Below are 52,199 nucleotides of genomic sequence, written 5' to 3' on the forward strand. Positions count from 1 at the left end.
TTCCTGAGCGCAGCCCCTGCAGCTAATCTTTCCGTAGAGAAGGAGCGGTTCTAGCACATCCCCAGGCCAGGGTCAGACCATAGAAACCTGATCGAAAATGTGGCTGCCCCAGTCTCAAGTTATATAAAGCAAATGCAGTGACTGACTAACCCACTGGGTGCAGTATTTATGGCACAAGGAGCAGTGAGTTATTTCAGCAAACCCCAAACCAACGGGCTCGAGTGTTTAATCCAAAGGCCTGTTGGAGGATCCAAGGTGTGAGCATAGAGATCACACCAGCTACACCCCAATGGTCTGAATATTAGAAGGAGGAATGGGAAAAGGAAAGAGATGCTGCCTGCCCCCAGCTGGCTTTCTCTCCTGGGTGGCACCCTCTGGATAATTAGTGATTGTAGCTGTAGATCCCAGGTAGGAAGACTTGTAGTGTGCTCTCAACATGGTTGGGCTTGCTGCTTCTGCTGGCTGCCTGTGTGGGAGGGCTATGGATGGGAAGGTGGTTTCTAAGTCCTGAGCATGCAATGGTCTCTCTGTGCTAGGGATACTTGCACCTGTGCAGAGCCCTCTGGAACTCAGCTACTCTTCCCAACTGCCTGTTGAAGTTCCTGGGGTCTGAGTAAATGCAGGGGCTGGTTTGTGCAGGGCTCATTGCAGAATCAGGGACTAACTCTGGCCCTGGCAGCCACTGAAGCTGAAGATCGTGTGTCTGGATGGAGGCCCACCCACGTCCCTCTGTGGGACAGACACATGGGTATGAACATCTCGGCTTGCTTTAAAGGAGTGAGGTGAGCACCTGCCTCAGCCACAGGCCACTGTCACTCTGCTCAGCTGCTCCAGGCATTTGCACTCCCTGCTTTGATTTTACTCCCTGTGTGAAGGGTGATGGGGAAGTTATGGGACGAAGTTATGCCTGGCGTGATCTGCTGTCACGCTGGCTGGGAAGGACCCTGGTACTGAAGTAACTAGGCCAGGAATGATAATGGGGAGAGGGCAGAGCCGAGCATAGTGGCTATAACTGACACCCCCCCAAACTTTGCCCTGAGCTTGTCTCCCCACTTAGTGCTTCCCTGTGGCGGTGTCACCCCCAGCATCTGCCCAAATGCTCCCCTGATGCCCCCTGAGCCTGGGGGTTCCACGTATCGAACTGACACTTATATTGGAACTGCTAACTGCACTCAGTCTTTAACCCCTTATTGCCCAGTGTGGGGCAACCTAACTCTCTTTGAGGTTCTGGGCCTAACTCACTTAGGCCTTGCAATGCTGAGAGGAGCAATAGCTAAATACCTTTAAAAATCTGTGCCATGTTCTCTTCCCTGGACAAGTCAACCAACAGGAAAGCTATAAATGAACTGAGGAAGCAACTTGTACCAGCTGGGCCAGAATAACTTCGCCAGCCTCTTCTGGAGTGGGCAACAAAGGAAAATAATACAACAGCTATCAGCACTCTCCTCTCTTAGATGGTTTTACTGACAAAAAACCTTCTACACTGAAAATGTTACCAGGGAAAAGGAGAGTAAAGGCGCTCTTCAGAGAGAACAGCTGGAGCACTCTGAGAATATGAAGCATTCTTATTATTTGTATTACCGTAGCATTTCGAAGCCAAAATCAGAACTGGAATCCCATCGTGCTAGGTACTGTCTTAACACAGAGTAAAAGGCCTGCCCCAAACAGCTCATAATCTGAAACTAGGTTTCCAGCCCTCCAGGATTGTCCTGAACTCTCCAGGAATTAAAGATTAATCTTTAATTAAAGATTGTCATGTGATGGGACCTCCAGGAACACATCCAAGCAAGATTGGCAACTCTGAAGCCCTGTAACTTTTCAGAGGCTCACAGCCCTCACTGGGCAAAGTAGAGAATGCAGCTGTGTGATTGGTCTCCAGAGCTGTCTGTCAAGTGTGTCCAGCCCCATGATGACATCATCACAGGAATATAATGGCTGAGGGGGGGTAAATCCAAGTATCGGCAAAGGATTAGTAGTGTGGAAGTTTGGTAAGATGTGTGCTTAATCTTTATGCTATGTCTTAAGTTCTGGGGGTGTTTAGATGGGGGCTTTTTCTTACCCAGAGTATGACCCAATGTCTTGCCTGATGGTCAGTAGTGGCTAGGATTGAATGGTCACAAGCTCTCAGCTACTTTCAGTTCTTGGTAGCTGTTCTTGTGTAAAGCATTTCTAGCTGAGTCTTCTGAGCAAACAGTTTCCTTCCCTGGACTATCTGCCTTCCAGACTGGGAGGCTTTAATTAATGGTATGTTCTAAGAAGTGGAGGCTTCCCTAGAGAAGAATAGAATATTTAACAAGGAGAATTAAATTAGGGCTTGGACTATGGGAAAACTCTCCACTCACCTCTCTACCTGAGCTAAGCTATGCTGTTCCCATTCAGGGATGGGGATTGGGACTTCTGGCTGTGGTCTGAGTTCTGGCTTGTCCTAAAGATTTGCAGGTGATAACACTTGACTGAGGTGGCTGATTCAGCTGAGATTGGAGTACTGGGTCATCAATATGTATCTGAAACAGATAATGCAGGAAACACTAAAGGAAAACAGGCCTGGTGCCTTCCCATAAGGGAAATGTTTCCTGGCCCTAGCTTTCTAGTTAGTGGTCTCACTCTCCTCTCTAGGGGTGATGGTGTCAATTTCCCTGAACTGGAATCTCTTTCTTTACCAGACCAGTCTCTAACTGACAATAGAAAATATTTGTATTTTTACTAGCTAAATTGGCTGCTGTAGTGGGCATCTCCTATGTAGACTCTTAGACACTAAGGTCAGAAGGGACCATTATGATCATCTCCTATGTAATTCAGTATCCAGGGAGACTCCTACACTACTCACTCTAGAGGTCCCTGAAGGCTCACCAATGATATCTTCTCAATTCAGTGTTCTGTGTGTGTAGTCACTGGCTACTATCGTCAGCAGGGTAACTTCTGTCAGTGATTGTACTCTGGGACAAATGGAATTATCCCTGGTATAACCTGGGAAAAGACGAAACTAGGAGGGTGCCTCTGAGCTTTGCAGGTGTCCTGGTGCTCCCCTTGGGAGGCATTGTTGGGTCCAGAAGTCTGAGGAGAAGCTTTGGGAGTGTGTAACACCAACAGACCCTGGTGATGGGCAGGATCAAACCTGGGACTTCTGGAGCTAAATGCATGAGCCTCTGCTGCATGAGCTAAAAGCCATAAGGCTCTTAGCTAAGACTGTAAAGCCGATGCGTTAATCTCTGCCTCTCTAACTGGTTCTGGTGCTACGAGATGGGACAGAAGAACACACCCACAAGGTGTGTGGATTACAAGTGCATCCCTGGACTTGAGGAACTGGCTGTCTCTGAGCCTGCCTTAGATCAAAGGTTTAAGGCCCTGGCCTGTTCTCTGTACAGAGAGACTTACTACAGGGGGACAACCTGGTCTGGCTCTTGGAGAAAACGGACCAGGAGCAGCTCTCTTGGTGTTCCTACACACATTGATTTCACTGGTTCCTGCTGTAGCCACTCAATATTCCTTTTTGGGTCTTGCAGGGACATCTCACTCCACCATGTCTGCTAAGGAAAATGAACCACAGGTGGAGATCCAGGCAGAGGAGCAACAGGTGGGTCCCTCCTGGGGAGGCAGGTGTGCTTGGCAGCTGGCAGGTCTGTTCTAGCTTGAATGTCTCCACTGCTGGAGACAGGGACTCGTAACCACAATACTAGCTAATGCTCCAAGTTCTAGTTCTCAGAGTGCCGTAGTCACTGCCCACAAGTGCCCCTTGAATCCAGGAGGAGCACCAGCACTGGTGACCCTGTGAATGCTCTCTGCACTAAAACACCGGCAAATCCCGCTGATAGCAATGCCCAGTGGGGGCACTGTACCGGGTGCTGGACCGAGACATGGTTCCTGATTGGGAGAGACTGCACTTGGAAAGACAAAAGGTCTCTCCATTCCTGCTCTCATTGATGGAACGAGATCGTGACACAGTTCTGTTTTGTTGGTGGGCGTGCCAGGATGGAAACGGCGTTCCTGAGACCTTGCTGAATATAGGCAGCTGTTCCAGTGGGACCAGGCTTCTGGGTGTGTAACTAATGTCACAGGCAGGCCACTGAACCCCTGCTGACAGGGACAGGAGACTGCCTAACTCTGAGGACTGTCTCCTGCAGAATCAGTAGTTGTAGAGGGAAAGAGACAGGAGGGGCACCTTGACAAGCCAGGAGCTCTTCCTCAGCTGACTCCTCTTTCCCTCCCTCAGACTGCAGGGGACAGGGTGGCTGGCCTGCCCTTGGTCAGCTCTGCCTGTGAGATGGCCTCTGCCAGCTACGCTGCCACCAAAGAGACCCACCCAGCCATCAAAGCGGTCTGTGAGGTGGCAGAGACAGGGGTGAGGGCCATCACGTCTGCTGCCATCACCGGGGCACGGCCCATCCTGGACCAGCTGGAGCCACAGCGTGAGTAAGGGAGGGGAGGCTGGAACACTCGTGGGTGTGTGGTGGGGGAGGTGGGTCTGGGGGCAGGCTCAGCCTACAGTGGCTCTAGGCCCACTACTGAGCTTGGCCTCCAACTGGCAGCAAACAGAATCCAGACTCCCTTCTCATGCTCCCCTGAACTCGGCTAGCTCCTGGACGTGATCTGGCCAAGGCATTGGCCTTGCGCGGAGCGGCTCTGACGGCTGCAGCAGCTGCTAGTGGGGACTCTTGCTCAGGTACCGGTGCTGAGCTGGGCCAGCCTAGAGGCAGGCAGTGCCCAGGCACAATCCCTGGTGTGCGTGGCTGGCCCAGTACCACACAGCCACATGCACTGTGTATGGCACCTAATGCCATGGAGCAATACCTGCTAGAGGGCAAAGGAAGCAGCTCCAATGCTGAAGGGATCTGAGCCCATTGCAGGCACTGGAGACTCCTGAAACCCTCTAGGAGAAGCTGGGGGTGGATGAACAGATGGCTGGCAGCCGGATCTCCTGAGTGCTAAGCCTGACGCTGACCCAGACTGGCTCCATAGCCTTGGGCAACTTGCCCAACCCCTCTTCCTTGGCTTTCTCATCAGTAACCTGGGGATATTTGCTTTGGAACACCAGTCCTCCAGTGTACACAGATTAGCAGCCCCACGAGATCTGTGCACGTGAAGGAATTAAGGGAACGAGTTCTGTGGTTGTGTTTCAGTTGCAGCAGCCAATGAATATGCCTGTCGGGGTCTGGACAGACTGGAGGAGCAGCTGCCCATCCTGCAGCAGCCGATTGAGAAGGTAACCACAGGAGTGTCATGGCTGGTCCTGGAACAGGATGAGGCTGTGGGCCCTTCACTTCCGCTAGGTGTTCAGTGACCTCTCTTCTGACCCCTTTTCCTCTAGGTGGCTTTGGATGCCCAAGACCTTGTGCGTGCCACAGTGGTGGGTGCCCAGGATGCAGTCTGCAGCACGGTCACTGAGGCCAAGGATGCAGTGACCAGCATGGTGGGCGTGGCCCAAGGGGCTGTCCAGGAGAGCGTGGAGGTGACCAAATCCGCTGTGACCAGCAGCATGAGCACAGTGATGGCCTCCACTATGGGGCAGATGGCTGCGAGTGGCATAGACACAGCATTGGGGAAATCTGAGCAGCTGGTGGACTACTGTCTCCCCATGACAGAGGAGGAGCTTGGTAAGATCCCCTCTCCTGAATACAAACCAATGTGACCCTGGTGTCTTGGGGCGTGGCTTGGACTCGGTGTTCACAGCTGATCTGCCAAAAGAGCCACCTCTCCTTCAGGCTTCCTTGCAACTTAGCTTGGCTACTAGCCCTCCCCTTGTTCCTTCTTGTTGGGCCCTCTGCTAGCCATGTCGTCTGGCTCTGACGCTGCTCCCTGTGCAGCTTCCCGCTGCCTTACTGGTCGGTGCTGCAGAGCATTCAAACCTGCCCTGGGAAAGATTCCATCGGTCACAAGCTTTGGGAGGGCTGAACACATCCCTGCCTTGTATCCTGGCCCTGCCAACTGGTGGTGCAAGTAGATTTTAATTATTACCAGTACAGCGACTCATGGGAGGGACCCTAAAGTCGGGGGGGGGGCACATGATTCCCCCCCAAATGACCCCACCCTGCCTTGTGCAGGGGGGCCCTACAGACCCCAGACAGGAGATGCAACTACGTGGAAGGGCTGGTGGGGGGGCCAGCTGGGGGCGGTACAGCCACACCGGAGGAGCTGCCAGCATTCTGCTCCTTTCGCTGCTGCGGTTCCTGAGAGCCCTGCAGTTTTCAGTGGATACTGAACGTCATTCCAGTACGTCATACTGTTAGCCGATGGCCAGGGATGTTTGGTGAGGTGCCAGCTATGCCCGTTTATACCATCCGTGACTTTAACCGCTAGGACGCACTGTCCCTTTGCGGTGGGCAGCCCGGGCTAGGCTGACGGATGCCCCAAGGTCCTAACCACCCGTGACTTTAACTGCTAGAGCTCAGAGCTCCTTCGCAGCGGGCAGTCAGGATTGACTGACAGGTGCCCCAAGAGTTTGCCCCGTGGAGGCGGCACAACTCAACGCTAGGCTCTTAGTACTCTCACCTAATGGCCAGGCTTTATAGCCAAAACGGCTGAGGTTCTTTAATTGTGTTGGCTGCTTCACAGTAAACCAGAGAGACAAGTCAGGCTTATGCACAAATGGTTACCAAAATTTATTAAACTAGATTCTAATCATGTGGTTACAAAATTGCTAGTGCCTACTTATTTAAATGTAGAGATGTTACACACACAAACAAGTTACAAAACTGAAGCTACAATCCCAAAGAAAGAAAACAAAGTCTAGAGCTCTATTTCAAAATATGTGTACACTAAAGATAGGAGATCAGGTGTGCGTGCTTCTTACCCTCCTTGCATCTCTCGATTCCAGCGGTGCCAAGCCAGGATCGGTCACTCAATTCCGCGGAAAGACGAATAAGGGACAAGGCTTAGGGACCCTCTTAGCTGCAGAAGCCTTGGGAGGCTGTCACTTATCTGACCAGCAGATAGATAGTGAAAAGCACTCAAAAATCATGGTGCTGTAGGTCCCCTACTTATACCTCTGTACTCCTTTATTCTCTTTCTCCTTTCTTGTGCCAAATTGGGGCTGGTCTATCTGGGTGACGCCAGCTCTCGCAAGAGTAGTTTACACTTGCAAGGGAGAGAAACAATAAGTGTCAACTACTGGACATTCCTTTTATTAGGGTAAATATTTTCCCACCTAGGATGTTGTTGTGTGTGCATCATGCTGTTTTTAGTAGGGGCTAAGAGCCATGTCTGTCACAGCGCCTCTGCCTGCTGTGAGCCCAATTGTTGTATATGTTCCCAGTGGCACATTGTAGCAGCACACCTGTGCTTCTCTCAGCTTCAAAGGCTGTGCTGGAATTCATGTTAAGTGTCCTGTGGTTTTTGGCTCCCGTGTGTTTCCAGCAATGCTGGTCTGAGATGGGGGGCTGGCTGTCTGGCTACACATACCAGCAACAAATGTCTTAATGGTGCGGCGTACCTGACCTTACTGGCTTGCTTGCACCACTGCTGCCAACTGACCCCTTCCCCCTTCCAGCTGAGCTTGCCACAACTCCCGTTGAGGGGCCTGGAGAGGCTCCTGCAGAGCAGCGGAGTTACTACGTGCGTCTGGGTTCCCTGTCGAGCACGCTGCGCCAGCGAGCCTACCAGCACGCCCTAGGCAAGATGAGACAAGCCAGGCAGCGCACCCTGGAGGCCCTCTCCCAGCTCCAGCAAATCATTGACCTGGTAGGAACACGACCCCTCTCCGCTGCCCTGTAGCTGCTGTGGGTCACGGTCTCTGCAGCCTCCCCTGCTCAGTGCCATTGGCACTGTTTGTTCCTGGGCCCAGCTGTGTCGCTGCAGTAGTGCTGCCTGCCTGCTGCCCACACCTAGCTGTGGGAGAGCTTCCCTGGCCAGCCGCCTCCTGCTCTTCCCAGCTAACTGCCCTCTCCTCCTGCAGATCAACCATGCCAAGCAGGCTGTAGATCAGAAGCTTCACAATGGCCAGGACTGTCTGTACCAGATGTGGCTCCAGTGCTGCAGGGGGAAGTTGGAAGGGCAGGAGGAACCAGACTCCACAAAGGTATTCTCCTTCTCGCCCTGCCAGCCTTGCTCCAGTGAAATCCCCCCATGTGTAGGGGAAACTTGCAGATACTCCAGTCTCTCTTTCTCCTTCCATCAGGTTGAAGCTCAGGCTCTAGCCACGTCCCAGAGCCTCACCCAGCAACTGAAAACCACCTGCCTTACTCTCCTGGGCAGCATCCAGGGCCTTCCCAGCACTATCCAGGACAAGGCCCAGCAGGTCTCGAGCAGTATAGAAGAGCTCCAGGCCTCCTTCTCCAGTGCCGGCTGTTTCCAGGATCTGTCCAGCAGTGCCCTTGCCCGGAGTCGGGAGATCGTAACCAAGGCCCAGGAGTCCCTGGGGGAGCTGCTGGAATATGTGATGCAGAACATTCCCCTGGACTGGATCGTGGGACCCTTCACTCCTGCTGGAGACTCCCCACCATGTCCTGATGAGATGGTGGAGGAAGGAAAGAAGCTGGAGGCCTGAAGGGTTCCCCCTGCTGCTGGAAGGAATCCAGCTGAATTGCCTGCATAGCTAGTGTGGGGCCTCCTCACTAAGGCTGCAGTTCGGCTTTGGCAGACGGTGGACTGATGTCGGCTCTTCCTTCTGCAGAATTAAAGAACCTGAATGTCCTTTCCCAGGCACACTTCCCCAGAACCATTTGTTACAGGGTGGCCTCACTAGTCATGCAGGACGGCATCCCTTGCAGGGCTAGTCCTGCTTCTCTCAGGACATACATACAGCTGTCTTCCTCTGTACATAGGAAGTGCTCCTCAGCTCGATATTTTTACTAGCTTTGTACTAGGTAAAACTAGGGTTTGATGTCACAATAAACTGCAACTGTATTCAAATTCCTGTCTGCTTAATGTGATTCCCTCCCCGACTCGTATACGTTTGTACAGAGTACTGTACAGGCGACCCCATCCCCCTCTTCTCTCACACACACACACACCCCCCTTGCACCCACTTTTGTTTCCGGCAGGGCTCCAGAATGGCTGAGCTCATCTCCTTGGTAAAGGCATCTCTTCAGGTGCCTCCATTTGACACTCTTCCTTTGAGACTTTTCTCAGGTAGACGGCGGCAACAGCCCATTGAGAACACTCGTCTGTAGTGTTGCCTTACTACACACTGGAAGCCAGACTCTGAGACCAACTAACAGAGGGAAGAACCCAGGGTGTTAGGGCACTATGGCCTTCAGAGGAAATGGGGTGTGTGGAGAGCTGAGAACCTACTATTGGTAATGAGCGAAGTTAAAAGGGTCACATACAGTGGTGGGAGACTGCCAGCCCTTGCCTCTAATCCAGTGCAAGAAGCTCAACAGGTTGGAAGTGCCCAGGAAAAGAGATGGTGAATTGTTAAATCCCAGTTGCCTGGAGTTGTCAAAATGCACCCCTGCACACACACGCGCACACGCACAGGGAGACTAGCTGCAAGAAATAGAGCAGCAGATAGTCTTGCTGAAGCATGGACATCAGCAGGGAGGAAGGACGCAGGCTGGCTATTAGCCAGGCACCTGCCTAACCTTTCCTACTGCCTAGTGTAAACCTAGCCAGGCCAATAACTGTACAGGCACGTGGCTCAGGGTTGTGGGAGATCCATGATGGGACCAGTGCTGGGCTTGTAATGCATTTTCCTGAGAGCTTGTGTCTGTGCTTGAAGTCACAAGTGGGTAGTGGCATCTAGGCAGCTCCATCACTGTTGCTTACCCTAACTCAGGCTTGAGCTACTAAAAAGCTTCAGGCAAGACCATGTCTCCTGGGTTCAGCACTACAACAGCACCATGAGCAGGAATGGCTGTGTTGCTCTCAAGGATGGAGACTAGTAACCATAGTGGTGATGGAAGCAGCTCCTATGGCTGGTTACTCCTCATCTCATTGGACAGGGCCTGGCTTGTACTCCAAAGGACTGGGGATTGCAAGCTCTTCAAAGTCAGAAACTGCCTGACTGACAGGCTAACCTGCCTCTGCAACTGGAGGTGTGTTACAAACCCTGCTGTGTTCTGGATTAACAAAGGCCCCTACAACACACTCAGGGGGAAGAGTGAGTAAGAGCACTCGCTAGGTGGAGCCCTGCTGGGGTGAGTGAAGGTCATAGCCTGCTCCTTCTAGGGACATGGAAGAGTAAGTGCAGACTTTAGTAGTGCTGTTCAGCAAATGGGACTTCAGTGCTCAAGCCCAAGGACGCTCTTTAGTCCACATCTAATAAAATGTGTGAGGTGAATGAATGGATTTCACCTCAGCAGACATTGGCTTCAAACTTGGATAGAAGTAGTAGCTGGATTTTCTTTACACCATGAAGAACATTGCAGCCTGCATTTCCCGAGCGCAGCCCCTGCAGCTAATCCTTCCGTAGAGAAGGAGTGGTTGTAACATATGCCCGGCTAGGGTCAGAGGTAAGATACCCTATAGTAACTGGTGCTGGACCAGTCTTAAATTATATAAAGCAAATACAGTAACCGACTAACCCACCGGATGCAGTACTTATGGCTCAAGGAGCAGTGAGTTATTTCAGCAAACCCCAGGATGATCCACCAACAGGCTCAGGTATTTAATCCAAAGGCCTGTTGGAGGTTCCAAGGTGTGAGCATAGAGATCACACCAGCTACACCCCAATGGTCTGAATATTAGAAGGAGGAATGGGAAAAGGAAAAAGATGCTTCCTGCCCCCAGCTGGCTTTCTCTCCTGGGTGGCACCCTCTGGATAATTAGTGATTGTAGCTGTAGATCCCAGGTAGGAAGACTTGTAGTGTGCTCTCAACAGGGTTGGGCTTGCTGCTTCTGCTGGCTGCCTGTGTGGGAGGGCTATGGATGGGAAGGCGGTTTCTAAGCCCTGAGCGTGCAATGGTCTCTCTGTGCTAGGGATACTTGCACCTGTGCAGAGCCCTCTGGAACTCAGCTACTCTTCCCAACTGCCTGTTGAAGTTCCTGGGGTCTGAGTAAATGCAGGGGCTGGTTTGTGCAGGGCTCATTGGAGAATCAGGGACTAAAACTGCCCCACTCTGGCCCTGGCAGCCACTGAAGCTGAAGGTCGTGTCTCTGGATGGAGGCCCACTCACATCCCTCTGTGGGACAGACACATGAGTATGAACAGCTAGGCTTGCTTTAAAGGAGTGAGGTGAGCACCTGCCTCAGCCCCAGGCCTCTGTCACTCTGCTCAGCTGCTCCAGGCATTTGCCCTCCCTGCTTTGATTTTACTCCCTGTGTGAAGGGTGATGGGGAGGTTATGGGAAGAAGTTATGCCTGGTGTGATCTGCTGTCACTCCGGCTGGGAAGGGCCTTGAAGCTGGAGTAACTAGGCCAGGAATGATAATGGGGAGAGGGCAGAGCCGAGCATAGTAGCTCTGACTGACACCCCCCCCCAAACTTTGCCCTGAGCTTGTCTCCCCACTTAGTCCTTCCCTGTGGCGGTGTCACCCCCAGCATCTGCCCAAATGCTCCCCTGATGCCCCCTGAGCCTGGGGGTTCCACGTATCGAACTGACACTTATATTGGAACTGCTAACTGCACTCAGTCTTTAACCCCTTATTGCCCAGCGTGGGGCAGCCTAACTCTCTTTGAGGTTCTGGGCCTAACTCACTTAGGGCTTGCAATGCTGAGAGGAGCAATAGCTAAATACCTTTAAAAACCTGTGCCATGTTCTCTTCCCTGGACAAGTCAACCAACAGGAAAGCTATAAATGAACTGAGAAAGTATCTTGTGCCAGCTGGGCCAGAATAACTTCCCCAGCCTCTTCTGGAGTGGGCAAGACAGCAAAATAATACAACAGCTATCAGCACTCTCCTCTCTTAGATGGTTTTACTGATAAAAAACCTTCTACACTGAAAATGTTCCCAGGGAAATGGAGCGCAAAGGCGCTCTTCAGAGAGAACAACTGGAGCACTCTGAGAATATGAAGCATTCTTATTATTTGTATGACCGTAGCATTTCGAAGCCAAAATCAGAACTGGAATCCCATCATGCTAGGTACTGTCTTAACACAGAGTAAAAGGCATGCCCCAAACAGCTCATAATCTGAAACTAGGTTTGCCAGCCCTACAGGATCATCCTGGAGTCTCGAGGAACTAAAGATTGTCATGTGATGGGACCTCCAGGAACACATCCAAGCAAGATTGGCAACTCTGAAACCCTGTAACTTTTCAGAGGCTCACAGCCCTCACTGAGCAAAGTAGAGAATGCAGCTGTGTGATTGGTCTCCTGAGCTGTCTGTCAAGTGTGTCCAGCCCCATGATGACATCATCACAGGAATATAATGGCTGGGCGGGGTTGATTCTAGTACTGGCAAAGGATTAGTAGTGTGGAAGTTTGGTAAGATGTGTGCTTAACCTCTATACTATGTCTCTGGTTTCTAGGTTCTGTGTGTGTTTAGATGGGGGCTCTTTTCTTACACAGAGTGTGACCCAATGTCTTGCCTGATGGCCAGTAGTGGCTAGGATTGAATGGTCAGAAACTCTTAGCTACTTTCAGTGCTTGGTAGCTGTTCTTGTGTAAAGCATTTCTAGCTGAGTCTTCTGAGCAAACAGTCCAAGGAAGGAAACTATCTGCCTTCCAGACTGGGAGGCCTTGATTAATTGTATGTTCTAGGAGGTGGAGGCTTCTGTAGAGAAGAATAGAATATTTACCAAAGAGAATTAAATTAGGGCTTGGACTATGGGAAAACTCTCCACTCACTTCTCTACCTGAGCTAAGCTATGCTGTTCCCACTCAGGAATGGGGATTGGGACTTCTGGCTTGTCCTAATGATCTGCAGGTGGAAACACTTGACTGAGGTGGCTGATTCAGCTGAGACTGGAGTGCTGGGTAACCAATATGTATCTGAAAAAGATAATGCAGGAAACACGAAAAGAAAACAGGCCTGGTGCCTTCCCATAAGGGAAATGCTTCCTGGCTCTAGTTTTCTAGTTAGTGGTCTCGCTCTTGCCTCTAGGGGTGATGGTGTCAATTTACCTGAACTGGAATCTGTTCTTTAGCAGACCAGTCTTTAACTGAGAAGAGAAAATATTTGTATTTTTACCAGCTAAATTGGCTTTAAAATAACCAGCCTGCCATAGTGGGCATCTCCTACGTAGACTCATAGATATTAAGGCCAGAAGGGACAACTATGATCATCTCCTATGTAATTCAGTATCCAGGGAGACTCCTACAGGACTCACTCCAGAGGTCCCTGAAGGCTCACCAGCGGTATCTTCTCAATTCAGTGTTCTGTGTGTGTACTCAATGGCTACTACCTTCAGCAGGGTAACTTCTGTCAGTGATTGTACTCTGGGACAAATTCAATTATCCCTGGTATTATCTGGGAAAAGACTAAACGAGGAGGGTGCCTCTGAGCTTTGCAGGTGTCCTGGTGCTCCCCTTGGGAGGCATTGTTGGGTCTAGAAGTCTGAGGAGAAGCTTTGGGAGTGTGCAACACCGAGAGACCCTGGTGATGGGCAGGATCAAACCTGGGACCTCTGGAGCTAAATGCATGAGCCTCTGCTGCATGAGCTAAAAGCCACAAGGCTCTTAGCTAAGACTGTAAAGCCGATGCGTTAATCTCTGTCTCTCTAACTGGTCCTCGTGCCACGAGATGGGACGGAAGAACACACCCACAAGGTGTGTGGATTACAAGTGCATCCCTGGACCTGAGGAACTGGCTGTCTCTGAGCCTGCCTTAGATCAAAGGTTTAAGGCCCTGGCCTGTTCTCTGTACAGAGAGACTTACTACAGGGGGACAACCTGGTCTGAATCTTGGAGAAAATGGACTGGGAGCAGCCCTCCTGGTGTTCCATTGATTTCACTGTGTTCTGCAGTAGCCACTCAATATTCCTTTTTGGGTCTTGCAGGGACATCTCGCTCCACCATGTCTGCTAAGGAAAATGAACCACAGGTGGAGATCCAGGCAGAAGAGCAACAGGTGGGTCCCTCCTGGGGAGGCAGGTGTGCTTGGCAGCTGGAAGGGCTGTTCTAGCTTGAATGTCTCCACTGCTGGAGACAGGGACTCGTAACCACAACACTAGCTCATGCTCCAAGTTCTAGTTCTCAGAGTGCCGTAGTCACTGCCCACAAAAGCCCCCTGAATCCGGGAGGAGCACCAGCGCTGGTGCCCCTGTGAATGCTCTCTGCACTAGAACACCGGCAAATCCCGCTGATAGCAATGCCCAGTGGGGGCACTGTACCGGGTGCTGGACCGAGACATGGTTCCTGATTGGGAGAGACTGACCTTGGAAAGACAAAAGGTCTCTCCACTCCTGCTCTCACTGATGGAACGAGATCGTGACACAGTTCTGTTTTGTTGGTGGGCGTGCCACGATGGAAACGGCGTTCCTGAGACCTTGCTGACTATAGGCAGCTGTTCCAGTGGGACCAGGCTTCTGGGTGTGTAACTAATGTCACAGGCAGGCCACTGAACCCCTGCTGACAGGGACAGGAGACTGCCTAACTCTGAGGACCGTCTCCTACAGAATCAGTAGTTGTAGAGGGAAAGAGACAGGAGGGGCACCTTGACAAGCCAGGAGCTCTTCCTCAGCTGACTCCTCTTTCCCTCCCTCAGACTGCAGGGGACAGGGTGGCTGGCATGCCCTTGGTCAGCTCTGCCTGTGAGATGGCCTCTGCCAGCTACGCTGCCACCAAAGAGACCCACCCAGCCATCAAAGCGGTCTGTGAGGTGGCAGAGACAGGGGTGAGGGCCATCACCTCTGCTGCCATCACCGGGGCACAGCCCATCCTGGACCAGCTGGAGCCACAGCGTGAGTAAGGGAGGGGAGGCTGGAACACTCGTGGGTGTGTGGTGGGGGAGGTGGGTCTGGGGGCAGGCTCAGCCTACAGTGGCTCTAGGCCCACTACTGAGCTTGGCCTCCAACTGGCAGCAAACAGAATCCAGACTCCCTTCTCATGCTCCCCTGAACTCGGCTAGCTCCTGGACGTGATCTGGCCAAGGCATTGGCCTTGCGCGGAGCGGCTCTGACGGCTGCAGCAGCTGCTAGTGGGGACTCTTGCTCAGGTACCGGTGCTGAGCTGGGCCAGCCTAGAGGCAGGCAGTGCCCAGGCACAATCCCTGGTGTGCGTGGCTGGCCCAGTACCACACAGCCACATGCACTGTGTATGGCACCTAATGCCATGGAGCAATACCTGCTAGAGGGCACAGGAAGCAGCTCCAATGCTGAAGGGATCTGAGCCCATTGCAGGCACTGGAATCCTCTAGGAGAAGCTGGGGGTGGATGAACAGATGACTGGCAGCGGGATCTCCTGAGTGCTAAACCTGCGCTGACCCAGACTGGCTCCATAGTCTTGGGCAGCTTGCCCAACCTCTCTTCCTTGGCTTTCCCATCAGTAACCTGGGACACTTGCTTAGGAACACCAGTCCTCCAGTGTACACAGATTAGCAGCCCCACGAGATCTGTGCACGTGAAGGAATTAAGGGAACGAGTTCTGTGGTTGTGTTTCAGTTGCAGCAGCCAATGAATATGCCTGTCGGGGTCTGGACAGACTGGAGGAGCAGCTGCCCATCCTGCAGCAGCCGATTGAGAAGGTAACCACAGGAGTGTCACGGCTGGTCCAGGAGCAGGATGGGGCTGTGGGCCCTTCACTTCCGCTAGGTGTTCAGTGACCTCTCTTCTGACCCCTTTGCCTCTAGGTGGCTTTGGATGCCCAAGACCTCGTGCGTGCCACAATGGTGGGTGCCCAGGATGCCGTCTGCAGCACGGTCACTGAGGCCAAGGATGCAGTGACCAGCATGGTGGGCGTGGCCCAAGGGGCTGTCCAGGAGAGCGTGGAGGTGACCAAATCCGCTGTGACCTGCAGCATGAGCACAGTGATGGCCTCCAGTATGGGGCAGATGGCTGCGAGTGGCATAGACACAGCATTGGGGAAATCTGAGCAGCTGGTGGATTACTACCTCCCCATGACCGAGGAGGAGCTCGGTAAGAACCTCTCTGCTGAATACAAACCAACGTGACCCTGGTGTCTTGGGGCTCAGCTTGGACTCAGTGTCCACAGCTGATCTGCCAAAAGAGCCACCTCTCCTCTCCTTCGGGCTCCCTTGCAACCTATCTTGGCTACTAGCCCTCCCTTAGTTCCTTCATGCTGGGCCCTCTGCCCGTCCGGTCTGATGGCTCTGACACTGCTCCCTGTGCAGTTACTCACTCCCTTACTGGTCGGTGCTGCGGGGCATCCAAATGTGCCCTGGGAAAGATTGCATAGGTCACAAGTTTGGGAGGGCTGAACGCATCCCCGCCTTGTATCCTAGCCCTGCCAACTGGTGGTAAAAGTAGATTTTAATTCTTACCAGTACGGCGACTCATGGGAGGGACCCAAATGTGGGGGGGGGAGGGAGGGACACTTGACTCCCCCCAAGCGACCCCACCCTGTCTTGTGCATGGGGGCTCTACAGACCCCAGACAGGAGATGCAACTACGTGGAAGGGCTGGTGGGGGGCCAGCTGGGGGCGGTACAGCCACACCGGAGGAGCTGCCAGCGTTCTGCTCCTTTTGCTGCTGCGGTTCCTGAGAGCCCTGCAGTTTTCAGTGGATACCGAACGTCATTCCAGTATGTCATACCAGCAACAAATGTCTTAATGGTGCGGCGTACCTGACCTTACTGCCTTACTTGCACCACTGCTGCCAACTGATCCTTTCCCCTTCCAGCTGAGCTTGCCACAACTCCCGTTGAGGGGCCTGGAGAGGCTCCTGCAGAGCAGCGGAGTTACTACGTGCGTCTGGGTTCCCTTTCGAGCACGCTGCGCCAGCGAGCCTACCAGCACGCCCTGGGCAAGATGAGCCAAGCCAGGCAGAGCACCCTGGAGGCCCTCTCCCGGCTCCAGCAAATCATTGACCTGGTAGGAACACGACCCCTCTCCCCTGCCCTGTAGCTGCTGTGGGTCACGGTCTGCCTTAAATATAAAGGGAAGGGTAAACCACTTTAAAATCCCTCCTGGCCAGAGGAAAAATGCTCTCGCCTATAAAGGGTTAAGAAGCTAAAGGTAACCTTGCTGGCACCTAACCAAAATGTCCAATGAGGAGACAAGATACTTTCAAAAGCTGGGAGGAGGGAGAGACACAAAGGGTCTGTGGCTGTATGCTGCTTTTGCCAGAAACAGAACAGGAATGGAGTCTTAGAACTTTTAGTAAGTAACCTAGCTAGGTATGTGTTAGATTATGATTTCTTTAAATGGCTGAGAAGAACTGTGCTGAATAGTATGACTATCCCTGTCTGTGTCTATTTTGTAACTTAAGGTTTTGCCTAGAGGGATTCTCTGTTTTGAATCTAATTACCCTGTAAGGTATCTACCATCCTGATTTTACAGAGGTGATTCCTTTACTTCTATTAAAAGCCTTCTTGTAAGAAAACTGAATGCTTTTTCATTGTTCTCCGATCCAAGGGTTTGGGTCTGAGGTCACCTACGCGAACTGGTCAGGATTTTTACCAAACCTTCCCCGGGAAGTGGGGTGCAAGGGTTGGGAGGATTTTTGGGAGGGAAGACGTGTCCAAACTACGTTTCCCAGTAAACCCAGTTAGAGTTTGGTGGTGGCAGTGGAAATTCCAAGGGCAAAGGGTAAAATTAATTTGTACCTTGGGGAAGGTTTAACCTCAGCTGGTGAAAGTAAGCTCAGGATGTTTTCATGCAGGTCCCCACATCTGTACCCTAGAGTTCAGAGTGGGGGAGGAACCTTGACACGGTCTCTGCAGCCTCCCATGCTCAGTGCCATTGGCACAGTTTTTCCTATGCCCAGCTGTGTCACTGCAGTAGTGCTGCCGGCTTGCTGCCCACACTTAACTGTGGGAGAACTTCCCTGGCCAGCCGCCTCCTGCTCTTCCCAGCTAACTGCCCTCTCCTCCTGCAGATCAAGCAGGCTGTAGATCAGAAGCTTCACAATGGCCAGGACCGTCTGTACCAGATGTGGCTCCAGTGCTGCAGGGGCAAGTTGGAAGGGCAGGAGGAACCAGACTCCGCAAAGGTATGCTCCTTCTCGCCCTCACAGCCTTGTTTCAGCCAACTCCCCCCATCTGTAGGGGAAACTTGCAGATACTCCAGTCTCTTTCTCCTTCCATCAGGTTGAAGCTCAGGCTCTAGCCATGTCCCAGAGCCTCACCCAGCAACTGAAAACCACCTGCCTTACTCTCTTGGGCAGCATCCAGGGCCTTCCCAGCACTATCCAGGACAAGGCCCAGCAGGTCTCGAGCAGTATAGAAGAGCTCCAGGCCTCCTTCTCCAGTGCCGGCTGTTTCCAGGATCTGTCCAGCAGTGCCCTTGCCCGTAGTCAGGAGATGGTGACCAAGGCCCAGGAGTCCCTGGATGAGCTGCTGGAATACGTGATGCAGAACATTCCCCTGGACTGGATCGTGGGACCCTTCACTCCCGCTGGAGACTCCCCACCGTCTCCTGATGAGCTGGTGGAGGAAGGAAAGAAGGTGGAGGCCTGAAGGGTTCCCCCTGCTGCTGGAAGGAATCCAGCTGAATTGCCTGCATAGCTAGTATGGGGTCTCCTTGCTGAGGCCGCAGTTCTGCTTTGTCAGATGGTGGACGGAGGTCAACTCTTCGTTCTGCAGAATTGCAGAACGTGAATGTCATTTCCCACGCATGCCCCCCCAGAACCATGTATTACCGGTTACAGGGTGGCATCACTAGTCATGCAGGACTGCATCCCTTGCAGGGCTAGTCTGCTTCTCTCAGGACATACATACAGCTGTCTTCCTCTCTATATAGGAAGTGCTCCGGAGCTTGATCTTTTTCCTAGATTTGTAATGTGTAAAACTAGGGTTTAATGTCACAATAAACTGCAACTGCATTCAAATTGCTGTCTGCTTAATGTGATTCCCTCCCTGGCTCATGCTCTGTAGAAACATATACCGTACAGGTGACCCCATGCCCCTCTTCTTCATACACACAAACCCCCTCCACCCACTTGTTCTCTGGCAGGGCTCCAGAATGGCTGAGCTCATCTCCTTGGTGAAGGCATCTCTTCAGGTCCCCCCATTTGACACTCTTCCATTGAGACTTTTCTCATGTAGAAGGAGGCAACAGCCCATTGAGCACACTCGTCTGGCTTCCAGTGGGTAGCAAGGCAACATTACAGACTCTGAGACCAACTAACAGAGGGAAGAACCCAGGTTGTTGAGATAGGGCACTATGGCCTTGACAGGAAATGGGGTGTGTGGAGAACTGAGAACCTACTACTGGTAATGAGCGAAGTTAAAAGGGTCACATACAGTGGTGGGAGACTGTGGGGCCTTGCCTCTAGTCCAGTACAAGAAGCTCAACAGGTTGGAAGTGTCTCGGAAAAGATGGTGAATTGACAACTCCAGGCAACTGGGATTTAACAAAACACACACACGGGGAGACTAGCTGCAAGAAATAGAGCAGCAGACAGTCTTGCTGAAGCATGGACATCAGCCAGCCTGCGTCCTTCCTCCCTGCCGTTAGCCAAGCACCGGCCTAACCTTTCCTACTGCCTAGTGTAAACCTAGCCAGGCCAATAACTATACAGGCACGTGGCTCAGGGTTGTGGGAGATCCATAATAGGACCAGTGCTGGGCTTGTAATGCATTTTCCTGAGAGCTTGTGTCTATGCTTGAAGTCACAAGTGGGTAATGGCATCTAGGCAGCTCCATCACTGTTGCTTTTCCTAAGTCGGCCTTGAGGTATTAAAAAGCTTCAGGCAAGGAAATGTCTCTTGGGTTCAGCATTGCAGCAGGACCATGACCAGGAATGGGTGTGTAGCTCTCAAAGATGGAGACTAGTAATCAAAGTGGTGATGTAAGCAGCTCCCAGGGCTGGTTACGCCTGATCTCATTGGGCAGGGCCTGTCTTGTACTCCAGTGGACAGGGGATACAAAGCTTTCCATAGACTCCTAGAATATGGGGGTTGGAAGGGACCTTAGGAGGTCATCTAATCCAACCCCTGCTCAAAGCAGGACCAATCCCCAACTAAACCATCCCAGCCAGGGTTTAGTCAAACTCAACCTGAAAAACTTCAAAGGAAGGAGATTCCACCACCTTCCTAGGTAATGCATTCCAGTGCTTCACCAGCTTCCTAGTGGGAAAAGTTTTTTCCTAATGTCCAAACTAAACCTCCCCCACTGCAACTTGAGACCATTGATACTTGTTCTGTCATCTGTACCACTGAGAAGAGTCTAGATCCATCCTCTTTGGAACTCCCTCTCAGGTAGTTGAAAGCAGCTATCAAATCCCCCCGCCCCCCGCTCATTCTTCTCTTCTGCAGGCTAAAGTATTCCAGTTTCCTCAACCTCTCATAAGTCATGTGTTCCAGTCCCCTAAACATTTTTGTTGCCCTCTGCTGGACCCTTTCCAATTTTTTCACATCCTTTTTGTAGTGTAGGGCCCGAAACTGTACATAGTACTCCAGATGAGGACTCACCAATGTTGAATACAGGGGAACAATCACATCCATTGATCTGCTAGCAATGCCCCTATTTACACAGCCCAAAATGTCATTGGCCATCTTTGGCAACAAGTGCACACTGTGGACTCATAGCCAGCTTCTTGTCCACTGTAACCTCGAGGTCCTTTCCTCCAGAAATGTCAGAAACTCCCTAATTGACAGGAAGCGATCACTGAGGCTAATTTGCCTGTGTAACTGGAAGTGTGTTACATTCCCTGCTGTGTTCTGGATTAACAGAGGCCCCCTCCAACACACTAGCTAGGTGGAAACCTGCTGGGGTGAGGAAAGGTCCTAGCCTGCTCCTTTTAGGGATATGGAAGAGTAAGTGCACACTTCAGGAGTGCTGGTCAGCTAATGTGACTTCTGTGTTCAAGCCCAGTGAAGCTCTTTCCTCTTTAGTCCAAGTCTAATAAAATGTGTGATGTCAATGAGTGGATTTCACATCAACAGATATTAGCTTCAAACTTGGATAGAAGTGGGAGCTGGAATTTCTTTACAGCATGAAGAACATTGCAGCCTATGTTTCATGAGCGCAGCACCTGCAGCTAATCTGTGGTTTCTAAGCCCTGAGCATGCAATGGTCTCTCTGTGCTAGGGATACTTGCACCTATGCAGAGCCCTCTGGAACTCAGCTACTCTTCCCAACTCCATGTTGAAGTTACTGGGCTCTGAGTAAATGCAGGGGCTGGTTTGTGCAGGGCTCATTGCAGAACCAGGGACTAACTCTGGCCCTTGCAGCCACTGAAGCTGAAGATCGTGTGTCTGGATGGAGGCCCACTCACATCCCTCTGTGGGACAGACACATGGGTATGAACATCTCGGCTTGCTTTAAAGGAGTGAGGTGAGCACCTGCCTCAGTCGCAGGCCACTGTCACTCTGCTCAGCTGCTCCAGGCATTTGCACTCCCTGCTTTGATTTTACTCCCTGTGTGAAGGGTGATGGGGAGGTTATGGGACGAAGTTATGCCTGGTGTGATCTGCTGTCACTCTGGCTGGGAAGGACCCTGGCACTGAAGTAACTAGGCCAGGAATGATAATGGGGAGAGGGCAGAGCCGAGCATAGTGGCTATAACTGACACCCCCCCGCAAACTTTTCCCTGAGCTTGTCTCCCCACTTAGTCCTTCCCTGTGGCGGTGTCACCCCCAGCATCTGCCCAAATGCTCCCCTGATGCCCCCGGAGCCTGGGGGTTCCACATATCGAACTGACACTTATATTGGAACTGCTCACTGCACTCAGTCTTTAACCCCTTATTGCCCAGTGTGGGGCAGCCTAACTCTCTTTGCGGTTCTGGGCCTAACTCACTTAGGGCTTGCAATGCTGAGAGGAGCAATAGCTAAATACCTTTAAAAACCTGTGCCATGTTCTCTTCCCTGGACAAGTCAACCAACAGGAAAGCTAAAAATGAACTGAGGAAGCAACTTGTACCAGCTGGGCCAGAATAACTTCGCCAGCCTCTTCTGGGGTGGGCAACAAAGGAAAATAATACAACAGCTATCAGCACTCTCCTCTCTTAGATGGTTTTACTGACAAAAAACCTTCTACACTGAAAATGTTACCAGGGAAAAGGAGAGTAAAGGCGCTCTTCAGAGAGAACAACTGGAGCACTCTGAGAATATGAAGCATTCTTATTATTTGTATTACCATAGCATTTCGAAGCCAAAATCAGAACTGGAATCCCATCGCGCTAGTTACTGTCTTAACACAGAGTAAAAGGCCTGCCCCAAACAGCTCATAATCTGAAACTAGGTTTCCAGCCCTCCAGGATTGTCCTGAACTCTCCAGGAATTAAAGATTAATCTTTAATTAAAGATTGTCATGTGATGGGACCTCCAGGAACACATCCAAGCAAGATTGGCAACTCTGAAGCCCTGTAACTTTTCAGAAGCTCACAGCCCTCACTGGGCAAAGTAGAGAATGCAGCTGTGTGATTGGTCTCCTGAGCTGTCTGTCAAGTGTGTCCAGCCCCATGATGACATCATCACAGGAATATAATGGCTGATGGGGGGTAAATCCAAGTATTGGCAAAGGATTAGTAGTGTGGAAGTTTGGTAAGATGTGTGCTTAAACTCTATGCTATGTCTTAAGTTCTGGGGGTGTTTAGATGGGGGTTCTTTCTTACACAGAGTGTGACCCAATGTCTTGCCTGATGGCCAGTAGTGGCTAGGATTGAATGGTCAGAAGCTCTTAGCTACTTTCAGTTCTTGGTAGCTGTACTTGTGTAAAGCATTTCTAGCTGAGTCTTCTGAGCAAACAGTCCAGGGAAGGAAACTATCTGCCTTCCAGACTGGGAGGCCTTGATTAATGGTATGCTCTAAGAGGTGGAGGCTTCCCTAGAGAAGAATAGAATATTTAACAAGGAGAATAAATTAGGGCTTGGACTATGGGAAAACTCTCCACTCACCTCTCTACCTGAGCTAAGCTATGCTGTTCCCACTCAGGGATGGGGATTGGGACTTCTGGCTGTGGTCTGAGTTCTGGCTTGTCCTAAAGATTTGCAGGTGGAAACACTTGACTGAGGTGGCTGATTCAGCTGAGATTGACGTTCTGGGTAATCAATATGTATCTGAAACAGATAATGCAGGAAACACTAAAGAAAAACAAGCCTGGTGCCTTCCCATAAGAGAAATGCTTCCTGGCCCTAGCTTTCTAGTTAGTGGTCTCACTCTCCTCTCTAGGGGTGAGGGTGTCAATTTCCCTGAACTGGAATCTGTTTCTTTACCAGACCAGTCTCTAACTGACAATAGAAAATATTTGTATTTTTACTAGCTAAATTGGCTGCTATAGTGGGCATCTCCTATGTAGACTCATAGATATTAAGGTCAGAAGGGAGCATTATGATCATCTCCTATGTAATTCAGTATCCAGGGAGACTCCTACACTACTCACTCTAGAGGTCCCTGAAGGCTCACCAATGATACCTTCTCAATTCAGTGTTCTGTGTGTGTAGTCACTGGCTACTATCTTCAGCAGGGTAACTTCTGTCAGTGATTGTACTCTGGGACAAATGGAATTATCCCTGGTATTACCTGGGAAAAGACGAAACTAGGAGGGTGCCTCTGAGCTTTGCAGGTGTCCTGGTGCTCCCCTTGGGAGGCATTGTTGGGTCCAGAAGTCTGAGGAGAAGCTTTGGGAGTGTGTAACACCAACAGACCCTGGTGATGGGCAGGATCAAACCTGGGACTTCTGGAGCTAAATGCATGAGCCTCTACTGCATGAGCTAAAAGCCATAAGGCTCTTAGCTAAGACTGTAAAGCCGATGCGTTAATCTCTGCCTCTCTAACTGGTTCTGGTGCTACGAGATGGGACAGAAGAACACACCCACAAGGTGTGTGGATTACAAGTGCATCCCTGGGTTTGAGGAACTGGCTGTCTCTGAGCCTGCCTTAGATCAAAGGTTTAAGGCCCTGGCCTGTTCTCTGTACAGAGAGACTTACTACAGGGGGACAACCTGGTCTGGGTCTTAGAGAAAACGGACCGGGAGCAGCTCTCTTGGTGTTCCTACACACATTGATTTCACTGGTTCCTGCTGTAGCCACTCAATATTCCTTTTTGGGTCTTGCAGGGACATCTCACTCCACCATGTCTGCTAAGGAAAATGAACCACAGGTGGAGATCCAGGCAGAAGAGCAACAGGTGGGTCCCTCCTGGGGAGGCAGGTGTGCTTGGCAGCTGGAAGGGCTGTTCTAGCTTGAATGTCTCCACTGCTGGAGACAGGGACTCGTAACCACAACACTAGCTAATGCTCCAAGTTCTAGTTCTCAGAGTGCCGTAGTCACTGTCCACAAATGCCCCCTGAATCCGGGAGGAGCACCAGCACTGGTGACCCTGTGAATGCTCTCTGCACTAAAACACCGGCAAATCCCGCTGATAGCAATGCCCAGTGGGGGCACTGTACCGGGTGCTGGACCGAGACATGGTTCCTGATTGGGAGAGACTGCACTTGGAAAGACAAAAGGTCTCTCCACTCTCCACTCACGATCTCGTTCCATCAGTGAGAGCAGGACACAGTTCTGTTTTGTTGGTGGGCGTGCCAGGATGGAAAGGGCGTTCCTGAGACCTTGCTGAATATAGGCAGCTGTTCCAGTGGGACCAGGCTTCTGGGTGTGTAACTAATGACAAGGAGGCCACTGAACCCCTGCTGACAGGGACAGGAGACTGCCTAACTCTGAGGATCGTCTCCTACAGAATCAGTAGTTGTAGAGGGCAAGAGACAGGAGGGGCACCTTGACAAGCCAGGAGCTCTTCCTCAACTGACTCCTCTTTCCCTCCCTCAGACTGCAGGGGACAGGGTGGCTGGCCTGCCCTTGGTCAGCTCTGCCTGTGAGATGGCCTCTGCCAGCTACGCTGCCACCAAAGAGACCCACCCAGCCATCAAAGCGGTCTGTGAGGTGGCAGAGACAGGGGTGAGGGCCATCACCTCTGCTGCCATCACCGGGGCACGGCCCATCCTGGACCAGCTGGAGCCACAGCGTGAGTAAGGGAGGGGAGGCTGGAACACTCGTGGGTGTGTGGTGGGGGAGGTGGGTCTGGGGGCAGACTCAGCCTACAGTGGCTCTAGGCCCACTACTGAGCTTGGCCTCCAACTGGCAGCAAACAGAATCCAGACTCCCTTCTCATGCTCCCCTGAACTCGGCTAGCTCCTGGACGTGATCTGGCCAAGGCATTGGCCTTGCGCGGAGCGGCTCTGACGGCTGCAGCAGCTGCTAGTGGGGACTCTTGCTCAGGTACCGGTGCTGAGCTGGGCCAGCCTAGAGGCAGGCAGTGCCCAGGCACAATCCCTGGTGTGCGTGGCTGGCCCAGTACCACACAGCCACATGCACTGTGTATGGCACCTAATGCCATGGAGCAATACCTGCTAGAGGGCACAGGAAGCAGCTCCAATGCTGAAGGGATCTGAGCCCATTGCAGGCACTGGAGACGCCTGAAATCCTCTAGGGGAAGCTGGGGGTGGATGAACAGATGACTGGCAGCGGGATCTCCTGAGTGCTAAACCTGCGCTGACCCAGACTGGCTCCATAGCCTTGGGCAACTTGCCCAACCCCTCTTCCTTGGCTTTCTCATCAGTAACCTGGGACACTTGCTTAGGAACACCAGTCCTCCAGTGTACACAGATTAGCAGCCCCACGAGATCTGTGCACGTGAAGGAATTAAGGGAACGAGTTCTGTGGTTGTGTTTCAGTTGCAGCAGCCAATGAATATGCCTGTCGGGGTCTGGACAGACTGGAGGAGCAGCTGCCCATCCTGCAGCAGCCGATTGAGAAGGTAACCACAGGAGTGTCATGGCTGGTCCTGGAGCAGGATGAGGCTGTGGGCCCTTCACTTCCGCTAGGTGTTCAGTGACCTCTCTTCTGACCCCTTTTCCTCTAGGTGGCTTTGGATGCCCAAGACCTTGTGCGTGCCACAGTGGTGGGTGCCCAGGATGCAGTCTGCAGCACGGTCACTGAGGCCAAGGATGCAGTGACCAGCATGGTGAGCGTGGCCCAAGGGGCTGTCCAGGAGAGCGTGGAGGTGACCAAATCCGCTGTGACCAGCAGCATGAGCACAGTGATGGCCTCCACTATGGGGCAGATGGCTGCGAGTGGCATAGACACAGCATTGGGGAAATGTGAGCAGCTGGTGGACTACTGTCTCCCCATGACGGAGGAGGAGCTTGGTAAGATCCCCTCTCCTGAATACAAACCCATGTGACCCTGGTGTCTTGGGGCGTGGCTTGGACTCAGTGTTCACAGCTGATCTGCCAAAAGAGCCACCTCTCCTTCTGGCTTCCTTGCAACTTAGCTTGGCTACTAGCCCTCCCCTTGTTCCTTCATGCTGGGCCCTCTGCTCGCCCTGTCTGATGGCTCTGACGCTGCTCCCTGTGCAGCTACCCGCTGCCTTACTGGTCGGTGCTGCAGAGCATTCAAACATGCCCTGGGAAAGATTCCATCGGTCACAAGCTTTGGGAGGGCTGAGCGCATCCCTGCCTTGTTGGCAGGGCCAGGATACTGGTGGTGCAAGTAGATTTTAATTATTACCATACAGCGACTCATGGGAGGGACCCTAAAGTGGGGGGGGCACATGACTACCCCCCAAATGACCCCACCTGCCTTGTGCGGGGGGGCCCTACAGACTCCAGACAGGAATTGGAACTACGTGGAAGGGCTGGTGGGGGGGCCAGCTGGGGGCGGTACAGCCACACCGGAGGAGCTGCCAGCATTCTGCTCCTTTCGCTGCTGCGGTTCCTGAGAGCCCTGCAGTTTTCAGTGGATACCGAACGTCATTCCAGTACGTCATACTGTTAGCCGATGGCCAGGGATGTTTGGTGAGGTGCCAGCTATGCCCGTTTATACCATCCGTGACTTTAACCGCTAGGACGCACTGTCCCTTCGCGGCGGGCAGCCCGGGCTAGGCTGATGGATGCCCCAAGGTCCTAACCACCCGTGACGTTAACTGCTAGAGCTCAGAGCTCCTTCGCAGCGGGCAGTCAGGATTGACTGACAGGTGCCCCAAGAGTTTGCCCCGTGGAGGCGGCACAACTCAACGCTAGGCTCTTAGTACTCTCACCTAATGGCCAGGCTTTATAGCCAAAACGGCTGAGGTTCTTTAATTGTGTTGGCTGCTTCACAGTAAACCAGAGAAACAAGTCAGGCTTATGCACAAATGGTTACCAAAATTTATTAAACTAGATTCTAATCATGTGGTTACAAAATTGCTAGTGCCTACGTATTTAAATGTAGAGATGTTACACACACAAACAAGTTACAAAACTGAAGCTACAATCCCAAAGAAAGAAAACAAAGTCTAGAGCTCTATTTCAAAATATGTGTACACTAAAGATAGGAGATCAGGTGTGCGTGCTTCTTACCCTCCTTGCATCTCTCGATTCCAGCGGTGCCAAGCCAGGATCGGTCACTCAATTCCGCGGAAAGACGAATAAGGGACAAGGCTTAGGGACCCTCTTAGCTGCAGAAGCCTTGGGAGGCTGTCACTTATCTGACCAGCAGATAGATAGTGAAAAGCACTCAAAAATCATGGTGCTGTAGGTCCCCTACTTATACCTCTGTACTCCTTTATTCTCTTTCTCCTTTCTTGTGCCAAATTGGGGCTGGTCTATCTGGGTGACGCCAGCTCTCACAAGAGTAGTTTACACTTGCAAGGGAGAGAAACAATAAGTGTCAACTACTGGACATTCCTTTTATTAGGGTAAATATTTTCCCACCTAGGATGTTGTTGTGTGTGCATCATGCTGTTTTTAGTAGGGGCTAAGAGCCATGTCTGTCACAGCGCCTCTGCCTGCTGTGAGCCCAATTGTTGTATATGTTCCCGGTGGCACATTGTAGCAGCACACCTGTGCTTCTCTCAGCTTCAAAGGCTGTGCTGGAATTCATGTTAAGTGTCCTGTGGTTTTTGGCTCCCGTGTGTTTCCAGCAATGCTGGTCTGAGATGGGGGGCTGGCTGTCTGGCGACACATACCAGCAACAAATGTCTTAATGGTGCGGCGTACCTGACCTTACTGGCTTGCTTGCACCACTGCTGCCAACTGACCCCTTCCCCCTTCCAGCTGAGCTTGCCACAACTCCCGTTGAGGGGCCTGGAGAGGCTCCTGCAGAGCAGCGGAGTTACTACGTGCGTCTGGGTTCCCTGTCGAGCACGCTGCGCCAGCGAGCCTACCAGCACGCCCTGGGCAAGATGAGACAAGCCAGGCAGCGCACCCTGGAGGCCCTCTCCCAGCTCCAGCAAATCATTGACCTGGTAGGAACACGACCCCTCTCCCCTGCCCTGTAGCTGCTGTGGGTCACGGTCTCTGCAGCCTCCCATGCTCAGTGCCATTGGCGCTGTTAGTTCGTGGGCCCAGCTGTGTCGCTGCATAGGGCTGCCTGCCTGCTGCCCACACCTAGCTGTGGGAGAGCTTCCCTGGCCAGCCGCCTCCTGCTCTTCCCAGCTAACTGCCCTCTCCTCCTGCAGATCAACCATGCCAAGCAGGCTGTAGATCAGAAGCTTCACAATGGCCAGGACCGTCTGTACCAGATGTGGCTCCAGTGCTGCAGGGGGAAGTTGGAAGGGCAGGAGGAACCAGACTCCGCAAAGGTATTCTCCTTCTCGCCCTGCCAGCCTTGCTCCAGTGAAATCCCCCCATGTGTAGGGGAAACTTGCAGATACTCCAGTCTCTCTTTCTCCTTCCAGCAGGTTGAAGCTCAGGCTCTAGCCACATCCCAGAGCCTCACCCAGCAACTGAAAACCACCTGCCTTACTCTCCTGGGCAGCATCCAGGGCCTTCCCAGCACCATCCAGGACAAGGCCCAGCAGGTCTCGAGCAGTATAGAAGAGCTCCAGGCCTCCTTCTCCAGTGCTGGATGTTTCCAGGATCTGTCCAGCAGTGCCCTTGCCCGGAGTCGGGAGATCGTAACCAAGGCCCAGGAGTCCCTGGGGGAGCTGCTGGAATACGTGATGCAGAACATTCCCCTGGACTGGATCGTGGGACCCTTCACTCCTGCTGGAGACTCCCCACCATGTCCTGATGAGATGGTGGAGGAAGGAAAGAAGCTGGAGGCCTGAAGGGTTCCCCCTGCTGCTGGTAGGAATCCAGCTGAATTGCCTGCATAGCTAGTGTGGGGTCTCCTCACTAAGGCTGCAGTTCTGCTTTGGCAGATGGTGGACTGATGTCAGCTCTTCCTTCTGCAGAATTAAAGAACCTGAATGTCCTTTCCCAGGCACACTTCCCCAGAACCATTTGTTACAGGGTGGCATCACTAGGCATGCAGGACGGCATCCCTTGGAGGGCTAGTCCTGCTTCTCTCAGGACATACATATAGCTGTCTTCCTCTGTACATAGGAAGTGCTCCTGAGCTCGATATTTTTACTAGCTTTGTACTAGGTAAAACTAGGGTTTGATGTCACAATAAACTGCAACTGTATTCAAATTCCTGTCTGCTTAATGTGATTCCCTCCCCGACTCGTACTCTGTACAAAAGTATACTGGACAGGTGACCCCATCCCCCTCTTCTCTCACACACACACACGTGCACACACCCCCCTTGCACCCACTTGTGTTTCCGGCAGGGCTCCAGAATGGCTGAGCTCATCTCCTTGGTGAAGGCATCTCTTCAGGTGCCTCCATTTGACACTCTTCCTTTGAGACTTTTCTCAGGTAGACGGCGGCAACAGCCCATTGAGAACACTCGTCTGTAGTGTTGCCTTACTACACACTGGAAGCCAGACTCTGAGACCAACTAACAGAGGGAAGAACCCAGGGTGTTAGGGCACTATGGCCTTCAGAGGAAATGGGGTGTGTGGAGAGCTGAGAACCTACTACTGATAATGAGCGAAGTTAAAAGGGTCACATAGAGTGGTGGGAGACTGCCGGCCCTTGCCTCTAATCCAGTGCAAGAAGCTCAACAGGTTGGAAGTGCCCAGGAAAAGAGATGGTGAATTGTTAAATCCCAGTTGCCTGGAGTTGTCAAAATGCACCCCTGCACACACACGCGCACACGCACAGGGAGACTAGCTGCAAGAAATAGAGCAGCAGATAGTCTTGCTGAAGCATGGACATCAGCAGGGAGGAAGGACGCAGGCTGGCTATTAGCCAAGCACCGGCCTAACCTTTCCTACTGCCTAGTGTAAACCTAGCCAGGCCAATAACACCACAGGCACATGGCTCAGGGTTGTGGGAGATCCATGATAGGACCAGTGCTGGGCTTGTAATGCATTTTCCTGAGAGCTTGTGTCTGTGCTTGAAGTCACAAGTGGGTAGTGTCATCTAGGCAGCTCCATCTCTGTTGCTTATCCTAACTCGGGCTTGAGCTATTAAAAACCTTCAGGCAAGGAAATGTCTCTCGGGTTCAGTACTGCAACAGGACCATGACCAGGAATGGGTGTGTTGCTCTCAAAGATGGAGACTAGTAATCAAAGTGGTGATGGAAGCAGCTCCCAGGGCTGGTTACACCTGATCTCATTGGACAGGGCCTGTCTTGTACTCCAGTGGACTGGGGATACAAAGCTTTTCATAGACTCCTAGAATATGGGGGTTGGAAGGGACTTTAGGAGGTCATCTAATCCAACCCCCTGCTCAAAGCAGGGCCAATCCCCAACTTAATCATCCCAGCCAGGGTTTAGTCAAACTCAACCTGAAAAACTTCAAAGGAAGGAGATTCCACCACCTTACTAGGTAACCCGTTCCAGTGCTTCACCACCTTCCTAGTGAAAAAGTTTTTTCCTAATATCCAAACTAAACCTCCCCCACTGCAACTTGAGACCATTGATCCTTGTTCTGCAATCTATACCACTGAGAACAGTCTAGACCAATCCTCTTTGGAACTCCCTCTCAGGTAGTTGAAAGCAGCTATCAAATCCACCCCCCCTCCCCATTCTTCTCTTCTGCAGGCTAAACAATTCCAGTTTCCTCAGCCTCTCCTCATAAGTCATGTGTTCCAGTCCCCTAAACATTTTTGTTGTCCTCTGCTGGGCACTTTCCAATTTTTTCACATCCTTTTTGTAGTGTAGGGCCCGAAACTGTACATAGTACTCCAGATGAGGCCTCACCGATGTTGAATAGAGGGCAACTATCATGTCCGTCGATTTGCTGGCAATGCCCCTACTTACACAGCCCAAAATGTCATTGGCCATCCTTGCAACAAGGGCACACTGTTGACTCATAGCCAGCTTCTTGTCCACTGTAACCTCGAGGTCCTTTCCTCCAGAAATGTCAGAAACTCCCTAATTGACAGGGAGCGATCACTGAGGCTAATTTGCCTGTGTAACTGGAAGTGTGTTACATACCCTGCTGTGTTCTGGATTAACAGAGGCCCCTCCAACACACTAGCTAGGTGGAAACCTGCTGGGGTGAGTAAAAGTCCTAGCCTGCTCCTTTTAGGGATATGGAAGAGTAAGTGCAGACTTCAGGAGTGCTGGTCAGCTAACATGACTTCTGTGTTCAAGCCCAGTGAAGCTCTTTCCTCTTTAGTCCAAGTCTAATAAAATGTGTGATGTCAATGAGTGGATTTCACATCAACAGATATTAGTTTCAAACTTGGATAGAAGTGGGAGCTGGATTTTCTTTACAGCATGAAGAACATTGCAGCCTACGTTTCCTGAGCACAGCCCCTGCAGCTAATCTTTCCGTAGAGAAGGAGTGGTTCTAGCACATCCCCAAGCCAGGGTCAGACCTAAGAAACCCGATCGAAAATGTTGCTGCCCCACTCTCAAGTTATATAAAGCAAATGTAGTGACTGACTAACCCACCGGGTGCAGTATTTATGGCACAAGGAGCAGTGAGTTATTTCAGCAAACCCCAAACCAACGGGCTCGAGTGTTTAATCCAAAGGCCTGTTGGAGGATCCAAGGTGTGAGCAAAGAGATCACACCAGCTACACCCCAATGGTCTGAATATTAGAAGGAGAAATGGGAAAAGGAAAGAGATGCTGCCTGCCCCCAGTTGGCTTTCTCTCCTGGGTGGCACCCTCTGGATAATTAGTCATTGTAGCTGTAGATCCCAGGTAGGCAGACTTGTAGTGTGCTCTCAACATGGTTGGGCTTGCTTCTTCTGCTGGCTGCCTGTGTGGGAGGGCTATGGATGGGAAGGTGGTTTCTAAGCCCTGAGCGTGCGATGGTCTCTCTGTGCTAGGGATACTTGCACCTGTGCAGAGCCCTCTGGAACTCAGCTACTCTTCCCAACTGCCTGTTGAAGTTACTGGGGTCTGAGTAAATGCAGGAGCTGGTTTATGCAGGGCTCATTGTAGAATCAGGGAAGAACACTGCCCCACTCTGGCCCTTGCAGCCACTGAAGCTGAAGATCGTGTTTCTGGATGGAGGCCCACTCACATCCCTCTGTGGGACAGACACATGGGTATGAACAGCTAGGCTTGCTTTAAAGGAGTGAGGTGAGCACCTGCCTCAGCCCCAAGCCACTGTCACTCTGCTCAGCTGCTCCAGGCATTTGCACTCCCTGCTTTGATTTTACTCCCTGTGTGAAGGGTGATGGGGAGGTTATGGGACGAAGTTATGCCTGGTGTGATCTGCTGTCACTCTGGCTGGGAAAGACCCTGGCACTGAAATAACTAGGCCAGGAATGATAATGGGGAGAGGGCAGAACCGAGCATAGTGGCTATAACTGACACCCCCCCAAACTTTTCCCTGAGCTTGTCTCCCCACTTAGTGCTTCCCTGTGGCTGTGTCACCCCCAGCATCTGCCCAAATGCTCCCCTGATGCCCCCTGAGCCTGGGGGTTCCACGTATCGAACTGACACTTATATTGGAACTGCTCACTGCACTCAGTCTTTAATCCCTTATTGCCCAGTGTGGGGCAACTAACTCTCTTTGAGGTTCTGGGCCTAACTCACTTAGGGCTTGCAATGCTGAGAGGAGCAATAGCTAAATACCTTTAAAAACCTGTGCCATGTTCTCTTCCCTGGACAAGTCAACCAACAGGAAAGCTATAAATGAACTGAGGAAGCAACTTGTACCAGCTGGGCCAGAATAACTTCTCCAGCCTCTTCTGGAGTGGGCAGGAAAGGAAAATAATACAACAGCTATCAGCGCTCTCCTCTCTTAGATGGTTTTACTGACAAAAAACCTTCTACACTGAAAATGTTCCCAGGGAAATGGAGCGTAAAGGCGCTCTTCAGAGAGAGCAACTGGAGCACTCTGAGAATATGAAGCATTCTTCTTATTTGTATGACCGTAGCATTTCGAAGCCAAAATCAGAACTGGAATCCCATCGCGCTAGTTACTGTCTTAACACAGAGTAAAAGGTCTGCCCCAAACAGCTCATAATCTGAAACTAGGTTTCCAGCCCTCCAGGACTGTCCTTAACTCTCCAGGAATTTAAGATTAATCTTTAATTAAAGATTGTCATGTGATGGGACCTCCAGGAACACATCCAAGCAAGATTGGCAACTCTGAAACCCTGTAACTTTTCAGAGGCTCACAGCCCTCACTGAGCAAGGTAGAGAATGCAGCTGTGTGATTGGTCTCCTGAGCTGTCTGTCAAGAGTGTCCAGCCCCATGATGACATCATCACAGGAATATAATGGCTGGAGGGGGGTAAAATCCAAGTACTGGCAAAGGATTAGTAGTGTGGAAGTTTGGTAAGATGTGTGCTTAATCTCTATGCTATGTCTCTGGTTTTTAGGTTCTGCCTGTGTTTAGATGGGGGTTCTTTTCTTACACAGAGTGTGACTCAATGTCTTGCCTGATGGCCAGTAGTGGCTAGGATTGAATGACCAGAAACTCTTAGCTACTTTCAGTGCTTGGTAGCTGTTCTTGTGTAAAGCATTTCTAGCTGAGTCTTTTGAGCAAACAGTCCAGGGAAGGAAACTATCTGCCTTCCAGACTGGGAGGTCTTGATTAATGGTATGTTCTCTAGGGAAGACTCCACCTCTTAGAAGAATAGAATATTTAACAAGGAGAATTAAATTAGGGCTTCGACTATGGGAAAACTCTCCACTCACCTCTCTACCTGAGCTAAGCTATGCTGTTCCCACTCAGGAATGGGGATTGGGACTTCTGGCTTGTCCTAATGATCTGCAGGTGGAAATACTTGACGGAGGTGGCTGATTCAGCTGAGACTGGAGTGCTGGGTAACCAATATGTATCTGAAAAAGATAATGCAGGAAACACTAAAAGAAAATAGGCCTGGTGCCTTCCCATAAGGGAAATGCTTCCTGGCTCTAGTTTTCTAGTTAGTGGTCTCGCTCTTGCCTCTAGGGGTGATGGTGTCAATTTACCTGAACTGGAATCTGTTCTTTAGCAGACCAGTCTTTAACTGAGAAGAGAAAATATTTGTATTTTTACCAGCTAAATTGGCTTTAAAATAACCAGCCTGCCATAGTGGGCATCTCCTATGTAGACTTTAGACACTAAGGTCAGAAGGGACCATTATGATCATCTCCTATGTAATTCAGTATCCAGGGAGACTCCTACACTACTCACTCAAGAGGTCCCTGAAGGCTCACCAGCGGTACCTTCTCAATTCAGTGTTCTGTGTGTGTAGTCAATGGCTACTACCTTCAGCAGGGTAACTTCTGTCAGTGATTGTACTCTGGGACAAAAGGAATTAGCCCTGGTATTATCTGGGAAAAGACTAAACTGGGAGGGTGCCTCTGAGCTGTGCAGGTGTCCTGGTGCTCCCCTTGGGAGGTATTCTTGGGTCTAGAAGTCTGAGGAGAAGCTTTGGGAGTGTGTGACACCGACAGACCCTGGTGATCGGCAGGATCAAACCTGGGACCTCTGGAGCTAAATGCATGAGCCTCTACTGCATGAGCTAAAAGCCATAAGGCTCTTAGCTAAGACTGTAGAGCTGATGCGTTAATCTCTGCCTCTCTAACGGGTTCTGGTGCCATGAGATGGGACAGAAGAACATACCCACAAGGTGTGTGGATTACAAGTGCATCCCTGGGCTTGAGGAACTGGCTGTCTCTGAGCCTGCCTTAGATCAAAGGTTTAAGACCCTGGCCTGTTCTCTGTACAGAGAGACTTACTACAGGGGGACAACCTCGTCTGGCTCTTAGCCAAAACGGACCAGGAGCAGCTCTCCTGGTGTTCCTACACACATTGATTTCACTGGTTCCTGCTGTAGCCACTCAATATTCCTTTTTGGGTCTTGCAGGGACATCTCACTCCACCATGTCTGCTAAGGAAAATGAACCAGAGGTGGAGATCCAGGCAGAGGAGCAACAGGTGGGTCCCTCCTGGGGAGGCAGGTGTGCTTGGCAGCTGGAAGGGCTGTTCTAGCCTGAATGTCTCCACTGCTGGAGACAGGGACTCGTAACCACAACACTAGCTAATGCTCCAAGTTCTAGTTCTCAGAGTGCCGTAGTCACTGCCCACAAGTGCCCCCTGAATCCGGGAGGAGCACCAGCGCTGGTGACCCTGTGAATGCTCTCTGCACTAGAACACCCGCAAATCCCGCTAATTGCAATGCCCAGTGGGGGCACTGTACCGGGTGCTGGACCGAGACATGGTTCCTGATTGGGAGAGACTGCACTTGGAAAGACAAAAGGTGTCTCCACTCCTGCTCTCACTGGAATGAGATTGTGACGCAGTTCTCTTTTGTTGGTGGGCGTGCCAGGATGGAAACGGCATTCCTGAGACCTTGCTGAATATTGGCAGCTGTTCCAATGGGACCAGGCTTCTGGGTGTGTAACTAATGTCACAGGCAGGCCACTGAACCCCTGCTGACAGGGACAGGAGACTGCCTAGCTCTGAGGACAGTCCCTCTGCAACTGATTCTGTAGGAGAAAGAGACAGGAGGGCACCTTGACAAGCCAGGAGCTCTTCCTCAGCTGACTCCTCTTTCCCTCCCTCAGACTGCAGGGGACAGGGTGGCTGGCCTGCCCTTGGTCAGCTCTGCCTGTGAGATGGCCTCTGCCAGCTACGCTGCCACCAAAGAGACCCACCCAGCCATCAAAGCGGTCTGTGAGGTGGCAGAGACTGGGGTGAGGGCCATCACCTCTGCTGCCATCACCAGGGCACGGCCCATCCTGGACCAGCTGGAGCCACAGCGTGAGTAAGGGAAGAGAGACAGAAACACTCCTGTGTGTGTGGCGGGGGAGGTGGGTCTGGGGGCAGGTTCAGCCTATAGTGGCTCTAGGCCCACTACTGAACTTGGCCTCCAACTGGCAGCAAACAGAATCCACAGACTCCCTTCTCCTGCTCCCCTGAACTCTGCTAGCTCCTAGACATGATCTGGCCAAGGCATTGGCCTCGTGCGGAGCGGCTCTGATGGTTGCAGCAGCTGTTGTTGGACTCTTCCTCAGGTATCGGTGCTGAGCTGGACCAGCCTAGAGACAGGCAGTACCCACGCACAATCCCTGGTGTGCGTGGCTGGCCCAGTACCACACAGCCACATGCACTGTGTATGGCACCTAATGCCATGGAGCAATACCTGCTAGAGGGCACAGGAAGCAGCTCCAATGCTAAAAGGATCTGAGCCCATTGCAGGCACTGGAGATGCCTGAAATCCTCTAGGAGAAGTTGGGGGTGGATGAACAGATGGCTGGCAGCCGGATCTCCCGAGTGCTAAAGCTGGCGCTGACCCAGACTGGCTCCATAGCCTTGGGCAACTTGCCCAACCTCTCTTCCTTGGCTTTCCCATCAATAACCTGGGACACTTGCTTAGGAACACCAGTCCTCCAGTGTACACAGATTAGCAGCCCCACGAGATCTGTGCACGTGAAGGAATTAAGGGAACGAGTTCTGTGGTTGTGTTTCAGTTGCAGCAGCCAATGAATACGCCTGTCGGGGTCTGGACAGACTGGAAGAGCAGCTGCCCATCCTGCAGCAGCCAATTGAGAAGGTAACCACAGGAGTGTCATGGCTGGTCCTGGAGCAGGATGAGGCTGTGGGCCCTTCACTTCCGCTAGGTGTTCAGTGACCTCTCTTCTGACCCCTTTTCCTCTAGGTGGCTTTGGATGCCCAAGACCTCGTGCGTGCCACAATGGTGGGTGCCAAGGATGCAGTGTGCAGCACGGTCACTGAGGCCAAGGATGCAGTGACCAGCATGGTGGGCGTGGCCCAAGGGGCTGTCCAGGAGAGCGTGGAGATGACCAAATCCGCCATGACCAGCAGCATGAGCAGAGTGGTGGGCTCCAGCATGGGGCAGTTGGCTGCGATTGGCATAGACACAGCATTGGGGAAATCTGAGCAGCTGGTGGACCACTACCTCCCCATGACCGAGGAGGAGCTCGGTAAGATCCCCTCTGCTGAATAAAAACCAGTGTGATCCTGGTGTCTTGGGGTGTGGCTTTGAACAGCTGTGAGTCCATGTTCACAGCTGAGCTTGCAAAAGCCACCTCTCCTTCAGGCTCCCTTGCAACCTTGATAGGCTACTAGCCCTCCCCTTTTTCCTTCATGCTGGGCCCTCAGCTAGCCCTGTCATCTGGTTCTGACGCTGCTCCCTGTGCAGCTACCCGCTGCTTTACTGGTCGGTGCTGCAGGGCATCCAAACGTGCCTTGGGAAAGATTCCATCGGTCACAAGCTTTGGGAGGGCTGAATGCATCCCTGCCTTGTATCCTGGCCCTGCCAACTGGTGGTGCAACTAGATTTTAACTCCTACCAGTACGGCGACTCATGGGAGGGACCCAAAAGTGGTGGTGGGGGGGGGGGCACATGGCTCCCCCCAAACGACCCCACCCTGCCTTGTGCAGGGGGCTCTACAGACCCCAGACAGGAGATGCAACTACGTGGAAGGGCTGGTGGGGAGCCAGCTGGGGACGGTACAGCCACACCGGAGGAGGTGCCAGCGTTCTGCTCCTTTCGCTGCTGTGGTTCCTGAGAGCCCTGCAGTTTTCACTGGATACCAAACGTCATTCCAGTACGTCATACCAGCAACAAATGTCTTAATGGTGCGGCGTACCTGACCTTACTGGCTTGCTTGCACCACTGCTGCCAACTGACCCCTTTCCCCTTCCAGCTGAGCTTGCCACAACTCCCGTTGAGGGGCCTGGAGAGGCTCCTGCAGAGCAGCGGAGTTACTATGTGCGTCTGGGTTCCCTGTCGAGCACGCTGCGCCAGCGAGCCTACCAGCACGCCCTGGGCAAGATGAGACAAGCCAGGCAGCGCACCCTGGAGGCCCTCTCCCAGCTCCAGCAAATCATTGACCTGGTAGGAACACGACCCCTCTCCCCTGCCCTGTAGCTGCTGTGGGTCACGGTCTCTGCAGCCTCCCATGCTCGGTGCCATTGGCGCTGTTTGTTCCTGGGCCCAGCTGTGTCGCTGCAGTAGTGCGGCTTGCCTGCTGCCCACACCTAGCTGTGGGAGAGCTTCCCTGGCCAGCCGCCTCCTGCTCTTCCCAGCTAACTGCCCTCTCCTCCTGCAGATCAACCATGCCAAGCAGGCTGTAGATCAGAAGCTTCACAATGGCCAGGACCGTCTGTACCAGATGTGGCTCCAGTGCTGCAGGGGGAAGTTGGAAGGGCAGGAGGAACCAGACTCCGCAAAGGTATTCTCCTTCTCGCCCTGCCAGTCTTGCTCCAGTGAACTCCCCCCATGTGTAGGGGAAACTTGCAGATACTCCAGTCTCTCTTTCTCCTTCCAGCAGGTTGAAGCTCAGGCTCTAGCCACGTCCCAGAGCCTCACCCAGCAACTGAAAACCACCTGCCTTACTCTCCTGGGCAGCATCCAGGGCCTTCCCAGCACTATCCAGGACAAGGCCCAGCAGGTCTCGAGCAGTATAGAAGAGCTCCAGGCCTCCTTCTCCAGTGCCGGATGTTTCCAGGATCTCTCCAGCAGTGCCCTTGCCCATAGTCGGGAGATCGTAACCAAGGCCCAGGAGTCCCTGGGGGAGCTGCTGGAATACGTGATGCAGAACATTCCCCTGGACTGGATCGTGGGACCCTTCACTCCCGCTGGAGACTCCCCACCATGTCCTGATGAGCTGGTGGGGGAAGGAAAGAAGCTGGAGGCCTGAAGGGTTCCCCCTGCTGCTGGAAGGAATCCAGCTGAATTGCCTGCATAGCTAGTGTGGGGTCTCCTCGCTGAGGCCGTAGTTCTGCTTTGGCAGATGGTGGGCTGATGTCAGCTCTTCCTTCTGCAGAATTAAAGAACTTGAATGTCCTTTCCCAGGCCCACTTCCCCAGAACCATTTGTTACAGGGTGGCATCACTAGTCATGCAGGACTGCGTCCCTAGCAGGGCTAGTCTGCTTCTCTCAGGACATACATAGGAAGTGCTCCTCAGCTCGATATTTTTCCTAGCTGTGTAATACTAGGGTTTAATGTCACAATAAACCTCAACTGCATTCAAATTCCTGTCTGCTTAATGTGATTCCCTCCCTGACTTGTGCTCTGTACAAACATATACTGTACAGATGACCCCATCCCCCTCTTCTTTACTTAAACACACACACACACACACCCCTTGCACCCACTCTTTTTCTGGTAGGGCTCCAGAATGGCTGAGCTCGTCTCCTGGGTAAAGGCATCGCTTCAGGTGCCTCCATTTGACACTCTTCCATTGAGACTTTTCTCAGATAGAAGGAGGCAACAGCCCATTGAGAACACTCGTCTGGCTTCCAGTGGGTAGTAAGGCAACATTACAAACTCTGAAACCAACTAACGGAGGAAAGAACCCAGGGTGTTAGGGCACGATGGCCCTGAGAGGAAATGGGGTGGGTGGAGAGCTCAGAACCTACTACTGGTAATGAGCGGAGTTAAAAGGGTCACATACCGTGGTGGGAGCCTGCCAGGCTTTACCTCTAATCCAGTGCAAGAAGCTCAACAGGTTGGAAGCATCCAGGAAAAGAGATGGTGAATTGTTAAATCCCAGTTGCCTGGAGTTGTCAAAACATACCCCTGCACACGCGTGCACACACACAGGGAGACTACTTGCAAGAGAGTGAGCAGCAGACAGTCTTGCTGAAGCATGGACATCAGCCAGCCTGCGTCCTTCCTCCCTGCCATTAGCCAAGCACCTGCCTAACCTTTCCTACTGCCTAGTGTAAACCTAGCCAGGCCAATAACCGTACAGGCACGTGGCTCAGGGTTGTGGGAGATCCATGATGGGACCAGTGCTGGGCTTGTAATGCATTTTCCTGAGAGCTTGTGTCTGTGCTTGAAGTCACAAGTGGGTAGTGGCATCTAGGCAGCTCCATCACTGTTGCTTATCCTAACTTGGGCTTGAGCTATTAAAAAGCTTCAGGCAAGACCATGTCTCCTGGATTCAGCACTGCAACAGCACCATGAGCAGGAATGGCTGTGTTGCTCTCCAAGCTGGAGACTAGTAATCAAAGTGGTGATGGAAGCAGCTCCCATGGCTGGTTACTCCTCATCTCATTGGACAGGGCCTGGCTTGTACTCCAAAGGACTGGGGATAGCAAGCTCTTCAAAGTCAGAAACTGCTGAACTGACAGGCTAACCTGCCTGTGGAACTGGAGATGTGTTAGAAACCCTGCTGTGTTCTGGATTAACAAAGGCCCCTACAACACACTCAGGGAAGAGTGAGTAAGAGCACTCGCTAGGTGGAGCCCTGCTGGGGTGAGTAAAAGTCCTAACCTGCTTCTTTTAGGGACATGCAAAAGGAAGTGCAGACTTCAGTAGTGCTGTTCAGCAAATGGGACTTCTGTGCTCAAGCCCAAGGAAGCTCTTTAGTCCAAGTCTAATAAAATGTGCGAGGTGAATGAGTGGATTTCACATCAGCAGATATTAGCTTGAAACATGGATAGAAGTAGGAGCTGGATTTTCTTTACACCATGAAGAACATTGCAGCCTCCATTTCCCACGCGCAGCCCCTGCAGCTAATCCTTCCGTAGACAAGAAGTGGTTCTAACATGTCCCCAGCTAGGGTCAGACGTAAGATACCCTATAGCAACTGCTGCTGGACCAGTCTTAGATTATATAAAGCAAACATAGTAACTGACTAACCCACCAGATGCAGTATTTATGGCTCAAGGAGCAGTGAGTTATTTCAGCAAACCCCAGCATGATCCACCAACAGGCTCAGGTGTTTAATCCAAAGGCCTGTTGGAGGTTCTAAAGTGTGAGCATAGAGATCATACCAGCTACACCCCAATGGTCTGAATATTAGAAGGAGGAATGGGAAAAGGAAAGAGATGCTGCCTGCCCCTGGGTGGCACCCTCTGGATAATTAGTGATTGTAGCTGTACATCCCAGGTAGGAACACTTGCAGTGTGCTCTCAACATGGTTGGGCTTGCTTCTTCTGCTGGCTGCCTGTGTGGGAGGGCTATGGATGGGAAGGTGGTTTCTAAGCCCTGAGCATGCAGTGGTCTCTCTGTGCTGGTGTTACTTGCACCTGTGCAGAGCTCTCTGGAACCCAGCTACTCTTCCCAACTGCCTGTTGAAGTTACTGGGGGTCTGAGTATCATAGAATATCAGGGTTGGAAGGGACCTCAGGAGGTCATCTAGTCCAACCCCCTGCTCAAAGCAGGATCGATTCCCCAATTAAATCATCCCAGCCAGGGTCTTGTCAAGCCTGACCTTAAAAGCTTCTAAGGAAGGAGATTCCACCACCTCCCTAGGTAATGCATTCCAGTATTTCACCACCCTCCTAGGGAAAAAGTTTTTCCTAATATCCAACCTAAATCTCCCCCACTGCAACTTGAGACCATTACTCCTTGTCCTGTCATCCTCTACCTCTGAGAATAGTCTAGATCCATCTTTTTTGGAACCACCTTTCAGGTAGTTGAAAGCAGTTATCAAATATCCCCTCATTCTTCTCTTCTGTAGACTAAACAATCCCACTTCCCTCAGCCTCTCCTCATAAGTCATCTGTTCCAGTCCCCTAATCATTTTTGTTGCCCTCCGCTGGACTCTCTCCAATTTTTCCACATCCTTCTTGTAGTGTGGGGCCCAAAACTGGACACGCTACTCCAGATGAGGCCTCACCAATGTCGAATTGAGGGGAACAATCACGTCCCTCAATCTGCTGGCAATGCCCCTACTTATACATCCCAAAATGCCATTGGCCTTCTTGGCTACAAGGGCACACTTTTGACTCATATCCAGCTTCTCGTCCACTGTAACCCCCAGGTCCTTTTCTGCAGAACTGCTGCCGAGCCATTCGGTCCCTAGTCTGTAGCGGTGCACTGGATTCTACCGTCCTAAGTGCAGGACTCTGCACTTGTCCTTGTTGAACCTCATCAGATTTCTTTTGGCCCAATCCTCCTATTTGTCTAGGTTCCTCTGTATCCTATCCCTACCCTCCAGCGTATCTACCACTCCTCCCAGTTTAGTGTCATCTGCAAACTTGCTGAGGGTGCAATCCACACCATCCTCCAGATCATTAATGAAGATATTGAACAAAAACGGCCCCAGGACTGACCCTTGGGGCACTCCGCTTGATACCAGCTGCCAACTAGACATGAAGCCATTGATCACTACCCGTTGAGCCCGACAATCTAGCCAATTTTCTACCCACCTTATAATGCATTCATCCAGCCCATACTTCTTTAACTTACTGACAAGAATACTGTGGGAGACAGTGTCAAAAGCTTTGCTAAAGTCAAGGAACACCTCGTCCACTGCTTTCCCTTCATCCACAGAGCCAGTTATCTCGTCATAGAAGGCAATTAGATTAGTCAGGAATGACTTACCCTAGGTGAATCCATGCTGACTTTTCCTGATCACTTTCCTCTCATCCAAGTGCTTCAGAATTGATTCCTTGTGGACCTGCTCCGGGGATTTTTCTGGGGAGGTGAGGCTGACTGGCCTGTAGTTCCCAGGATCCTCCTTCTTCCCTTTTTTAAAGATGGGCACTACATTAGCCTTTTTCCAGTAGTCCGGGACTGCCCCGGATCGCCGTGAGTTTTCAAAGATAATGGCCAACGGCTCCGCAATCACATCCGCCAACTCCTTTAGCACTCTCAGATGCAACGCATCCGGCCCCATGGACTTGTGCACGTCCAGCTTTTCTAAATAGTCCCGAACCACTTCTTTCTCCACAGAGGGCTGGTCACCTCCTCCCCATGCTGTGCTGCCCAGTGCAGTAGTCTGGGAGCTGACCTTGTTCGTGAAGACAGAGGCAAAAAAAGCATTGAGTACATTAGCTTTTTCCACATCCTCTGTCACTAGGTTGCCTCCCTCATTCAGTAAGGGGCCCACACTTTCCTTGACTTTCTTCTTGTTGCCAACGTACCTGAAGAAACCCTTCTTGTTACTCTTAACATCTCTTGCTAGCTGCAACTCCAGGTGTGATTTGGCCTTCCTGATTTCACTCCTGCATGCCTGAGCAATATTTTCATACTTCTCCCTGGTCATTTGTCCAATCTTCCACTTCTTGTAAGCTTCTTTTTTGTGTTTAAGATCAGCAAGGATTTCACTGGTCAAGCTGGTCGCATGCCATATTTACTATACTTTCTACACATCGGGATGGTTTGTCCCTGTAACCTCAAAAAGGATTCTTTAAAATAAAGCCAGCTCTCCTGGACTCCTTTCCCCCTCATGTTATTCTCCCAGGGGATCTTGCCCATCAGTTCCCTGAGGGAGTCAAAGTCTGCTTTTCTGAAGTCCAGGGTCCGTATTCTACTGCTTTCCTTTCCTCCTTGTGTCAGGATCCTGAACTCAACCATCTCATGGTCACTGCCTCCCAGGTTCCCATCCACTTTTGCTTCCCCTACTAATTCTTCCCAGTTTGTGAGCAGCAGCTCAAGAAGAGCTCTGCCCCTAGCTGGTTCCTCCAGCACTTGCACCAGGAAATTGTCCCCTACATTTTCCAAAAACTTCCTGGATTGTCTGTGCACCGCTGTATTGCTCTCCCACCAGATATCAGGGTGATTGAAGTTTCCCATGAGAACCAGGGCGTGCAGGGAGTAAATGCAGGGACTGGTTTGTGCAGGGCTCACTGTAGAATCAGGGACTAAAACTGCCTCACTCTGGCCCTGGCAGCCACTGAAGCTGAAGTTTGTGTCTCTGGATGGAGGCCCACTCACATCCCTCTGTGGGACAGACACATGGGTATGAACAGCTAGGCTTGCTTTAAAGGAGTGAGGTGAGCACCTGCCTCAGCTCCAGGCCTCTGTCACTCTGCTCAGCTGCTCCAGGCATTTGCACTCCCTGCTTTGATTTTACTCCCTGTGTGAAGGGTGATGGGGAGGTTATGGGAAGAAGTTATGCCTGGTGTGATCTGCTGTCACTCCGGCTGGGAAGGGCCTTGACGCTGGACTAACTAGGCCAGGAATGATAATGGGGAGAGGGAAGAGCCGAGCATAGTGGCTATGACTGACACCCCCCCAGACTTTGCCCTGAGCTTGTCTCCCCACTTAGTCCTTCCCTGTGGCTGTGTCACCCCCAGCATCTGCCCAAATGCTCCCCTGATGCCCCCTGAGCCTGGGGATTCCACGTATCGAACTGACACTTATATTGGAACTGCTAACTGCACTCAGTCTTTAACCCCTTATTGCCCAGTGTGGGGCAGCCTAACTCTCTTTGAGGTTCTGGGCCTAACTCACTTAGGCCTTGCAATGCTGAGAGGAGCAATAGCTAAATACCTTTAAAAACCTGTGCCATGTTCTCTTCCCTGGACAAGTCAACCAACAGGAAATCTATAAATGAACTGAGGAAGCAACTTGTACCAGCTGGGCCAGAATAATTTCGCCAGCCTCTTCTGGAGTGGGCAAGACAGCAAAATAATACAACAGCTATCAGCACTCTCCTCTCCTAGAACTGTTTTACTGACAAAAAACCTTCTACACTGAAAATGTTCCCAGGGAAATGGAGCGTAAAGGCGCTCTTCAGAGGGAACAACTGGAGCACTCTGAGAATATGAAGCATTCTTATTATTTGTATGACCGTAGCATTTCGAAGCCAAAATCAGAACTGGAATCCCATCGCGCTAGGTACTGTCTTAACACAGAGTAAAAGGCTTGCCCCAAACAGCTCATAATCTGAAACTAGGTTTGCTAGCCTTCCAGGATCGTCCTGGAGTCTCCAGGAACTAAAGATTGTCATGTGATGAGACCTCCAGGAACACATCCAAGCAAGACTGACAACTCTGAAACCCTGTAACTTTTCAGAGGCTCACAGCCCTCACTGAGCAAAGTAGAGAATGCAGCTGTGTGATTGGTCTCCTGAGCTGTCTGTCAAGTGTGTCCAGCCCCATGATGACATCATCACAGGAATATAATGGCTGAGACGTGGGTGAGGTCTGAGTATTGGTGAAGGATTAGTAGTGTGGAAGTTTGGTAAGATGTGTGGTTTACCTCTGTGTTATGTCTTTGGTTCCTAGGTTCTGCATGTGTTTAGATGGGGGCTCTTTTCTTACACAGAATGTGACCCAATGTCTTGCCTGATGGCCAGTAGTGGCTAGGATTGAATGGTCAGAAACTCTTAGCTACTTTCAGTGCTTGGTAGCTGTACTTGTGTAAAACATTTCTAGCTGAGTCTTCTGAGCAAACAGTTTCCTTCCCTGGACTATCTGCCTTCCAGACTGGGAGGCCTGGATTAATGGTATGTTCCAGGAGATGGAGGCTTCCTTAGAGGAGAATAGAATATTTAACAAGGAGAACTAAATTAGAGCCTGGACTATGGGGAAAAACTTTCCACTCAGCTCTCTACCTGAGCAAAGCTGTGCTGTTCCCACTCAGGAATGGGGATTGGGACTTCCGGTTGTGGTCTGAGTTCTGGATTGTCCTAATGATCTGCAGGTGGAAAAACTTGACTGAGGTGGCTGAGACTGGAGTGCTGGGTAACCAATATGTATCTGAAACAGATAATGCAGGAAACACTAAAAGAAAACAGGCTTGGTGCCTTCCCATAAGGGAAATGCTTCCTGGCCCTAGCTTTCTAGTTAGTGGTCTCACTCTCGCCTCCAGGGGTGATGTAAATTTACCTGAACTGGAATCTGTTTCTTGACCAGACCAGTCTTTAACTGAGAATAGAAAATATTTGTATTTTTACCAGCTAAATTGGCTTTAAAATAACCAGCCTGCCATAGTGGGCATCTCCTATGTAGACTCATAGATATTAAGGTCAGAAGGGACCATTATGATCATCTCCTATGTAATTCAGTATCCAGGGAGACTCCTACACTACTCACTCTAGAGGTCCCTGAAGGCTACCCCGTGGTACCTTCTCAATTCAGTGTTCTGTGTGTGTAGTCAATGGCTACTACCTTCAGCAGGATAACTTCTGTCAGTGATTGTACTCTGGGACAAATGGAATTAGCCCTGGTACTATCTGGGAAAAGACTAAACTAGGAGGGTGCCTCTGATGAGCTGTGCAGGTGTCCTGGTGCTCCCCTTGGGAGGCATTGTTGGGTCTAGAAGTCTGAGGAGAAGCTTTGGGAGTGTGTAACACCAACAGACCCTGGTGTTGGGCAGGATCAAACCTGGGACCTCTGGAGCTAAATGCATGAGCCTCTACTGCATGAGCTAAAAGCCATAAGGCTCTTAGCTAAGACTGTAAAGCCGATGCGTTAATCTCTGTCTCTCTAACTGGTCCTGGTGCCACGAGATGGGACAGAAGAACACACCCACAAGGTGTGTGGATTACAAGTGCATCCCTGGGCTTGAGGAACTGGCTGTCTCTGAGCCTGCCTTAGATCAAAGGTTTAAGGCCCTGGCCTGTTCTCTGTACAGAGAGACTTACTACAGGGGGACAACCTCGTCTGGCTCTTAGAGAAAACGGACCAGGAGCAGCTCTCCTGGTGTTCCTGCACAACATTGATTTCATTGTTTCCTGCTGTAGCCACTCAATATTCCTTGTTGGGTCTTGCAGGGACATCTCACTCCACCATGTCTGCTAAGGAAAATGAACCACAGGTGGAGATCCAGGCAGAGGAGCCACAGGTGGGTCCCTCCTGGGGAGGCAGGTGTGCTTGGCAGCTGGCAGGTCTGTTCTAGCTTGAATGTCTCCACTGCTGGAGACAGGGACTCGTAACCACAACACTAGCTCATGCTCCAAGTTCAAGTTCTCAGAGTGCCGTAGTCACTGCCCACAAGTGCCCCCTGAATCCGGGAGGAGCACCAGCACTGGTGACCCTGTGAATGCTCTCTGCACTAGAACACCGGCAAATCCCGCTGATTGCAATGCCCAGTGGGGGCACTGTACCGGGTGCTTGACCGAGACATGGTTCCTGATTGGGAGAGACTGCACTTGGAAAGACAAAAGGTCTCTCCACTCCTGCTCTCACTGACGGAACGAGATTGTGACGCAGTTCTGTTTTGTTGGTGGGCGTGCCAGGATGGAAACGGCGTTCCTGAGACCTTGCTGAATATTGGCAGCTGTTCCAGTGGGACCAGGCTTCTGGGTCTGTAACTCATGTCACAGGCAGGCCACTGAAACCCAGCTGAAAGGAACAGGAGATTGTCCTCAGAGCTGCGCAGTCTCCTACAGAATCAGTAGTTGCAGAGGGAAAGAGACAGGAGGGGCACCTTGAGAAGCCAGGAGCTCTTCCCCAGCTGACACCTCTTTTCCTCCCCCAGACTGCAGTGGACAGGGTCGCTGGCATGCCCTTGGTCAGCTCTGCCTGTGAGATGGCCTCTGCTAGCTATGCTGCCACCAAAGAGACCCACCCAGCCATCAAAGGGGTCTGTGAGGTGGTAGAGACAGGGGTGAGGGCCATCACCTCTGCTGCCATCACTGGGGCATGGCCCATCCTGGACCAGCTGGAGCCACAGAGTGAGTAAGGGAAGGGAAGCCGGAACACTCCTGTGTGTGTGTGGTGGGGGAGGTGGGTCTGGGGACAGGCTCAGCCTACAGTGGCTCTAGGCCCACTACTGAACTCGGCCTCCAACTGGCAGCAAACAGAATCCACAGACTCCCTTCTCGTGCTCCCCTCAACTCAGCTAGCTCCTAAACATGATCTGGCCAAGGCATTGGCCTTGTGCGGAGTGGCTCTGACGGCTGCAGCAGCTGCTGTTGGGGACTCTTGCTCAGGTACCAGCGGGGAGCTGGGCCAGCCTAGAGGCAGGCAGTACCCAGGCACAATCCCTGGTGTGTGTGGCTGGCCCAGTACCACACAGCCACATGCACTGTGTATGGCACCTAATGCCATGGAGCAATACCTGCTAGAGGGCACAGGAAGCAGCTCCAATGCTGAAGGGATCTGAGCCCATTGCAGGCACTGGAGACGCCTGAAACCCTCTAGGAGAAGCTGGGGGTGAATGAACAGATGACTGGCAGCCGGATCTCCTGAGTGCTAAACCTGGCTCTGAAATACACTGGCTCCATAGCCTTGGGCAACTTGCCCATCCCCTCTTCCTTGGCTTTCCCATCAGTAACCTGGGACACTTGCTTAGGAACACCAGTCCTCCAGTGTACACAGATTAGCAGCCCCACGAGATCTGTGCACGTGAAGGAATTAAGGGAACGAGTTCTGTGGTTGTGTTTCAGTTGCAGCAGCCAATGAATATGCCTGTCGGGGTCTGGACAGACTGGAGGAGCAGCTGCCCATCCTGCAGCAGCCGATTGAGAAGGTAACCACAGGAGTGTCACGGCTGGTCCTGGAGCAGGATGAGGCTGTGGGCCCTTCACTTCCGCTTGGTGTTCAGTGACCTCTCTTCTGACCCTTTTTCCTCTAGGTGGTTTTGGATGCCCAAGACCTCGTGCGTGCCACAATGGTGGGTGCCAAGGATTCAGTCTGCAGCACGGTCACTGAGGCCAAGGATGCAGTGACCAGCATGGTCGGCATGGCCAGAGAGGCTGTCCAGGAGAGCGTGGAGGTGACCAAATCCGCCATGACCAGCAGCATGAGCACAGTGATGGACTCCAGCATGGGGCAGATGGCTGCGAGTGGCATAGACACAGCATTGGGGAAATCTGAGCAGCTGGTGGACTACTACCTCCCCATGACAGAGGAGGAGCTCGGTAAGAACCTCTCTGCTGAATAGAAACCAATGTGACCCTGGTGTCTTGGGGCGTGGGTTGGACTCCCAGTGTTCACAGCTGATCTGCCAAAAGAGCCACCTCTCGTTCGGGCTCCCTTGCAACCTAGCTTGGCTACTCGCCCTCCTCTTGTTCCTTCATGCTGGGCCCTCTGCTCGCCCTGTCTGATGGCTCTGACGCTGCTCCCTGTGCAGCTACCCACTGCCTTACTGGTCGGTGCTGCAGGGCATCCAAACGTGCCCTGGGAAAGTTTCCATAGGTCACAAGCTTTGGGAGGGCTGAATGCATCCCTGCCTTGTATCCTAGCCCTGCCAATTGGTGGTGCAAGTAGATTTTAACTCTTACCAGTACCGCGACTCATAGGAGGGACCCAAAAGGGGGGGGGTACATGACCCCCCACATGTGACTTCCTCCAAATGACTCCACCCAGCCTTGTGTGGGGGGCTCTACAGACCCCAGACAGGAGATGCAACTACATGGAAGGGCTGGGCGGGGGGCAGCTGGGGGCGGTACAGCCACACCGGAGGAGCTGCCAGCATTCTGCTCCTTTCACTACTACGATTCCTGAGAGCCCTGCAGTTTTCAGTGGATACCAAATGTCTTTCCAGTACGTCTTACCAGCAATAAATGTCTTAATGGTGCAGCGTACCTGACCTTACTGGCTTACTTGCACCACTGCTGCCAACTGACCCCTTCCCCCTTCCAGCGGAGCTTGCCACAACTCCCGTTGAGGGGCCTGGAGAGGCTCCTGCAGAGCAGCGGAGTTACTACGTGCGTCTGGGTTCCCTGTCGAGCACGCTGCGCCAGCGAGCCTACCAGCACGCCCTGGGCAAGATGAGACAAGCCAGGCAGCGCACCCTGGAGGCCCTCTCCCAGCTCCAGCAAATCATTGACCTGGTAGGAACACGACCCCTCTCCCCTGCCCTGTAGCTGCTGTGGGTCACGGTCTCTGCAGCCTCCCATGCTCAGTGCCATTGGCGCTGTTTGTTCCTGGGCCCAGCTGTGTCACTGCAGTAGTGCTGCCTGCCTGCTGCCCACACCTAGCTGTGGGAGAGCTTCCCTGGCCAGCCGCCTCCTGCTCCTCCCAGCTAACTGCCCTCTCCTCCTGCAGATCAACCATGCCAAGCAGGCTGTAGATCAGAAGCTTCACAATGGCCAGGACCATCTGTACCAGATGTGGCTCCAGTGCTGCAGGGGGAAGTTGGAAGGGCAGGAGGAACCAGACTCCGCAAAGGTATTCTCCTCCTCCTCGCTCTAATAGCCTTGCTCCAGCCAACTCTCCACATCTGTCGGGGTGTGTCATAAATATAAAGGAAAGGCTAACCACCTTTCTGTATAGAGTGCTACAAAATCCCTCCTGGCCAGAGGTAAAATCCTTTCACCTGTGAAGGGCTAAGAAGCTAAGGTAACCCTGCTGGCACCTGACCCAAAATGGCCAAGGAGGGGACAAGATTCCTTCAAATCTGGAGTGGGGGGCGGGGGAACAAAGGGTTTGGTCTGTCTGTGTGATGCTTTTGCTGGGAACAGATGAGGAATGCAGCCTTACAACTCCTATTAAGTTAGTAAGTAAGCTTGCTAGAAAATGTTAGATTTTCTTTTGTGTAATGCCTTGTAAAATATTCTGTGCTGGAGGGAATGTGTATTAATGTTTTGATGAGGGATTCTCCGTGTTTTGAATCTGATTACTCTGTAAGGTATTTACTATCCTGATTTTACTGATGTGATTCTTTTTCCTTTTCTTTAATTTAAAATTCTTCTTTTAAGAACCTGATTGGTTTTGTTTTATTCTTAAGATCCAAGGGTTTGGGTCTGTGCTCACCTGTACCAATTGGTGAGGATTATTCCCAAGCCTTCCCCAGGAAAGGGGGAGTAGGGCTTGGGGGGGATATTTTGGGGGAAGACTTCTCCAAGAGGTCTCTTTCCCTGTTCTTTGTTTAAAACGCTTGGTGGTGGCAGCATACGGTTGAAGGACAAGGAAAAGCCTGTATCTTGGGGAAGCTTTTAACCTAAGCTGGTAAGAATAAGTTTAGGGGGTCTTTCATGCTGGTCCCCACATCTGTACCCTAGAGTTCAGAGTGGGGAAGGAACCTTGACAGGGTGACTTGCAGATACTCCCATCTCTCGCTTTCTCCTTCCAGCAGGTTGAAGCTCAGGCTCTAGCCATGTCCCAGAGCCTCACCCAGCAACTGAAAACCACTTGCCTTACTCTCCTGGGCAGCATCCAGGGCCTTCCCAGCACCATCCAGGACAAGGCCCAGCAGGTCTCGAGCAGTATAGAAGAGCTCCAGGCCTCCTTCTCCAGTGCCGGATGTTTCCAGGATCTGTCCAGCAATGCCCTTGCCCGTAGTCGGGAGATGGTGACCAAGGCCCAGGAGTCCCTGGATGAGCTGCTGGAATACGTGATGCAGAACATTCCCCTGGACTGGATCGTGGGACCCTTCACTCCCGCTGGAGACTCCCCACCATGTCCTGATGAGCTGGTGGAGGAAGGAAAGAAGGTGGAGGCCTGAAGGGTTCCCCCTGCTGCTGGAAGGAATCCAGCTGAATTGCCTGCATAGCTAGTGTGGGGTCTCCTCACTAAGGCTGCAGTTCTGCTTTGGCAGATGGTGGACTGAGGTCAGCTCTTCCTTCTGCAGAATTACAGAATGTGAATGTCCTTTTCCCAGGCACACTTCCCCAGAACCGTGTATTACCAGTTACAGGGTGGCATCACTAGTCATGCAGGACTGCATCCCTTGTAGGGCTAGTCTGCTTCTCTCAGGACATACATACAGCTGTCTTCCTCTGTACGTAGGAAGTGCTCCTGAGCTTGATCTTTTTCCTAGCTTTGTAATGTGTAAAACTAGGGTTTAATGTCACAATAAACCTCAACTGCATTCAAATTGCTGTCTGCTTAATGTGATTCCCTCCCTGGCTCGTGCTCTGTACAAACATATACTGTACAGGTGACCCCATTCCCCCTCTTCACACACCCCCACAACCCGTTCTTCTCTGGCAGGGCTCCAGAATGGCTGAACTCATCTCCTGGGTGAAGGCATCTCTTCAGGTGCCTCCATTTGACACTCTTCCACTGAGACTTTTCTCATGTAGAAGGAGGCAACAGCCCCTTGAGAACACTCGTCTGGCTTCCAGTGTGTAGCAAGGCAACATTACAGACTCTGAGACCAACTAACAGAGGGAAAGACCCAGGTTGTTGAGATAGAGCACTATGGCCTTGAGAGGAAATGGGGCGTATGGAGAACTGAGAACCTACTACTGGTAATGAGCGAAGTTAAAAGGGTCACACACAGTGGTGGGAGACTGCCAGACATTGCCTCTAGTCCAGTACAAGAAGCTCAACAGGTTGGAAGTGTCTCAGAAAAGAGATGGTGAATTGACAACTCCAGGCAACTGGGATTTAACCACACACACACACACACACACACACACACACACACACACACAGAGACCAGCTGCAAGAAATAGAGCAGCAGCCAGTCTTGCTGAAGCATGGACATCAGCCAGCCTGGATCCATTCTCCCTGCTGTTAGCCTAGCACCTGCCTAACCTTTCCTACTGCCTACTGTAAACCTAGCCAGGCC

At 51.8% G+C, this 52,199-nt stretch overlaps 3 protein-coding genes and 2 pseudogenes across 3 annotated transcripts; all 5 read left to right on the forward strand.

The window, feature by feature from the left end:
• Nucleotides 1-1,948: 1,948 nt before the first annotated feature.
• On the forward strand, nt 1,949-8,479 carry LOC141987095 (perilipin-3-like). Its single transcript, XM_074952136.1, has 8 exons — nt 1,949-1,988; nt 3,474-3,574; nt 4,211-4,406; nt 5,118-5,200; nt 5,306-5,591; nt 7,484-7,674; nt 7,889-8,011; nt 8,111-8,479. The coding sequence occupies exons 2-8, from the start codon at nt 3,521-3,523 to the stop codon at nt 8,477-8,479; spliced, it is 1,302 nt and encodes a 433-aa protein (XP_074808237.1). The 5' UTR covers nt 1,949-1,988; nt 3,474-3,520.
• Nucleotides 8,480-12,275: 3,796 nt separating this feature from the next.
• Nucleotides 12,276-18,387, forward strand: LOC141987097 (perilipin-3-like). The gene is made up of 8 exons (XM_074952137.1): nt 12,276-12,297; nt 13,782-13,882; nt 14,519-14,714; nt 15,414-15,496; nt 15,602-15,887; nt 16,611-16,801; nt 17,808-17,921; nt 18,019-18,387. The coding sequence occupies exons 2-8, from the start codon at nt 13,829-13,831 to the stop codon at nt 18,385-18,387; spliced, it is 1,293 nt and encodes a 430-aa protein (XP_074808238.1). The 5' UTR covers nt 12,276-12,297; nt 13,782-13,828.
• Nucleotides 18,388-22,375: 3,988 nt separating this feature from the next.
• LOC141987098 (perilipin-3-like) lies at nt 22,376-28,902 on the forward strand (the record flags this gene model as incomplete). The annotated part of the gene is made up of 8 exons (XM_074952138.1): nt 22,376-22,415; nt 23,900-24,000; nt 24,642-24,837; nt 25,547-25,629; nt 25,735-26,020; nt 27,908-28,098; nt 28,312-28,434; nt 28,531-28,902. Coding segments are annotated over 8 exons (1,392 nt in total), but the record flags the coding sequence as incomplete, so codon positions are not given.
• A 4,468-nt stretch (nt 28,903-33,370) lies between these two features.
• LOC141987099 (perilipin-3-like) lies at nt 33,371-38,750 on the forward strand (annotated as a pseudogene).
• A 5,755-nt stretch (nt 38,751-44,505) lies between these two features.
• LOC141988006 (perilipin-3-like) lies at nt 44,506-51,128 on the forward strand (annotated as a pseudogene).
• The last annotated feature ends 1,071 nt before the right edge of the window (nt 51,129-52,199 follow it).

This window comes from Natator depressus, chromosome 5 (genome assembly GCF_965152275.1).
Source record: "Natator depressus isolate rNatDep1 chromosome 5, rNatDep2.hap1, whole genome shotgun sequence".
Taxonomy (NCBI): Eukaryota; Metazoa; Chordata; order Testudines; family Cheloniidae; genus Natator; species Natator depressus.

Bases quoted from the DNA above. Each gene is read 5' to 3' on its own strand.
- LOC141987095 (XM_074952136.1), top strand. From the start codon at position 3,521: ATGTCTGCTAAGGAAAATGAACCACAGGTGGAGATCCAGGCAGAGGAG. The intron at 5,592-7,483 runs GTAAGATCCCCT...TCCCCCTTCCAG, and splicing joins CATGACAGAGGAGGAGCTTG to CTGAGCTTGCCACAACTCCC. The intron at 7,675-7,888 runs GTAGGAACACGA...CTCCTCCTGCAG, and splicing joins TCCAGCAAATCATTGACCTG to ATCAACCATGCCAAGCAGGC.
- LOC141987097 (XM_074952137.1), top strand. From the start codon at position 13,829: ATGTCTGCTAAGGAAAATGAACCACAGGTGGAGATCCAGGCAGAAGAG. The intron at 14,715-15,413 runs GTGAGTAAGGGA...GTTGTGTTTCAG, and splicing joins GGACCAGCTGGAGCCACAGC to TTGCAGCAGCCAATGAATAT. The intron at 15,497-15,601 runs GTAACCACAGGA...CTTTGCCTCTAG, and splicing joins TGCAGCAGCCGATTGAGAAG to GTGGCTTTGGATGCCCAAGA.